General features: G+C 35.2%; 2 protein-coding genes and 1 pseudogene across 2 annotated transcripts; 1 reads left to right on the top strand and 2 right to left on the bottom strand.

The window, feature by feature from the left end:
• The first annotated feature begins 12214 nt into the window (after positions 1 to 12214).
• On the top strand, positions 12215 to 14739 carry LOC120161988 (protein translocase subunit SecA 1-like). Its single transcript, XM_039172186.1, has 5 exons — positions 12215 to 12515; positions 12668 to 12816; positions 13025 to 13186; positions 13737 to 13852; positions 14538 to 14739. The coding sequence occupies exons 1-5, from the start codon at positions 12275 to 12277 to the stop codon at positions 14557 to 14559; spliced, it is 690 nt and encodes a 229-aa protein (XP_039028117.1). The 5' UTR covers positions 12215 to 12274; the 3' UTR covers positions 14560 to 14739.
• A 15024-nt stretch (positions 14740 to 29763) lies between these two features.
• Positions 29764 to 31138, bottom strand: LOC120161489 (vinorine synthase-like). The gene has a single exon (XM_039171719.1). The coding sequence runs from the start codon at positions 31090 to 31092 to the stop codon at positions 29764 to 29766; it is 1329 nt and encodes a 442-aa protein (XP_039027650.1). The 5' UTR covers positions 31093 to 31138.
• Positions 31139 to 50309: 19171 nt separating this feature from the next.
• On the bottom strand, positions 50310 to 61341 carry LOC120162347 (annotated as a pseudogene).
• Positions 61342 to 63530: the final 2189 nt, after the last annotated feature.

The raw sequence follows: 63530 nt of genomic DNA, 5'->3' as shown, positions 1-63530 counted from the left end.
TGAATTTAATTTGTATTTTTGGAAGAAAGTGGGGATTAAATTGTAAATTTTAAAGTTGACAGACCGTTTTAAGAAGTACAGAAAATTCATTGACTAAACCCACGATTTAACCATTTTTATTTTGGAGAGAATTATAAGTCTCGTTCAGCAGAATATTTTCCCAGTTTTTCCTCTCCAGCAACCCTTCTTTCAACTCCGATCTACTCGCCATCCGACCTCCGATCAATGAGCCGAAACAACCATCGTGTTCATTGTCAACCGAGGAAAAAAACCCCTAAAACCTTTCGTCGTGAATCGTCTCCGTTCGTCGTTAATTTCAGTCGGAAGTATCGTCGGTAATAACTCAATTTTAATTGGTTTTTCGTCTATTCACGACGATCTGATAATCCGTTTACGACACCTCCCGCACCATCGTATTCCTTGCATCGTTCCGAGTCTACCGGTGTCATCATTGATCTCCGTCGACGGCGGCGCGTGAGAAGGTGAAGCGATCAAAGTTTTCGATTTGTTGAAATCGAGCTCTCCGCTGTTCAAAAATTTGAACCGAGCTTTGTAAGTATATCGAAATCGCTAAAAATAATTTTTAGAAATTTTTACGTGATTTATATGACACCGAAGTGGGTCCCACGTGCCGCCACTGCGCATGGGGATGGTCTAAATGATCGGTTTGACCGATTTTTTTACCAATCTGACCGGTTTGACCGGTTACAACCCGACCCGACCCGACCCGACCTGACCCTTTGACCGTTGACCGGCGTAGACCACTGTTGACCAAAACTTTGACCGGCTTTGACCGGGCATAAACGACCTCTGACTTTGACCGAGTATATCTATCCTGACATTTTTCGACGTTCCAAATCCGATTCCACAGTTCTTTTGTCGAAATTCATACCGGAGGCCTCGAAATTACCAGTCAAACCCTTTGACTTTGATTTTGACCGAAAATTCCAAATTTTGGAAAAGTCATATTTTATGCTTTCGACGTCCCGAATCCGAAGTCCGTTTCGCCAAATTCGAACTCGGTAAACTGTTTTTCACTGATTTATCATCCGATTCGATCCGTTTTTCATAATTAAGCTCAGTTTTTTATGATTTTGTCAGTTATTGAACTCTTCCAATAGTGATTCTGAATTCCGATATTCTATCGGTATATTGAAGATCTGTGTTCCTCTACCTGCTAAGATTATCCAGTACCTCTGAATAATTTCTGTAAACTCTGGTGTGTTCCCTAATCACCTGGATATTTTACTTGATTTTCGATTTGATTTCTATTATAATACTTGACCTGGATTTTGATCAGATACTTGACCTGGATTCTGATTGAATACTTGACCTGAATTTTGATCTGATACTTGACATGGATTATGTTATGATTTTTGATATATCCGTTTACGGACGGAACATGTTTTACTTGGGGGGTAATGTTGGAGGAAGTATACCTGGAAGTTCCTCGGCTGTGTGCTCAGGGCCTACTGGACTTGACGGCGGGTGTATGGTTCTAGGGAACCTATACATTTTGGACTTGACGGATGGGGGTATATATATATATATATATATATATATATATATATATATATATATATATATATATATATATATATATATATATATGTTTTAAAAAGATCTGAAAAGTTACATGATTTTTGGGAACACACTAGAAAACCTGTTTTGATCTCCTGAACCTAGACATCCGAAATATTTCCATCTGAAATGAATACTATTTGTTACTACATGCGATATCAATGGACCTCAGCTCAACATAAAGATCTGTAAATATCTGAATCAATAAGGAAAATATGTTTATCTGTATCTACACATTTTTCAGCATCATCTGGTAGTTCTGTATTACTTAGCTTTCCGAAGCTCACTCTATTACTCACCATTGCAGGTTAAAAGAATTGTACCATTGCAGTTATCAATATTAGTAAAGGAATTCTTCCGGCGTTGTTTCCAGAGAATGGTACATGTGATTAGGGGGTATGTAATTGAATTTTGTTTTATGTACGAGTCTAAAAATCTGTTTTATTTATACATACTGATAAATCATTTTATAAGTTTACATGTTATGGTAAAAAGTTTTAAATTTTTCGCTATTTTTACGGTGGGTCTTCCGGTGGCCCTAATGTGACTTCCCGGATCGGATCGGGTTACCCGTATCGGTCTGGGGGGTTACATTGAGTGGTATCAGAGCTATGGTTTGAGTCAAAATTTTCAAGTTAGACCGACCGGTCGAATGTCAAAATATGTCTGATCAATACATGCCCTTAGACTATAATCGTACCTATCTGAACCGGAACTCCAGGGCTGAGTCCCTATCTGTAACGAGTAAACCGAAGTTTATATCCGTTAAGGCTATACTTGTACAAAAAGGAATACTATTAACATCTATCTAAATGCTATGAAGTACCTCACGAGCCATATGAGAGTTATTCATCTGAGAAATTTTAACCCGACTTCGGAAATGAAATTGTGATATGTTATTGCTTTATGAGCCTATTCTCGTGACCAAGACTGAATTGATTACTCAAGGAAATTTTCGTTCGGATTCTTTTATTGGAATGAGAGAGAGTTCTGACAAGAAGGTATACTCAACTGGTTAAGGTTAGTGGAGGATCCGTATTTCTTTAAGAGCTACATGGAAGATATGAAAAAACAACTGATGGAAGTTTCATTTCTGCAATAATGTGACATGAATGAATTTCGAGGACGAAATTCTTTTAAGGAGGGGAGAATTGTAACACCCCATTTTAGGGGCTAAATTTAAGAAATTATAAAGTGGTGAATTTAATTTGTATTTTTGGAAGAAAGTGGGGATTAAATTGTAAAATTTTAAAGTTGACAGACCGTTTTAAGAAGTACAGAAAATTTAGTGGCTAAACCCATGATTTAACCATTTTTATTTTGGAGAGAATTATAAATCTCTCCCCCGTATGTTCAGCAGAATATTTTCCCAGTTTTCCCTCTCCAACAACCCTTCTTTCAACTCCGATCTACTCGCCGTCCGACCTCCGATCGATGAGCCGAAACCACCATCGTGTTCATTGCCAACCGAGGAACAAAACCCCTCAAACTTTTCATCGTGAATCATCTCTGTTCGTCGTTAATTTCAGTCAGAAGTATTGTCGATAATAACTTAATTTCAATTGGTTTTTCGTCGATTCACGACGATCCGATGATCCGTTTACGACACCTCCCGCACCATCGTGTTCCTTGCATCGTTCCGAGTCTGCCGGTGTCATCCTTGCTCTCCGTCGACGGCGACGCGTGAGGAGGTTAAGTGGTCAAAGTTTCCGATTTGTTGAAATCGAGCTCTCCGCAGTTCAAAAATTTGAATCGAGCTTTGTAAGTATCTCGAAATCGCTCAAAATAATTTTTAGAAATTTTTACGTGATTTATAGGACACCGGAGTGGGTCTCACATACCGCCACTACGCGTGGGGATGGTCCAAATGACCAGTTTGACCGATTTTTTTACCAATATGACTGGTTACAACCCGACCCGACCCGTCCCGTTGACCCGACCCGACCCGTTGACTGGCGTTGACCACTGTTGACCAAAACTTTGATCGGGCATTAAACGACCTTTGACTTTGACCGAGTATACCTATCTTGACATTTTTCGACGTTCCAAATCCGATTCCGCAGTCCGTTTTTCGAAATTCATACCCGAAGGCCTCGAAATTGCCAGTCAAACCCGTTAACTTTGATTTTGACCGAAAATTCCAAATTTTCGAAAAGTCATATTTTATGCTTTCGACGTCCTGAATCCGAAGTCCTTTTCGCCAAATTCGAACTCGGTAAGCTGTTTTTCACTGATTTATCATCCGATTCGATCCGTTTTTCAAAATTAAGCTATGTTTTTTTATGATTTTGTCAGTTATTGAACTCTTCCAATAGTGATTCTAAATTCCGATATTCTATTGGTATACTGAAGATCTGTGTTCCTCTACCTGCTAAGATTATCCAGTACCTCTGAATAATTTCTGTAAACTCTGGTGTGTTCCCTAATCACCTGGATATTTTACCTGATTTCCGATTTGATTTCTATTATAATACATGACCTGGATTCTGATCAGATACTTGACCTGGATTTTGATATGATACTTGACCTGGATTATGTTATGATTTTTTATATATCCGTTTATGGACGGAACATGTTTTACTTGGGGGGTAATGTTGGAGGAAGTATACTTGGAGACTCCTTGACTGTGTGCTCAGGGCCTTACTTACCGGCTCCTCGGCTGTGTGCTCAGGGCCTACTGGACTTGACGGTGGGTGTATGGTTCTGGGGAACCTACACATTTTGGACTTGACGGATGGGGGTATATATATATATATATATATATATATATATATATATATGTTTTAAAAAGATCTGAAAAGTTACATGATTTTTGGGAACATACTAGAAAACCTGTTCTGATCTCCTGAACCTAGACATCCGAAATATTTCCATCTGAAATGAATACTATTTGTTACTACATGCGATATCAATGGACCTCAACTCAACATAAAGATCTGTAAATATCTGAACCAATAAGGAAAATATGTTTATCTGTATATGCATGTTTTTCAGCATCATCTGGTAGTTCTGTATTACTGAGCTTTCCGAAGCTCACTCTATTACTCACCATTGTAGGTTAAAAGAATTGTACCAGTGTAGTTATCGATATCAGTAAAGGAATTCTTCCGGCGTTGTTTCCAGAGAATGGTACATGTGATTAGGGGGCATGTAATTGAATTTTGTTTTATGTACGAGTCTGTAAATCTGTTTTATTTATACATACTAATAAATCATTTTATAAGTTTACATGTTCTGATAAAAAGTTTTAAATTTTTCGCTATTTTTACGGTGGGTCTTCCGGTGGCCCTAATATGACTTCCCGGATCGGATCGGGTTACCCGTATCGGTCTGGGGGGTTACATAACATGTTTTATAATTTTGAGCAATCACATTTAATCGGTTACCTAAGTTGTTCATTTATGTTCTCTAACGTTCTTTTAGGTTATGAATTCTAAATCTATTAGGAGCATTTCTCTTTCTTCTCGTTGAGTTTTCCTTCCTCTCCTATCTAAGAAAAATTAAGATTAGATTTAGAATTTACCTAAAAAACATGTTTTATAATTTTAATGTATATAAACATATTTTCCATCCGAACTAATCATAGATTAAATCAAAGATATCACAACAAACAATCAAAAACAAAAACCTACTAAATTAATAAAATATGCTTACCTATATACTACTGATAGTATATGTAGTAAATTAATATTGGAGTTTCAATTATCAAAAAATATTGATAGCACCTGTATCAAATTGATAAAATCTTACATGAACATGCTTTAAACTCATTTCTAAATCCTCATAATTTACCTATTAATGATAAAAACATATATCCTCAATTCAAACACACAATAAGAAGCATTCAACATGGATTTTTCTTATTCAAATGTTGTAAGAAACCTTCAAACCCTAAATTAAAGATTAGGGTTCATGCACGATGTTCTTTAGTTTAAATTTTGATTTTGGTAAATTGACATGTTATTGTTTCGTGGTTGTGTATTTCATTATCAAAATGAAGTGAGAACTTCAAAGAAAAAGTGAAAATTTGAAGTTAATCGATTAGTTTATCAATCCGAGGAACATTGTAAGTTTAGATTAAGTGAATATAGTCAAAATTGAGTCCATATATATGTTTATATGCTTCATGATTTCGATTTGTGTAAAAAAATTTGTAAAAATGACTAATTTATGATTTTGACTCTAAAACAAGAAACTAGCTAGTATTTTATTAAAAGGGCATGTATTTGTGTGTTGTGATATGAAAACAAGAAATTAGCTAGTATTTTATTGAAAGGGAAGGTATTTGTGTGTTGTGATATGAAATGTTGATGGATGCTATGATATATTCGAACATGTTAGTATATGAACTTATTATGTAAAACGTGATATCATTGTAAAATTATATAAATTTATCGTATTTGATAGTAAAACCGAATTAAATCATCCATTTGATATTGTCAATGAATTGTGTGCTAATCCGAGGATGAGAATGATAAATTTTTAAACTCTGATAAACGATTATATTAATTAAAATTTATAAAAGACGAATTAAAAACCCTTTGAGTAATCTAATTATTTTTTGTTGATTAAATATTTCTGATTAGTGAAGTTTAAGCATTGGCTTAGCTAAGTGGGGTTATAAATACAGGGTTCAATGCTACCGTTTTCGTCATCTGAACCAACCAGCAAAGTCATACCTACTGTTTCAGCCTTTCAAATATTTTTGTAATATCCCAAAATCGGGATTAGTGACTAAATTGAAAGATTCTAAAATTTAGTACCAATCTCAGAAAATATTAAAAGGTTAGGGACTTAAATGAAAAGTGTTGATGTTGGATTTAATAAAAAAGTTTGAAAGTAATAAGGGTAAAATGGTCTTTTCTAAGGAAGGATTTTATTTCTCCTTTTATATAGGAGAGCAACACGTGGTATAGAGAGAAAGGAAAGAAAATTCTGGAGCTTGTTTTCTGGAGCTTGTTTTCTCTTCTTCCTTTTCTCTTCTCGTAAGTTCCATGGCAAAGGTAAGTTGGTTTCAAGTTGACTAATTTTTTTGTTTTAAAGTTGGTTTTGATTCTTAGAGTGATACAAAAGATTAAGGAAAACTTAAGATGGATTAAAACTCAAAGATTATCAAGTTATGAGAGATTGAAAATAAGAGGTTTCAAATTGAAATCTTGGAAAAGAGTTAGTAATTGAAGTTGGAAGTTAAATTTGACTTGTCATCTATGAGAATAAGAAGTTATAAGAATTAGAATTAAGTTTAGATAACATGGAAAATGTGGTAAAATTCTTGGTTTTAAGGACTTGGGAAATATATGGAAGAAAATAAGGTGTTGGAATGATAGAAGTTGGTTAAAGTGATCATAGTTAAGTTTGGTAGCATAACTAGGGCTTAATACTGGAAAATTTGGGTGAAGTGTTAATAATTTTCGGGTAAAAACAACCTATTCTGGGAAGGTCCATCGATGCACTATGAATGTGTATCGATGCACTAAGAATAATTTTGAATATGCATCGATGCACACTGGAATGCATCGATGCATGGTAATTTCGAAGCTATTTTGTGTACCGATGCACCTATAGTGCATCGGTACACCAGGTGCATCGGTACACCCCTAAAGGAAAAAGTGAATATTGATATGTTAAATTCATTCAAGTTATTAGCATCAAATTACAAGATGTAGATATCTGATAATTACCTTAAAATGTGTATTTATGTAGATATCGAGCACGAACAAGTTCCGGAATGATTATCAAGTTAAGATTCGATCGAAAGAAAGGAAATTATAATAGTGGATTGGAACTTAGTGAGGCAAAGGTGAGTGCATATTAGATAGCATATGATGTTTAATGGAAATAAGACTTGCGATAAGTCTATTTCCTATAGTGTTATGCATGAATTCATGAACCTGAGCATGTATTTGCTATGAGTGTCTGAGCTATATGTTATTGTATGTGTGTGACATGATTTGAATGAATAATATGAATATGTGATATACGCGTATAAGAGATTAAGTGAATGAACCTAGATGATAAACATGATAATATATATATATTTGTAATTCATGCAAAGTAATATGAGCTATGGGATATATGAATATGAAATCATATGAGAAGTGAACTATGTGATATGAGATATATGAAAGAGAAAATACATATGATAGGTGAATCATATGAAAATGTTCTACGTGTAAGTGAACCATGTGTCTATATGTATATGTGATATGTGATTTATATGACAGTGAGCTATGTGAAAGAACTATGAGACTACGTGTATATGTGAATGTGTGATAACATAACTATTAATGCCCATGTTATGTGACATGAGAGCTAGATGTATAGTTGGCATGCCAAGAGTCGAGGGTCTACACGGTTTTTCGGGACATATATGTATTCTTTGGAACATGTGTGAGGTCTTTTGAGACACATACTTGATCCTTGGCATATGTATATGGTTCTTAAGGAATTTTCTACGTGGTCCTAAGGGACAATCTTATATGGCACTTCGGTGCATTTCTACGCGGCACTACGATGCAATTCTATGTGGCACTTAGGTGCATTTATACGAACTGTGGTAACAACATAATGCACAACCTCACAGTATTCACATACCTTAAGTTCTTAGTAATGTACATGGGCTAATAAAGAGATAATAGAAATAAATTTGATATGATTGTTATGTAATTGTGTGCTTGAATATGAGTGTAATGGTTGTATGTATTGCATATGTTATTATCTATGTTAAAAATTATGATCGTTTGATATGTTGGAATATAAGAGAATATAATGAACTTATATGATATGTTTCAAGTAATTACATGAGAAATGTTATGAATTCCATAAGTATAGTTATGATTGTATAGTGAGAATATATTTTGTAGATGAACTAGTATAATAGAATTATATATACTTGGAAATGAGAATTTAGATAAATTAATGGAGATAAATAAATAGTACATCAAATAAGAAATATATATAGAAATAGGTTGTATAGACAATTTTCATATGTTTCAGGTTCAATTCTTAAGTGATATAAAACATAGTACAAAGATCTAGGAAATGAAATCATATGAGAACATTATAGAAATTAAAATTGTAACATGTTATGATAATATGTTTATGTGACAAATTGTGTGAAAAATGAACTAATAGAATATAAAGAATTAGTACACAATGATATGATATAGAATATCTAGCAAGAGTCTATGAGTTATATGATAAATAAAAGTAATTGGAAATAAGAAATAAGATAGGTGACTATAGTATAGATATTATATGACTAAGAATTATGAAAAAGGGAATGAGTTTAAGGATAACAAGTGAATGTGTTATAAACTGAGTAAGGTAAAATAAATGATTTTATGAACATGAAACAGTACACAATACTATATGATACGATGATATAATTGTATGTACATATTTGTTACATGAATGTGTATATGGGGTTTTATGATTTGATTGTATGGAGTATGCATTAATTGTTAAGAGTTATAGTTACCTTGTACGTTTTATATGCCTCACTAAGTCATCGACTTAGCGTGTGAGTGTTTCACACGTAGGTTTCTGGAAGCAAATAGAGAAGCGAAGCAGCGATAGTCAAGGCAAGACAGGTCAGCCTCTCCTTTCCTATGATCAGACCAGAAAAGAGTTTAGAATTATTTGTATTTGGTTATTGAAAATAGTTGGCATATAATTAATGTTTTGAATTATATACGTTCTGATCAGTTTTGAAGATACTTTTATTTTAATAATATGAATTATGAGCTTATATTGAATAAAAGTGGAATTTTTCATATTGGTATACAAATATAAACTTTGAAAAGTCAATGTGACACCTCGGACTAGGATTCGGGTCGGATATGAGTTGGGGGTATTACAATTTTGTTCCCGCGATGGAAGTTCGTATTATTTCAAAGGAAATGGTTAAGCCATCTTCAAAGGCAGTTTATAATCGGAAGCCATTCTCGTTGTCATTGTTAGATCAATTCGTTCCAGCACATTATATACCGCTGATCTGCTTTTACAGCAAACCCAATGACTCCAGTTTCAACACTACTGCCCAAATCTTAGTCGGATTAAAGGAATCACGATATGTTAGATGCGGGTCACGATTGTTGCCTCCGTTCGATCCGATCCCGGAAAAATACGTATATTTAATTGAAAGGATTTGGTTCGATGAAGGGTGGTATAAAACAAGGAGATTCGTGTTCGATGACCAAGCAATAGCCACTCTAAAGTTCAGAGTCAAAAGCAAACGTCTCGAGCGTCCAAGTCGAACCTTAGCTCTCGCTGCATTTCTATGGAAACACGCCATGTTGGCTTCAAGAGCGGCATGTTGGATTAAAGGAATCACTGTCGAAAACATTGAATCACTTTTACCCTTTGTCTGGTCGGACAATTGACAACCTCCGAATCGGTACCTATGACAAAGGAGTGCCATATGTAGAAGCCAGGGTCAAAGGTTGCTTAGCCGACTGCATTGTGCAAACGGAGCTAGTCGTTCAATCAGTTGCTTCCATGCGAATGTTACTGCAGTGTTCCAACCTCAACATCGTTCCAAATAACTATCCAAATCAACGTCTTTGATTGTGGCGGGATCGCGATTGCCTTCTGTTCTTCCCACAAGGTCATGGACGCGACAACAGCGTCCACTTTCATCAAAAGTTGAGCAGCTTTCAATCGAGGCTCTGATGGCAAGATGCCTAATCCCGATATGTTAGATGCGGGTCACGATTGTTGCCTCCGTTCGATCCGATCCCGGAAAAATACGTATATTTAATTGAAAGGATTTGGTTCGATGAAGGGTGGTATAAAACAAGGAGATTCGTGTTCGATGACCAAGCAATAGCCACTCTAAAGTTCAGAGTCAAAAGCAAACGTCTCGAGCGTCCAAGTCGAACCTTAGCTCTCGTTGCATTTCTATGGAAACACGCCATGTTGGCTTCAAGAGCGGCATGTGGACTTTCGAAACCATCGGTCCTAACTCAACCCGTGAATTTACGAACAAAAATGAATCCAGGATTACCCAGCCGTGCAATAGGGAACCCGTATTGCTTCGCGGCTTCAACATATAACTAAGTCGAGAGAGACATCGAGTTGCACGAGTTGGCCTATTTGGCTAAAGAAGCAATCGATGTTTCAACGACCAAATTTCCCGTTTGCAAAATGAGGATTTGTTGAAATTTCTAACTGATAGATACAATGAGGAAACGGATGTTATCTCACAAGACGATGTGGAGATTTTCGACTGCGTGAGTTGGACGAACACACTTGATAGTAAGGAAATTGATTTTGGATGGGGACCGGTAACTGGTTTGAGTCTGGGATGTCCCGGGACTCGGTACAATTCATTTGATAATTCTTTTATTTTAAATGGGATTGAGAAGAGTAAGGGCATTGAAGCAGTAATTACTTTAGAGTCTAAGATAATGGATATTTTGGTACGTGATTCTGAATTCCTCGCATTGGCTTCTCCTAAATAACTACAAGCATCCACACAATCATTTATTTTCTTTAAATTTGGGTTTTCCTGATCATTGTACTAGTTCTATTGTATTTGTGCGGTCGTTGTATGACAAATAAAAAGATTTCTGTTTATTTTGTATTTGGAAACCCAGACCTGTTGCAATTCAAGGGGATGTCTGAACTAAATTATAAAGATAATTTACCCACCAGTGGCTTTCTGCTTTGAACTGTAGCTGTTGCGGCATGCACAAACATTGAAATCAAACATTTCATTATGAAATATTTACATAGGTTTACAAATTATGAAATACAAAAAGAGAATTTACCCTCGACATCCTCTTGGATTCTTGATAATTTACCATTTGGCTTTGGAGTTTGGATTATATAATTGTCTATTCAAAACTTCAAGAGAGATTTTCTTCCATTGGTTTTCAGATATATGTGTTAAATGGGATTACAAATAAGGTCGTTCGCTTTTGATATTCTTCAGATTTTTCTTCTCTATGTTTGATGTTCGAGGACGTCGAAGTAATCTTTCTACGATGTCGTTGCCTCAACTATTCACACTCTTACTAATTTGAAATAACTCCATTTTTTGCATCAATAACCGCAATAAAAAGATATCATTTTGTTAACGTCCTCACTTCTTTTGGATTTTAGTGACTTAATGCTATAATTAAAGCTAAAACTAAAATTTAATTTTTATATTAAAATTAATTAAAAGTTTAATAATATAAATGATATGTAACCTAAAATTTAATGATATTATACACGAACTAAAATATCTTAGTGATTAAAGAATTATTATTATTTCTTAAGGTCTCGAATTCGATATCTTGCATATAAAAATATGAACATTTAATGTCAAATGATTAAATTTTTTTTTAAAAAAATTATCTTATAATTACCTTATATTAATAAAAAAAATTGTGATATACCATCTAGAGTTTAATATATATAGTCTAGTTTAGAAAATATTCCAACGAGATAATGATCTTATTTTTCATCTCCTCTTTTTGTGTAAATCCTAAACGGTCTTTTAAAGAGCGCACACCCCACCTACCCGGGTAAAGTTTGTTCTGTATCAAACTCACCGTTTTGAGCATCTCTTTCACTGTGGATCGAAACCCCTCAGATATCTCATAAACTAAACCCTAAGTTTTGCATAAAGGCATAAATCAGAGCAAATTTTCAGTCATACTTTTCAAGAAAGAACAAAACACCCTTCAATTAAATTTCCCTAGAAATGAAAATAATGCTATCTTCTAGATTCGCAACCAGCATTTCCAAGAGAAATCTCAGGTCCTCCTTCTTCTTCTCCGGCTACAGTTACCCCGACCGTCACTTAGTTATACTTCAGCACCGTTCGATCATCACCACGTCACCTGTCCACTTCTCATGGATGGACTCGATCAAAGGGGTCTTCACCGGCAAGAAGACCTCTCCAGATGATCCGAAAGTCAGCGCCGAAGACTTCACTCTCCTCCGTGAGTCGTCTCCTCTCCGTTCTATCGTCTGAGTTTAGTTTCCGTTTTATTACTGTTAGTCTTCTCTATCACAGCCCTGTCACTTTAGCTTTGGAATTTTATTAAAAGAAAATTCAAAATTAATTTGCTTTAAATCAATGTTGTTAAATCAGGATTTGCCGATGAATTGAAGAATGCTAGAAAACTAGGGCAATTTAAGAAATACATTGTTGGTAGAAGCAGCGACGCCACATTTGCGGATGTTTTCGAGAAACAAGAAGCCATCATTAGATACCTCGGAGTTTGTGATCCGACTGGCGAGGTTAGTTTCTATATTATTTCATGATTTTTCTTTATTCCCCTTCTTGTTCTATAAGGATAAATGTTTTTATTTAACTTTATTTCGGTGGAGAATTTGATGGTTGCTATTGTTGTTGCTTCTGTTTGTGTTCATGGTTGAAGAAGCCTATGGATGAATCTTTTGATTGTGAATTTTAGGGTTTAGATTTCTTATTTCTTTTAATTTGTAGAATCTTCAACCAAATCAGAAGAAAGAAGCTGCAAAGCAGTGTGATTGTACATTATTGGATGTTGAGAATGCGCTTGCAAAGTTCACTTGGGCGAAAGAAGCGCATAAGAAGGTGGTTCAGCTGAAGGAGGAAGGGAAACCGATGCCGAAGAGCTTTGCTGAGGTAGTATTTTCATCGATTTCTTTTGGTTAATTTTTTACTTGAATATGTTGAGTGATTAAATTGTTCGTGTAAGCTACTGTCTTGATTGCTTAGTGCTCAAAACACAGTCTTAACTTCAATATTTCTTGAAATATATGTCTTTATTTTTCCTGGTGCTTCTCACTGAATGTCAGATGAACTATTATCGGAAACAGAGAAGGAAGATATCTGTTGGGGAGAGTATGGGAGTGGATATTGCTCGTTGCTAATACACATATTTTCAGAATAAAAGACACTATCATGATAGATTGCTCTGTTTAGGAAATACTCAGAAGCATTTGTTTATTCTGTTCTTATGTTTTGCTCAGGTTCATGATCTGTTGAAGTGCAATTATAGTTTTTAGTTCAACATTAGTTACTTGAAAGACCAAGATGACCATCTTCATTCACTTTTAATAGCTGAAATTTTCATTTGAGTTCATTGGAATTTTTCTTCTGCAGTTATCAGCAACGAGTATTATTCATATCCCTTCATCTTTTCTAAGGGAAATGTTATTCATTTCTTTTCCAGGTGCAACAGTTGATGGGTTCTACACCATTGGATCTTGCCAGATCTAACATGGCAAAGAGTGGTCAAATAAGTAGAAATGCTCTTTGTCCATGTGGTTCCAAGAAGAGATATAAAAGGTACTTCTCCATAACATTCACCTATTCGTCTCTCTTTTGGACCACGAAGTGTCCAGGCTTTTGTTTTCATGGTTTGTCAGATGAACTGTTAAAATCTGATTTATATCATCTATGTAGAGGTTGCCACATAGGGCTAGTTCTAAACCAGCTATGCATACTTTATGGTTTGAACTGCCATTTTGCCCTTACCTAGAATTTCTTAAGTAAAATATATACCACTGCGAAGATTTTTCCTTGAAACTCTTTCGATTACCTTTCGTCTCTTCTAGTGAAGAGGTTCATGTTCATAAATTCTTTTGAAGCCAACATTAATGAGTGTTATTTACTTCCAGAGATGGAGTTTTAAATCTCGAACATTTGTCATTGCTTTCATTTTAGTGGACAAAAACAACAAATTTCGTAATTGACTGCTACTCAACTACACAGATCATAATTAATCGCTACAACTCGTAATTAATAGGTTTTTCATCTTTTCTTTTGAAGTTAGTATCCTTGAGCTGTGTTGAATAAAGTCATCCTACTCTATATTCTCGACTCTGACAACAATTATCTTTTGTGAATGCTTATAGCGTAGTCGCACAACATCAGTGTGTTAAAATTGACTGCATCCAGAATATTGAAATAACTCACACGCTGTTTTAATCATATTAACTTATTTTGTTTCTGATGATTTTGTCATGAGAAGGTGCTGTGGCAAGGATCAATAGAATCAAAGATGAAGATGAAAGCCATACTTCAAACTCGGCTTACCGGAATCTTCAAAACTGTTAAAAAGAATCTTTATGCAGTTGCAGATGACATTGTTGCCATGAGTTTCTTGGTTCGTATTCTTACTTGGATAACTTTGCCTATATATAGGGCGTTTTTGCTTAGGGATAGTGTTGCTTTTTTCTAAAAAAAAAAATTGAATCATGACATTTTTCGTAGTATATTTTGGTTAAAGGAATGAAAATGTTTAAGCATTTTATTAAAACAAATATACAAATGGAATCTTCATGTTTTTTTATTTTTTTAAATAAATTGATAGAATAATTGTGTTATCAAATGGTGGGATAGATCTAAAATTTATACATAAATTTTGATTGAATGTGTAATGTAATATATGAACTTTTAGTTAGAAATATTGATTTTGATTCAGTTATTATGCAAATTTTAAAAGAATAAATATATCAATTTATTCTATGTTTGACAAATATAACTATTTAGTATGTAGTATGTAAATATAAAATGGTAATTCTAATGATTAATCAAATGAACACTTAATGTAAAAAAAAAAAAATCACAACGGTACAAAGTACAAATATTATATTGCTTTGCTATGGTCAATAATTGTTATGCATTTATTTATTAGTATAAGATTTAATTTTACTTTCACCTTATTTTCTTTATTCGAACTATTCCTAATTTGTTTAATGACCGATTAATTAAAAATAACAGTTTATTATTCCTTTATTCTTTAAAATTTTAAAAAACTTTGAATATATATTTTTTAAACAATTTCTACCTAGGGAGGAAAAGAATAATTTTGTTTCTAATGAGTATTGAATCAACAACTTAAAGGAGAGAAGAGGAGAGGAGAAGTGTCAACAAAGAACTTATAACCACTTGTATAAGTTGTTGACAAAACTTTGAATATTAAATATTTATAATTTAAATTTTATATATAATGAAATTATATTTATACGAAAAATTGAAAAATTATATATATATAAGAAAAATATTTTTAAAATATAAAAAAAACTGAAATAATTACATGGAACTGTCTTCTCTAGGAAAAAGAATTATTATAATTGGGGGTAGGATCAAAAATATAATTCAGATGCCCGGCCACATAATATAATATCATTCATAAAATCATATATAGTAATAGAAATGGTAACAACGATGTTGTTGTCAAGTCCATTCGATATAATTTCATCATTTATGTAACACCCTTAAATTGATATGATAAATTCGATCCAATTCGAGATGTTTTATTATGGTCAATTTATATTTTTTTTACATCTCAAGGGTATTTTTGTAACTTCTTTTCCAAATATTTCCGACATCAAATTTTTTTACGAAAATAATCATAATTTAAGGATTCTAAAGTTAATTGCTTTACTAAATAATCACTAAACTTTTAATTATTTCTTACATGTCTTATAATTTTTTATATGAGACGATCGAGTCCCAACCAATTTACTATCCTTTTACCATATTCAATATTAGTTTTAGAATGATCAATGATAAGCACGTGACCAATCATTTTTATTCATATATTTATCAATTATCAATGAATTTTGTAAAGCAATAGAGTATTACATCACTCCAAGCTACATCGATTGACCATTTGAAACTCTCTTCAATCACTCTTGAACTCAAATTCAACGTCCCACAACATTTTAGATACGTGACAAAATGAATCACATCATAAACGAAACTTAAACACGAAAATCGAAAGGTCAAATGTTGAAAAACCATGTATCAAATTTTAATTTGGTAAGATAGACCTAAAAACGGACAAAGAACGTCGAAAAAACGTCAGGGTAAGGGGTTTCAAAAAAGTCAACGACCGGTCAATGACGACTCGGCTCGACTTGGCTCAGCCCGAATCAACTCGGCTTGGTCTGGCTTGGCTCGGTTCAAGGTGTCTCAGCTCGATTCAAGTGGTTTGGACCGGTCCAAATCGATCCAACCTAATTTCTAGAAAGCTTTAGACAGAGGACCAAGCTTACGAGCAGGGGCGACGCATGCGACGGCTATGGCGTCGGAATCTCACCAAATTTTCTAGAAATAATATTTAACGGTTCAAAAGTCTCTCACCATTGTTGTTTTGCGACGGAGAGCATTAGAGAAGCCATTTCATGAATGACCAAAAGCTTCCTCGCTCATTCCTTTCAACGGAGGCGATGACGGGCGACCCACTAGTGCCGGAAGGAGCGAAATGATTAGTTGTTTCCTTTGGCATAGGTGGTGTCGCAAATGAACTCATGAACAACGACAAATTGACAACGGAGAGAACTGAACGGTGATCGAGGAAGATAAATGATGGCCATGGCTATGATTGTAGGACGATGGGGAACTTGGAGGTGGTGACAATGCATGCCATGAACGACTAGAAAGCCGCAATCGGAGCTTCAACGGCAAAAAGAAAGGTTTTTAGAATTCTTTAAATCAGGGTTTCAAATAGCGGCCGAATAGCAGTATCGCGACTGTTATTTCAGGGTCGTAGCGGTGTCCGAAACCGCTATCGCGGAAAATAATGGTGTGTAGCGGGATCACACCAATAGCGGCAGATCGTGCCGCAATTTTACGGATCACGACCAATTACGGCAATAGCAGACCGTTATTCCGTTATTATTTCGTTATTTTTATTTTTTTTTAAAGGTTTTTTATTAAAAAAATCAGCTCATTCGGAAAAAAATTCACGACCACTATATCCGCAATGACCTCAATAGAATCTGTTATATCCGTAATGACCGAAAACGTGACCGTAAATGGTATTTAAAATCATGATCTAGACCCTGTCTCGAAACCTGGAGCAGCATTCCTGGTCCGGGAAAATTGCAGGCCTTATATAAATATTATTTTACTATTCATTTCAAAAGTGTGTTAGCATAAGTGGTGAAGGCCTTAGGCCTTGTTAGGTAATTAACATGTTGTGATTTCAAATCAATTTAGGCTCTAAAGTACAGTATCATCATATTATTAACTCATACTATTTAATCCATCTTATTATTATTATTATTACAAATTACAAAAGTTGATAACAATATCTTAATCATTTTATGCTATTCAAAATGATAACGTTATTAAGATTATATAACTTAATTTATGATCATCAATGTTAATTTAGTGGGATGAGATAGTATCACAACAGATTTTTAAGTAAAGTCAGAAGTTTGAATTTTGATGTTTACAAATGAAGTAAATTTGTTAGGAATCGGGAGAGTCGTCCAATAATAAACCTCTGGAAAACTCGATTCAGAATAATCGATCAATAAATCACATACCGATGATTAAATAAAAAATATTATAGTTTCAACAAAAGATCACATATGCACTGACGCAAATAAGTATTATTTCAAACATACCATGTCACACGAAAATCAAATTTATCTATTGCATATGAGGTATTTTAAAGTTGGTGCACACACTTGAATTTCCATATATCACCATCATAAGCATCTAATATAAAATATTAGCCCTTTCTTTAAGATATAGAACTCCATCAAATATCATAGCTCCCAAAATTAAATACACGAAACACCAAAAACTTAAAATTTACTTAATAATATCATAAGAATTAAATCCAAATCTAAAAAAAGTATAATTTAAACTATCGCTTGTCTCTTCTCCCTCAATTGGTTTTTTGAGAAAGAAGACATAGAAATTAAGTTTTTCCTTTAATTTTTCTATTTTACTAAAAATGTCTAAATTGACCTAATAATGAAAAGATATAATATTAGATCGATTGATTTGTTAGATGTATTTAATAAAATTTGGGATTTCAAATTTCAAACATGAATTATCTATGTCATCGTTGATTTTAAGGATTGAGCATGTCAAACTATTCATGTCACTATGAGTGAAAACAAATTTTCAATAAAAATTATAAAGAAAATGCTTAATATATATAGAATTTTAAATATTTTAGAGAAATGACTGCCTTCACTCATTACCTTCGGTTCATCCATCCCTGCATGTCACCGTCGAGTTTATATCGACAATGTCTCTCAAATTTTGTTCCTTTTAAATTATTATTATTATTATTAAACCTATGCCCAATATCAACAATTAGTAAACCCAAGTCCAAGAGGCTCTTGTTGATTATAAAAAGAAAAGAAAATAATGAATTGGTTCAAACTTGGACTAGGCCAACTTTCTCCTTAGGTTTCTAAGTGAAAGCTTCTTCAATCATCATGTTACCGTCACCATTGATATTGATATCGAAATCCAATAAAAGTGTTTTAAATCAGATAGTTTCAATCTAAGTTTTTTCATTACTCGATTGAAATATATTATAACACCCCCAACCCGTATCCGACCCGGATACGAGTCCGAAGTGTCACATTGACTTTTCAAACCTTGACTCTTAAGAAAATCCCGGGAAATTTAAAACTTTATTTAAAACAAAATACAGACTTTATCAGAGTGCTCGTACTTAATGACTTATTACATGCCAACACTTTTTACATAACCAAATACATACTTTGTCGTATATTTCTGATCTGATCTTTTGGTAAGGAAAACTGACCTGTCTTGCTCCGCATCACTCTTTACTCCTCTCGAAACCTACGCGTGAAACAATCACACGCTAAGTCGAAGACTTAGTGAGGCATAACAACCTATAATGCACGTTAAAACATATATCGATACATGCATGTTCCGTTCTATCATGTTATAGCAATTCCATGCATTTTTCCTATCGTATAACATCATATCAGATTAATTGCAGTAAATACATACATACACAGAATTCATCATTAACAGTTTATCATATAATCACATACTTTTTCAATCAAACACTATACACACACAACATCATATCATTTCTATAGCATTTATCATACCACTAACTTATATTTGTTCATATCTCTGGATTAGCCCATGTACGTATGTGAGAACTATCGATATGTGAGTCTATAGAGGTTGTGCACTAATGCTGTCACCACAGCTCGTATAATTGCACCGAAGTGCCGCGTAGAATTGCACCGTAGTGCCATATAATAATGTCCATAAGGACCACATAGAATTCCTTAAGAATCATATACATATGCTAGGGATCAAGTATGTGTCTTTCAAGACTTCACACATGTTCCACAGAATATATATATATCCCGAAGGACCGCGTAGAATTGCACCGTAGTGCCATATAATGATGTCCATAAGGACCACATAGAATTCCTTAAGAATCATATACATATGCTAGGGATCATATATTTGTCTCACCAGACTTCACACATGTTCCAAAGAATATATATATATCCCGAAGGACCGCGTAGACCCTCGACTCTTGGCATGCCAACTATACCCCTAGCTCTCATGACACATAACATGGGCGTTATCATTTATTTCATTTCAGATATTCACATAAACTTGTAATTCACTTTCACGTATCACGTATATCGTAGCTTCTTTTCATATTATCACATAGTCACGTAGTTCACTTACACGTAGATCATTTCCATATAATTCACATGTCACATATGTCATGGTTTCATATAATTTCTATCATTTCTCACCCAATCACCTTTATTCATGTAAACATACTTATAAGATCTTGTTCACATAAGATCATATACTTCATATAATATATCGAAACACCTAGAACACTTTCACGTAGCTTATAGTCATAGGTCTTATCTCATAACATATACTTGTTTTCACATATATATTTCATATCATTTCTTATACCATCACATAATTCATTTAACATACATAACATATTATGTAACATTATAATAGAAATACCTATAAGTCATATCACTTAGAGCACACATATATACTTATAGTCACATTGCTTATATCTTAATCTTATGCCTTCTCTTAGACATATATATATATATATATATTCACATGTTCAGGTAATCCACCATTTCATCACATAATTATGTATTCATATAACTCATTTCATTTCATATCCATCTATATAAATATATATTCTCAAGATTTATCCTAATATAAATCATATAGCACTTTTATAATTCATATTCATATTCATCTAGGGCAGACTTATAAACACATCTCACTTCTATTATTTCTTTATATATATATATAATCTAATCTGTTTACTTAATTCAATTTCATATAACTCCTATAATCTTCTCATATAACTTCATAAATTTCTATCATACAACCCTTGTGTTATAGTTTTATTTAAACATATGAATCTTTCCCATCTAGCTTATCTTATATGTTCATCTTATCATTTATGTTCAAATCTCCTAGTTAGTGTACTATTCTCACTTCATCCTATAGATCAATATTATCCAGCTTATTTCACTTATCATATAATAATAGTTATATTTTACTATGATCACATAGTTTATATCTCATATAATTCATAACTTTTCTTATGTAATTACTTATACTTTCTCACCTAACACATAAAAGAACAGATCAATCCATATAATCAAGCATACATACATGCATATTCAATTCATGCCTTTAATCATGCATTCATGTGTAACACTTCAGGAAATAGACTCATCGCAAGTCTTATTCCCATCGCACATCATATACTATTGAATATGCACTCACATGGGCCTCGTTGTTTGAATCAATCCTAATCCTTAGTTTGTTCCGGAACAAGCTTTCATTCTATATCTACATAATAATACATTAATACTTATCAGTATACTGATTGATATATTCGAAACTATCACTCCTTAGTCTCAAAGAAAATCCAATCTCATCTTTTAATGAAGGTATGCATCGATGCACTACACCATGCATCGATGCATAAATCCTATTCGATGTTTGTATTTAATGGGGATGCATCGATGCACTCCTTATGCATCGATGCATAAATCCTATTCGATGTTTTCTATTTAAATTCATGCATCGATGCACTGCATGTGCATCGATGCACCTTAAACAAATTTCTGGTATTTATCATCGATGCATCGGTGCACAATGAATGTGCATCGATGCACATTGCCCAGAACTGACATTTTAGCACGTAAATCATCAACTCTTCCCTTAATTCTCCTATTTTAAGCCCCTATTTTGACATTAAACTCAACTACTATAACTTGAACCAACTTATATCCATGTAAATCATCTTTAACCTCAAAATCCTATCTTCTTTATGAGATTCAAGAATCATACCAAATTTTCTATATGTTCTAAATCCAATTCTAACACTTAATACTTCTTAATTAAGCTGATGACAAGTCAAATCCAACTTTAGAACTTCAAAAACCTTTCTATAACAAAAGTTCATTTATAAACCCTTAATAGAAATTCCTTTCTAATTCTATCTCTTTGGTGTTTTAAGCTTATATAAGCTTTCCTTAAGCTTATATAACCCTCCAAGACTCAAATCCAACTTAAAACTTTCAAGAAATCATAAGCTAAATCAAACTTACCTTTGCTCTTGGCTTCCACGTGAAGAAGAAGAAGAAAGGAGAAGAGAATTCTGGAGAATTCTCTCCCTCTCCACGTGTATATAATTCCCTTTTTTTTCTTAAATGATCAAATGACCATTTTACCCTTTATTTCCTTTAATAATTACTGAATAACCTTCATCATATTTCCAAGAAGTCATTGAACTATTCCATTATCCTACTTTAGTCACCAAATTCTGAAACTTTACAATTTGGTCACTAACCCGGTAATGTGGATGTTACAAATCTCCCCTCCTTTTTAAAAAAATTCGTCCTCGAATTTTCACTGAACATATCAATAAGAACATATCTTCTAATGTTCTCATACTACCTCTTTCACTTAATCTCTCATTCCTTTATTTCTTCAGTTGCCTTTTTCCTTTATACATTCATGTACTGACACTTATCATATAAACAATAACTAGTAACTTTAATCCATTTATGGCTTCTCTCTCCTTCCTTTATGCATTTTCCTTTGACTATTTCTGAAATTTCATATAAGGTCACTAATCACATAGACGGTAACATCAATTTTCATCACTTAACATCATAAATTCATCTTTAAATACTTTATAATAACCAAATTCATTTTCCATCATCATTTAACCAAGAATACGACCTTAAATCTTCTTAAATATGATTCAACCTACACTTTAAAGAATCTTTTTCACATCACCTTGCACACTTGTCTTATTTCTATATCAAAATTGTCATCCGTACTTCCATACTTATCGTACCTGATCTTTAAAATCAATCCTTTTCATTTCTTTATCATTTCTTATACTTGTATTTTCCTTCCTGAAGGTTCCATGTAAATACTTATCTCTATTTCTACATCATAGCTATCTGCTCAGAATATACAACCATATTCAAATTCACATCCTAATCAATTAATTCCACTTTATCTTTCCTCCAATCTTATAACTCTAGCACCTTTACTCTGACAGCTAGTCAATAACATGTGTTCAATCTAGGGTACAAACCCTAATCAACCAAACACATACATCCTTTCAAATCGAAATTATCTTAAAATTCGCTTACTCAACTTATCAATTTCACCTCTATTCTCATACATCCTGAAATTTCTTTTGCTCAAACTCAACATTCTGACTTCATGTGTCTTATAATCTGATCATCGATATACACATTCTCAAACTCTTCTTATCAATCCTCAGCTTTACTTAAATATACAAATTCTTACTTCCTTTTCCTTTACTATACCACATTACTATGATCCCAAATATGCAACTATATCCAGATCCATTGCAGATCTGGTTATCATATCCTGACAATATCTTATAATCTTATAATTCCAGTACATTCCCATCGTATATTCTTGTTAGCCAACGCTAACTTTTCCGTCTTACTGCAAACCCTTATCATATAAACGCTCTGGCTTATACACAATGTTATCCCTTCATTTCGAACTCATAAGCTCTGACTTATACATCTTATACGCTTGTCACTGATGCACTTATCCTTGAGTTCTTCTATACGTACTAATCACGTCATTAGATCTTTTTAACATTCTTATGGTGACACCTGTTCACCATATTCTATCTTATCCACATAATAGCAAAACTACTCTATATCGTTTTTTTTTCGATTCCAAACGATGAAAACTTTCTATCATTATTCAGATATGATTTCAGCTTTCTGAAATCAACTTTTAATCTTACTAGGCATTTCCTGAGGTGTCCGCTCTTCATCCTACCTGGCCAGGGCAGGTGAATAGCTATCACAATCAGGAATATCACCTTTTACTTACTTCGAAATTATCACGATCGGATTTCTACTGTATTAATTATTCTTATTCTATTAGCAAGACAACATATTCCTTACACTATCAGATCAGAAATTTTTCAATCTATGTTGGCATGTACACCTTTTATGACACTTTGGACTTCGGTTTATGCCGAGAATCGGCTAAACCATAGCTCTGATACCATTAAATGTAACACCCCTAACCCGTATCCGACCCGGATACGAGTCCGAAGTGTCACATTGACTTTTTAAACCTTGACTCTTAAGAAAATCCCGGGAAATTTAAAACTTTATTTAAAACAAAATACAGACTTTATCAGAGTGCTCGTACTTAATGACTTATTACATGCCAACATTTTATACATAACCAAATACAAACTTTGTCATATATTTCTGATCTGATCTTTTGGTAAGGAAAACTGACCTGTCTTGCTCCGCATCACTCTTTACTCCTCTCGAAACCTATGTGTGAAACAATCACACGCTAAGTCGAAGACTTAGTGAGGCATAACAACCTATAATGCACTTTAAAACATATATCGATACATGCATGTTCTGTTCTATCATGTTATAGCAATTCCATGCATTTTTCCTATCGTATAACATCATATCAGATTAATTGCAGTAAATACATACATACATACACATAATTCATCATTAACAGTTTATCATATAATCACATACTTTTTCAATCAAACACTATACACACACAACATCATATCATTTCTATAGCATTTATCATACCACTAACTTATATTTGTTCATATCTCTGGATTAGCCCATGTACGTATGTGAGAACTATCGATATGTGAGTCTATAGAGGTTGTGCACTAATACTGTCACCACAGCTCGTATAATTGCACCGAAGTGCCGCGTAGAATTGCACCGTAGTGCCATATAATAATGTCCATAAGGACCACATAGAATTCCTTAAGAATCATATACATATGCTAGGGATCAAGTATGTGTCTTTCAAGACTTCACACATGTTCCACAGAATATATATATATCCCGAAGGACCGCGTAGAATTGCACCGTAGTGCCATATAATGATGTCCATAAGGACCACATAGAATTCCTTAAGAATCATATACATATGCTAGGGATCATATATTTGTCTCACCAGACTTCACACATGTTCCAAAGAATATATATATATCCCGAAGGACCGCGTAGACCCTCGACTCTTGGCATGCCAACTATACCCCTAGCTCTCATGACACATAACATGGGCGTTATCATTTATTTCATTTCAGATATTCACATAAATTTGAAATTCACTTTCACATATCACGTATCACGTAGCTTCTTTTCATATTATCACATAGTCACGTAGTTCACTTACACGTAGATCATTTCCATATAATTCACATGTCACATATATCATGGTTTCATATAATTTCTATCATTTCTCACCCAATCACCTTTATTCATGTAAACATACTTATCAGATCTTGTTCACATAAGATCATATACTTCATATAATATATCGAAACACCTATAACACTTTCACGTAGCTTATAGTCATAGGTCTTATCTCATAACATATACTTGTTTTCACATATATATTTCATATCATTTCTTATACCATCACATAATTCATTTAACATACATAACATATTATGTAACATTATAATAGAAATACCTATAAGTCATATCACTTAGAGCACATATATACTTATAGTCACATTGCTTATATCTTAATCTTATGCCTTCTCTTAGACATATATATATATATATATATATATATATATATATATATATTCACATGTTCAGGTAATCCACCATTTCATCACATAATTATGTATTCATATAACTCATTTCATTTCATATCCATCTATATAAATATATATTCTCAAGATTTATCCTAATATAAATCATATAGCACTTTTATAATTCATATTCATATTCATCTAGGGCAGACTTATAAACACATCTCACTTCTATTATTTCTTTATATATATATAATCTAATCTGTTTACTTAATTCAATTTCATATAACTCCTATAATCTTCTCATATAACTTCATAAATTTCTATCATACAACCCTTGTGTTATAGTTTTATTTAAACATATGAATCTTTCCCATCTAGCTTATCTTATATGTTCATCTTATCATTTATGTTCAAATCTCCTAGTTAGTGTACTATTCTCACTTCATCCTATAGATCAATATTATCCAGCTTATTTCACTTATCATATAATAATAGTTATATTTTACTATGATCACATAGTTTATATCTCATATAATTCATAACCTTTCTTATGTAATTACTTATACTTTCTCACCTAACACATAAAAGAACAGATCAATCCATATAATCAAGCATACATACATGCATATTCAATTCATGCCTTTAATCATGCATTCATGTGTAACACTTCAGGAAATAGACTCATCGCAAGTCTTATTCCCATCGCACATCATATACTATTGAATATGCACTCACATGGGCCTCGTTGTTTGAATCAATCCTAATCCTTAGTTTGTTCCGGAACAAGCTTTCATTCTATATCTACATAATAATACATTAATACTTATCAGTATACTGATTGATATATTCGAAACTATCACTCCTTAGTCTCAAAGAAAATCCAATCTCATCTTTTAATGAAGGTATGCATCGATGCACTACACCATGCATCGATGCATAAATCCTATTCGATGTTTTCTATTTAAATTCATGCATCAATGCACTGCATGTGCATCGATGCACCTTAAACAAATTTCTGGTATTTATCATCGATGCATCGGTGCACAATGAATGTGCATCGATGCACATTGCCCAGAACTGACATTTTAGCACGTAAATCATCAACTCTTCCCTTAATTCTCCTATTTTAAGCCCCTATTTTGACATTAAACTCAACTACTATAACTTGAACCAACTTATATCCATGTAAATCATCTTTAACCTCAAAATCCTATCTTCTTTATGAGATTCAAGAATCATACCAAATTTTCTATATGTTCTAAATCCAATTCTAACACTTAATACTTCTTAATTAAGCTGATGACAAGTCAAATCCAACTTTAGAACTTCAAAAACCTTTCTATAACAAAAGTTCATTTATAAACCCTTAATAGAAATTCCTTTCTAATTCTATCTCTTTGGTGTTTTAAGCTTATATAAGCTTTCCTTAAGCTTATATAACCCTCCAAGACTCAAATCCAACTTAAAACTTTCAAGAAATCATAAGCTAAATCAAACTTACCTTTGTTCTTGGCTTCCACGTGAAGAAGAAGAAGAAAGGAGAAGAGAATTCTCTCCCTCTCCACGTGTATATAATTCCTTTTTTTTTCTTAAATGATCAAATGACCATTTTACCCTTTATTTCCTTTAATAATTACTGAATAACCTTCATCATATTTCCAAGAAGTCATTGAACTATTCCATTATCCTACTTTAGTCACCAAATTCTGAAACTTTACAATTTGGTCACTAACCCGGTAATGCGGATGTTACATATATTTACTCTGATGTAAAAACCAATCTTTGACTGTTGGGGGTTACAAGTGGAATCTCCGAACAACAATAACTTGAGATGGCCATGATAAGTATTATTCTTCACCTTTTTCTATTTTCGGTTTCTAGTTTGCGCTCGACTTGGTGTTTGTTATTGTTAATGGTTATGAATGGATGGTGGTCAAAGATGGGTCAAAGGGAGGTTGGTAGGGAATATCGTTGTTTAAAAATTTTAATTTATATATAATTTTATTATTTTCATTAATAATTTATTTTCAATCTCTTTAAAATTTAAAAAATTTGCTCGTGCCTTAAAAGAAAGGAGCTCAAGATCTGATGGCGGAGACTGTTTTCCTCAACATTTTGCTTTTGCCTCACGCAATAGACAACGAGAAGAAGATAAAGAAACTAGCTTCGACGTTTAGATATTGTTGAGGAAGATTACCAGAGCACAATCACCTTGGAAGGGGATAAACTAGATATGGAGAGAAAAAAAATAGATTTATAAATTAAGACGAACCCAATATTTTATATTAAAGAATGAACTTATAAAATTTTAAAAATGATAAACATATAAAAAATTAGGGAAAATAAATTATTAACAAAAATAAAATAAAAAATATTTAAAAATTTTAAGGGATTATTATTCTCACCAGCTTCCTTCAATCTATCCTTTTTATAAAGTAACGGCAAATTCGAGATAAAAGATGCGGCACGCATAATGGTGTAGGTGGTGGGAGATAGTCATAGTTGCCATCATCCAACATGGAGTCACATAATGTTAAGATTGAAGGGACAAGAGTGGTTGATTATTGTGCACATAATGTTAAGATTGAAGGGACTAGAGTGGTTGATTATTGTGCATACCTTGATGCAATGTAAACCAATTATCTTTTGGCCATGATAAACATCCCTCTCCAGAAAATACTATACGTAAAATAATTTAATAGAGATGGGTACGAAAACAAGTCTCGAGTTGGATGCTCGAGACGTTTGCTTTTCACTCTGAACTTCAGAGTGGCTATTGCTTGGTCATCGAAGGAACCGATGCGGAGGTTGTCGATTGTCCGACCAGAAAGAGGGTAAAAGTGATTCAAGGCTTCCGACAGTGATTCCTTCAATCCGACCAATATTTGGGCAGTAGTGTTGAAACGGGAATCACTGGGTTTGCTGTAAAAGAAGATGAGTGGTATATAATGTGCTGGAACGAATTGATCTAACAATGATAACGAGAATGGCTTCCGATTATAAACTTGCATGGAAGATGGCTTAACCATTTCCTTTGAAGTAATACAAACTTCCATTTTGGCTTTGAGCAAAAGATTTGAAAGGCTGAAACTGTAGGTATAGCTTTGCTGGTTGATTCAGAATCAGATGATGAAAATTGTGATATTCAAATAAAGCAAACTACGGGAAAAAGTGGATGCAAAAGAACCACGATGTTCAATGAACCAGAACCAGAACCAGAACCAGCTACAAAAAGGCACCAAAATACAAACACAAAGCAAACAAACTCGAAAAGCCAACAATAGATCGAAACATAAACATAAACATAAACATAAACATAAACATAAACATAGAGCATTCCAGAATAGATCACGTCTTTGAAGATCAGACAAACAAACAGCCAGAAAATGCCAAGTTTTGTTCGTTGTCTTTTAGTATATTCGAAGAAAATCAAAATTTGAGGATGCTCCACCTCAATTTGCAAAGTTTTGGTTTTCGGATGAGCTGCATGCATGAAAGTTGGATGGTCTGTTGTTTCTGTAGGAAGTTTGTAATTGTTTTGTGGTGATAAAAGATAGATGGATGAGAGAAAGGCTTGATATGTTGTATGACGTCTATTTCGATCCTTGTTCGTGTAAAGTTTGAATTATATTATGGGATGAACTTAAAGAAATTCATTTGCAATTAAGAATCTTGTCGCTTTAGAGGGGCTTTGATTATGGTCCGAATGGTTGAGAAAAGATGAGGTTGTAGAGACTCAATGGGAGGTTGTTTCTTTTTTTTAGGCACTGCAGCAAATTATAGGAGGGAGTTGGTCGAGATTAATGTTTGCTTGGAAATGTTCGTGAGTTTACAGGTATAAAGGTTAAAACTTGAAATTATTTGAGGACTCTTGGTTGTAAGAAGGTTGTTCGAACGATCAAAACAAGGAAAGATTATGGTGATCAAAGGCGTGTCAAAGGTTAAGAGGTTGTAAGTCTACTGAATATTTTGAATGATGATATGATCAAAATGTTAGAAATTAAATGGTAAGTTGATAGATTGATGCGCTCTGAATTTTTGGTAGGGCGGATTTCAATGGGTCTGTGTAAGCAGTATATATAACATGCCCAGATTTGTTTTTTTTGGTAGGTGTTTCTCCTGTAACTTTGATCATCATTATGTATTATTTTCTTCCTTTTAAGGAAGGGTTTTTTTTAATGAAGCATAAGATGATCTTGTTTGACCTTTTTTCTTCAATAAAAATCACACATTACAGAGCGAGAAAAAAAAAGAACAGAAATTTCTTTAATATTCACCATGCAACAACCACACAAATACAATAAACTTAATAAAAATAAACTATTGCGGATGCTTATAGTTATTTTGCAGAAGCAAATGTGAGGAATTCAGAATCACGTTCCAAAATATCCACTGTCTTGGCATCTAAAGTAACCACTGCTTCAACGCCCTTACTCTTCTCAGTCTCATTTAAAATAAAAGAACTAACAAATGCATTGTACCGAGTCTCGGGACACCCCATGCTCAAACTAGTTAGATCTCCCCACCCAAAATCAACTTCGTTTTTATCAAGTGTGTTCAACCAACTGACGCAGTCGAAAAAATCCACATCATCTTTTGAGTGAACATCCTCCACATCATTGAACTGATCAGTTTGGAATTTCAGCATGCCCCCACTTTGCAAAAGGGGAATTTGATCGTTTAAAACCTCGATTGCTTCTCTCGCCAAATAGGCCAACTCATGCAACTCGATGTCTCTGTCGACTGAGTTATATTTTGAAACCGTCAAGCAATTCAGGTTCCCTATTGCATGGTTGGGTAATCCTGGCTTCATTCTTGTTCGTAAATTCACTGGTTGAATTAAGTAAGATGGTTTCGAACGTCCACTTGCTGCTCTAGAAGCCAACATGGCGTGTTTCCATAGAAATGCAGCGAGAGTTGCGGTTCGAGTTGGATGCTCGAGACGTTTGCTTTTCACTCTGAGCTTCAGAGTGGCTATTGCTTGGTCATCGAACACGAATCTCCTCGTCGTATACCACCCTTCCTCGAACCAAAGCCTTTCAATTAAAGATGCGTATTTTGGCGGAACCGGATCCAACGGAGGAAACAACCGTGACCCTGCGTCTAACATATTGGGATTTGATATCTTGCCATCGAAGCCTCGATTGAAAGCTGCCCAACTTTTGATGAAAGCCGACGCAGTTGCCGCATCAATGATCTTGTGGGAACCACAAAAGGCAATGGCGATCCCACCACAGTCGAAGATGTTGATTTGGATAGCTATTTGGGGCGATGCTGAAGGTAGGACACTGCAATAACATTGGCATGGAAGCAACTGATTGAACAATTCTAGCTCCGTTTGCGCAATGCAATCGGCTAAGCATCCTTTGACCCTAGCTTCTACATATGGCACTCCTTTGTCGAAGGAACCGATGCGGAGGTTGTCGATTGTCCGACCAGAAAGAGGGTAAAAGTGATTCAAGGCTTCCGACAGTGATTCCTTCAATCCGACCAATATTTGGGCAGTAGTGTTGAAACGGGAATCACTGGGTTTGCTGTAAAAGAAGATGAGTGGTATATAATGTGCTGGAACGAATTGATCTAACAATGATAACGAGAATGGCTTCCGATTATAAACTTGCATGGAAGATGGCTTAACCATTTCCTTTGAAGTAATACAAACTTCCATTTTGGCTTTGAGCAAAAGATTTGAAAGGCTGAAACTGTAGGTATAGCTTTGCTGGTTGATTCAGAATCAGATGATGAAAATTGTGATATTGAACCCTGTATTTATAAGCCCCCTTGCTAATCCCATGCTTAAAATTTACTAATAAAAATATTTAATCATTAGGTTGCGTAAAGGGTTTTTAATTTTTATTTTATAAAATTTTAATTAACATATAGTATTTCCTTTTAATTTTTTTAAATTCTAATAATATTAACATTTTTCTATTATTCATAAAAAATATATTTATGATATGAGTCTGTTATTTTATATACAAATCTCAAATACGGGTATTAAAAGAATCAAAATACCATACAATATTGCAAAAAGTGGAAGTAGAGACAAACTCATTGGTCTATCTATGTCTTTTCGTACTAAATAGGATTCAACTCTTCACTTTACAACCAAGAAAATAAAGCAGCAAAATGAACAAAGTGTATGAGACAATTTGTTCCCTTTTATAATTTATTTGATTACAAACGCATAAATAAAAAATAAAAAACAATTAGCAAACTTTCACCAAATAAATATATCGTATATAAAATCCTCTCCCTAGAGAGAAGCATGAAATAAGACCCAATCTAATCGCTGCAGAAACTAACCTAACACGGTTTGGGAATCATGCACAAGAAAACATTGAGAGATTTTCTAGAAACAAATTCAATGCAAATTGATAGTCTTATTTCGACAAGTTACAAGTGAAGAAAAATTCTACTTCATGATAACAGTTTCTATGACTAGATATCAAACCCCATAGAACAAAAATCTACAGAGCATCAGACATCAGTGTAAGCCTAGTGTTTTGGTCCCAGAAAGTACCCGGTTTTTGTTCAGCTAATTGTCCACCCCGAATAACAAACTCTTTAGCTGATTGCATTTCCACCCTACAGTTTTTTTCTGATGGCAAGAGCATGGATGTCAAAAAAACAAAAATACGCGATAGCATCTGCCTATGAAAACATTAATCACGACCCTCTTGATAAGGTCTGGAAAACACCCCCAGATTGGAAACGTATTGTCTTTCAAAACATAAAACAATCCCAACCGATCCAATTTCGGGTATTATTTTTCCGCTTTTATTTCGCATTCTCACCAGACATGGTTATAGGGAAATTATTCGTACTAGTTTTATTTTCCAACAACTGGTAATCAGAGCTTTTGGTTGTGAATTTTTTGTCAATTTTTTTCAAGGTTACTATTCATTACTATTCACGTGAATAGTGAATTCATGATTAGTAAAATTTTGTCGGCGATACGAATGTGTCGACAGAGGTGTTCTAATACACGGTGGTTCGCAAGAATTGTCAGAAACGATCCAAACGCAGCCAGATTCGAGTGGGAGCGATGGCTGCAGACGAAGGGAAGGTGAAATTTGAAAAGTTCAATGGTGCGGACTTTAGCTTTTGGAAGATGCAAATTGAGGTTTTTTTGTACCAGAAAAATCTATATCAACATCTCTCAGGAAAGCAACCAGAGGGCATGAAGAATGAAGACTGGGCTCTTCTCGACAGACAAGCCCTCTGAGTTATCCGACTGACGTTGTCCCGCAATGTTGCTTTCAACATAGCAAAGGAAAAGACCACGGCGGGTCTTATGGCGGCTCTCTCCAGTATGTATGAGAAGCCATCGGCCTCAAACAAAGTGCACTTGATGAGACGATTATTCAATTTGCGGATGATAGAAAGGGCATCAGTGGCTCAACACCTGAATGAACTCAACACAAGTACAACCCAGTTGAGTTCCTTGGAAATTGAATTTGATGATGAAGTTCGAGCTTTAATTCTCTTATCATATCTACCAGACAGTTGGAATGCTACTATTATAGCAGTTAGCAGCTTGTCGGGAAATAGTAAATTGAAATTCGACGATGCCCAGGATCTGGTACTAAGCGAAGAAATTCAACAGAGAGAATCGGGTGAAGCATCAACCTCCTCGGCCTTGCACACGGAGACCAGAGGGAGAACTTCAGAAAGAAATTCAAATCGTGGCAGATCCAAATCCAAAACGAGAAAACAAAGATTTTACCAGTTATAACTGCGGCAAGAATGATCACTTTAAAAGAGATTGTCGAGCACCGAAGAAAAATACCGTCGCACATGAATCTGCGAACGTGATAGAGGAGACAGGTGATGTAACACCCCAATTTAGGGGCTAAAATTAAGAAATTATAAAGTGGCAGATTTAATTGATATTTTGAAAGAAACATTGGGGATTAAATTGTAAAGTTTTAAAGTTGGCAGACCGTTTTATAAAGTGCAGGAAATTCAGTGGCTAAACCCATGATTTAACCATTTCTTATATATGATGAATTATAAGCTCCTCCCCGTGCGCAGGTTTCATATTTTCCAGATTTCCCTTCTCCAACAACCCAACTTCCAACTCCGATCTACTCGCCGTCCGACCTCCAAACGACGAGCCGAAACCACCATCGTGTTCGTTGTCAATCGAGGAACAAAACCCCTCAAACCTTTCGTCGTGAATCATCGCCGTTCGTCGTGAATTTCAGTCGGAAGTATCGTCGGTAATAACTCAGTTTTAGTTGGTTTTTCATAGATTCACGACGATCGGGTCATCTGTTTACGACACCTCCCGCACCATCGTGTTCGTTGCATCGTTCCGAGTTTGCCGGTGTCATCCTTGGTCTCCGTCGACGGCGGCGCGTGAGGAGGTGAAGCGGTCAAAGTTTTCAATTTGTTGAAATCGAGCTCTCCGCCGTTCAAAATTGTGAACCGAGCTTTGTAAGTATCTCGAAATCGCTCAAAATAATTTTTAGAAATTTTTCCGGGATTTTAGCACTGTTCACGCGCCGCCACTGCGCGTGGGGAAGAAAAAAATGACCGGTTTGACCGGTTTTGGTGCATAGTTGACCGGTTTGACCGGTCACAACCCGACCCGACCCGTTTACCAGACCCGACCCGTTTACCCGACCCGTTGACCCGACCCGACCCGTTGACCGTTGACCGTCGTTGACCACTGTTGACCAAAACTTTGACTGGCTTTGACCGGGCATTAAACGACCTTTGACTTCGACCGAGTATACCTATCCTGACATTTTTCGACGTTCCAAATCCGATTCCGCTGTTCGTTTTTCGAAATTAGAACCCGAAGGCCTCGAAATATCCGGTCAAACCCGTTGACTTTGATTTTGACTGAAAATTCCAAATTTCCGAAAAGTCACATTTTATGCTTTCGACGTCCTGAATCCGAATCCGAAGTCCGTTTCGCCAAATTCGAACCCGGTAAGCCGTCTTTCACTGATTTATCACCCGATTTGATCCGTTTATCGTAATTAAACTCCGTTTCTGATATAATTTATGTTGATATGTATCTGAGGAATTATTTGAAGTTGAATTGAAGATCAAAGGCATTCGAATGGATTTTTTATGGTCGATCGGTATTGCACGGAAATCGAGGTAATACTTTACTACCTCTTTATGCTTTATGGAACATGTTGATATTGGTAAATACATGAATAAGATAATGTTGGTCACTTTTGTGGAGTTGAATAATTTATTCACTCGATATGAATGTGGTAGAAATTCTGTAACTGAATACGGATCGAATGACTAAGATAAGAGATTGATAATTGTTAGAATTAAATTACAAGTTTGTGATTGGTGATAAAGAAATCAGCTCTGGATTTGTAACTTATATTTTATATCATCAAGGGTTAAATGTTAAAGATACTTGGATGAAAAAGTATGAGAATACTCCGATATGGTAAAATTACGAAATTACCCTTATGTTGGAAAATGATAAGAATTGCCCCTGGAAGTTGGTTAATAACTCTGAAAAGACATATTGATCCGATATAACTACTGATGTGCATAAGAAATGTTAGTTTTATTTGGAAATTATGGATAACCGGTTTTAATCCTATGAGAGTTTGTGAAGGAATCATTTCAAAATCAAAGAATGTTCGGGAAAGCAATTGATCATAGGATCTCTAAATTATAATTATTTTCGTTAAGTGCTAATATTGAAATTATTTGGTTAAGAAATTACGAAAATGCCATTGAGAGATAAAATAGTCTGAATTGACCCTGAATGAGAGAGTACTTTGAGGATTTGTACTTAACTCGATTAAGTACGAATTTAATTGTTAAGATCCTGTCTTTGTACAGAAAAATTTATAATATTCCGTTTGTAAAATCTGAGAAGACACTTGACCCGAAAATATTCGAATAAGGAGTAAATACTTGAAGAGTAATTTATTGGAGGTATTCTACTGACAGAATTGTTCGAAAGGACTGAAGTAAATGATAAGATTGAATTAAATAATAAGACCGGATGGAAGGAAATGATTGAAATATTCTAGAATTATAAAATGACCAAATTACCCCTGGAATGGAAATAACTCAAGAATGTCACCAAGCTCAGGAATGAATGGATATGCTCAAGCTTTGAAATGAATAGAAAAAAATGTTAAGCACCAAAATGACCAAAATGCCCTTATGACCTAGAATAAGTAAATGTCTTGGATTAATTAAGAAATCCAAATAAACATGGATGTTGTGCTACCAGTAAAAGTTGTGAAACGTAACTTAAGTGATTAACCAACGTTAGTACTATATCATTACCTGAATGATATAAGTATCACTTGAATGTTTGTTCATCTGCTCAAATTTGGATCGATGATAATTCTGGAAGTACTTGGCGCATCTCAACTCTAGAGCGCATACAGTACTAATAAGTGGGTAGTCGTTAGTCAAATCAACCACGAATACCAGAATGACTTTATTATATGAATAAATTGAAATAAAATGTAGTACAACGTGTATTTGAAATTCAGAAACGTCTGAATTATTCTGGAAAACTTTAAAGTAATCGGGATAGACTTGCTTACCAAACGAACTAAGTAACATCAATGAGTAAGGATTAAATAGGTGATTTGATGAGTTTGGAAACACTGTTGAACTTACATGATGAATTGTCATTATGGGTTATGAGCCATGGATCAAGTACGTCAGTATTTCCTGATATTGTTGAAACGTGGAAATGAAATAAAGACCGTTGGAAGATTTATTCAGTGATGATTATGGGGATGATCTATGGATCTGCACTATGGTATTAAAGAGTGAATACACTGGAAGGATAATGAATTGACTTGTTGACATGCATCAGTTTGAGAGTTGTGTAACTCGAGTTGTTTGATAATATGATCGATAGTCGTAGATTGTAAATGACTTGAATCTTCGATTCTATATTTCATCTAAAATCACTTCGGTCATGTTTGAAAAAAAAACAAGTAACGCAGATGGAAAAGATTCTGAATATCTCATTTGGTTCAATTGGGCTGAAATCCTATGAATTTAAAGTATATTCCTGAATACCCCTGATTGTTTGGGTAATGGAATCACTCGCAGTAAATCTGAATTTAGAATTATTATGTATAAAAGTTCCTGAACGTTTTCCTAAAGCACACGAAAATATAGTGGGATTCTAATGTATCAACATTAAATGTCTGGCTAGATCGGTTAGTAATCGATTCTCCTCAATAGGACCTTGTTCCAGGAATTCGATCAAATTTCATAAGTTTCATGTTATCCAAAATGATAACTACAATGGCCTCTGGAAATACTGGGATTCTCTAGTGTGTTCCCTACTTATTACTGAACTGTTTTATTGGTTTTAATATGTGGTACACCGAATTAATTGGTTATTGTTTTATGGATGCACCAATTTAATGTGACAATTTATGGAATATGGCTGCTATCTAATTTTTGTTTTGAAATGGTATATGATTACCATGTTTTTGGATTTATGGAATTTATGTCACGGTGCAATTGAATTTTGGAATTGAATTACGATGGAATAGCTCTGATCAAGCTAAATGGGCCTAATGTGACTCTTGAGGGCCCCAAGATGTTTCATTAGGTCGGCTTTCCTTTGCTGTGTGCTTAGGGTAAGCTATATGGACTTATTGACTTGGGCTTAAGGATACAAGCTTCATAGCCTATCCTTAAGTCGGCTTTCTTTTTGCTATGTGCATAAAATAAGCTATATGGAAAATAATTTTGGGAACTACTGATGGTGTACCAGAAAAGGGTTTAAACTATGATTTTCAAAAGTTAAACTCTTTTACGAAATTATGAGATTTACTGGACTATGATTTGTACCTATTATGATTTTATTATACTGTTGGAACACACTAGACATCCTATTCGATCTCCTGAAAATGTCATACTTTGAAAGGTTTCTTATGAACTGAGATTCATGGCTTTTACTCGATGAACTTCTAAGAGAACCCCAAATTATTCTGCAAGCTGGTATACATATGATTCAATAAGGAAATTATATGGCTTTCCATTTATCTACATGTCATGTAGCATCATCTGGTAGTTCTGTATTACTGAGTTTTCCAAAGCTCACTCTATTACTCACCTTTTCAGGTTAAAACAATTGTACCAGTGCATCTATCGACTTCAGTAAGGGAGTTCTTTCGGCGTGGTTGCAGAGTATGGTACTTGTGATTAGGGGGCATGTAATTGTATTTTGATTTATATACGAGTTTGGAAATCTGTTTTATTTTTAAATAGTGATAAATGATTTTATAAGTTTACATGTTCTGATAAAATGTTTTAAAATTTCCGCTATTTTTACGGTGGGTCGCTCCGGTGGCCCTAATGTGACTTCCCGAATCGGATCGGGCTACCCGCATCGGTTTAGGGTATTACATTTAGTGGTATCAGAGCTATGGTTTAAGTCAAAATTTTTCAAGATAGACCGGCCAGTCGAATGTCAAAATATGTCTGATCAGTACATGCCCCTAGACTGCAATCATACCTCTCTGAGCCGGAACTCCAGGGCTGAGTCCTTATCTGTAACGAATAAACCGAAGTTTCTATCCGTTAAGGCTATACTTGTACAAAAAGGAATACCAATAACATCTGTCTTAACGCAGTAAAGTACCTTAGCCATGTGAGAGTTATTCATCTGAGAAATTCTGACTCGACTCCAGAAATAAAATTGAGATATGTTGCTGCTCTACGAGCCTATTCACGTAACCAAGGCTGAATTGATTTCACAAGGATAAAGTTGTTTTGATTACTTACTTGGACTGAGGGAGAATTCTGAAGAGATTGATTACTCGAGAAAATTTTCGTTCAGATTCTTTTATTGAAATGAGGAAGAGTTCTGATAAGAATGTATACTCAACTGGTTAAGGATTAGTGGAGAATCCGTATTTCTATAAAAAGCTACTCGAAGATATGGAAGAGTTGATGAAAGTTTCATTTCTACAATTATGTGACATGAAAGAATTTCGAGGACGAAATTCTTTTAAGGAGGGGAGAATTGTAACACCCCAATTTAAGGGCTAAAATTAAGAAATTATAAAGTGGCGGATTTAATTGATATTTTGAAAGAAACATTGGGGATTAAATTGTAAAGTTTTAAAATTGGCAGACCGTTTTATAAAGTGCAGGAAATTCAGTGGCTAAACCCATGATTTAACCATTTCTTATATATGATGAATTATAAGCTCCTCCCCGTGCGCAGGTTTCATATTTTCCAGATTTCCCTTCTCCAACAACCCAACTTCCAACTCCGATCTACTCGCCGTCCGACCTCCAAACGACGAGCCGAAACCACCATCGTGTTCGTTGTCAATCGAGGAACAAAACCCCCTCAAACCTTTCGTCGTGAATCATCGCCATTCGTCGTGAATTTCAGTCGAAAGTGTCGTCGGTAATAACTCAGTTTTAGTTGGTTTTTTCATAGATTCACGACGATCGGGTCATCTGTTTACGACACCTCCCGCACCATCGTGTTCGTTGCATCGTTCCGAGTTTGCCGGTGTCATCCTTGGTCTCCGTCGACGGCGGCGCGTTTGGAGGTGAAGCGGTCAAAGTTTTCGATTTGTTGAAATCGAGCTCTCCGTCGTTCAAAATTGTGAACCGAGCTTTGTAAGTATCTCGAAATCGCTCAAAATAATTTTTAGAAATTTTTCCGGGATTTTAGCACTGTTCACGCGCCGCCACTGCGCGTGGGGAAGAAAAAAATGACCGGTTTGACCGGTTTTGGTGCATAGTTGACCGGTTTGACCGGTCACAACCCGACCCGACCCGTTGACCCGACCCGACCCGTTGACTCGACTCGTTGACCCGTTGACCGTTGACTGTCGTTGACCACTGTTGACCAAAACTTTGACTGGCTTTGACCGAGCTTTAAACGACCTTTGACTTCGACCGAGTATACCTATCCTGACATTTTTCGACGTTCCAAATCCGATTCCGCTGTTCGTTTTTCGAAATTAGAACCCGAAGGCCTCGAAATATCCGGTCAAACCCGTTGACTTTGATTTTGACTGAAAATTCCAAATTTCCGAAAAGTCACATTTTATGCTTTCGACGTCCTGAATCCGAATCCGAAGTCCGTTTCGCCAAATTCGAACCCGGTAAGCCGTATTTCACTGATTTATCACCCGATTTGATCCGTTTATCGTAATTAAGCTCCGTTTCTGATATAATTTATGTTGATATGTATCTGAGAAATTATTTGAAGTTGAATTGAAGATCAAAGGCATTCGAATGGAATTTTTATGGTCGATCGGTATTGCACGGAAATCGAGGTAATACTTTACTGCCTCTTTATGCTTTATGGAACATGTTGATATTGGTAAATGCATGAATAAGATAATGTTGGTCACTTTTGTGGAGTTGAATAATTTATTCACTCGATATGAATGTGGTAGAAATTCTGTAACTGAATACGGATCGAATGACTAAGATAAGAGATTGATAATTGTTAGAATTAAATTACAAGTTTGTGATTGGTGATAAAGAAATCAGCTCTGGATTTGTAACTTTTATTTTATATCATCAAGGGTTAAATGTTAAAGATACTTGGATGAAAAATTATGAGAATACTCCGATATGGTAAAATTACGAAATTACTCTTATGTTGGAAAATGATAAGAATTGCCCCTGGAAGTTGGTTAATAACTCTGAAAAGACATATTGATCCGATATAACTACTGATGTGCATAAGAAATGTTAGTTTTATTTGGAAATTATGGATAACCGGTTATAATCCTATGAGAGTTTGTGAAGGAATCATTTCAAAATCAAAGAATGTTCGGGAAAGCAATTGATCATATGATCTCTAAATTATAATTATTTTCGTTAAGTGCTAATATTGAAATTATTTGGATAAGAAATTACGAAAATGCCATTGATAGATAAAATAGTCTGAATTGACCCTGAATGAGAGAGTACTTTGAGGATTTGTACTTAACTCGATTAAGTACGAATTTAATTGTTAAGATCCTGTCTTTGTACAGAAAAATTTATAATATTCCGTTTGTAAAATCTGAGAAGACACTTGACCCGAAAATATTCGAATAAGGAGTAAATACTTGAAGAGTAATTTATTGGAGGTATTCTGCTGACAGAATTGTTCGAAAGGACTGAAGTAAATGATAAGATTGAATTAATAATAAGACCGGATGGAAGGAAATGATTGAAATATTCTAGAATTATAAAATGACCAAATTACCCCTGGAATGGAAATAACTCAAGAATGTCACCAAGCTCAGGAATGAATGGATATACTCAAGCTTTGAAATGAATAGAAAAAAATGTTAAGCACCAAAATGACCAAAATGCTCTTATGACCTAGAATAAGTAAATGTCTTGGATTAATTAAGAAATCCAAATAAACATGGATGTTGTGCTACCAGTAAAAGTTGTGAAACGCAACTTAAGTGATTAACCAACGTTAGTACTATATCATTACCTGAATGATATAAGTATCACTTGAATGTTTGTTCATCTGCTCAAATTTGGATCGATGATAATTCTGGAAGTACTTGGCGCATCTCAACTCTAGAGCGCATACAGTACTAATAAGTGGGTAGTCGTTAGTCAAATCAACCACGAATACCAGAATGACTTTATTATATGAATAAATTGAAATAAAATGTAGTACAACGTGTATTTGAAATTCAGAAACGTCTGAATTATTCTGGAAAACTTTAAAGTAATCGGGATAGACTTGCTTACCAAACGAACTAAGTAACATCAATGAGTAAGGATTAAATAGGTGATTTGATGAGTTTGGAAACACTGTTGAACTTACATGATGAATTGTCATTATGGGTTATGAGCCATGGATCAAGTACGTCAGTATTTCCTGATATTGTTGAAACGTGGAAATGAAATAAAGACCGTTGGAAGATTTATTCAGTGATGATTATGGGGATGATCTATGGATCTGCACTATGGTATTAAAGAGTGAATACACTGGAAGGATAATGAATTGACTTGTTGACATGCATCAGTTTGAGAGTTGTGTAACTCGAGTTGTTTGATAATATGATCGATAGTCGTAGATTGTAAATGACTTGAATCTTCGATTCTATATTTCATCTAAAATCACTTCGGTCATGTTTGAAAAAAAAACAAGTAACGCAGATGGAAAAGATTCTGAATATCTCATTTGGTTCAATTGGGCTGAAATCCTATGAATTTAAAGTATATTCCTGAATACCCCTGATTGTTTGGGTAATGGAATCACTCGCAGTAAATCTGAATTTAGAATTATTATGTATAAAGTTCCTGAACGTTTTCCTAAAGCACACGAAAATATAGTGGGATTCTAATGTATCAACATTAAATGTCTGGCTAGATCGGTTAGTAATCGATTCTCCTCAATAGGACCTTGTTCCAGGAATTCGATCAAATTTCATAAGTTTCATGTTATCCAAAATGATAACTACAATGGCCTCTGGAAATACTGGGATTCTCTAGTGTGTTCCCTACTTATTACTGAACTGTTTATTGGTTTTAATATGTGGTACACCGAATTAATTGGTTATTGTTTTATGGATGCACCAATTTAATGTGACAATTTATGGAATATGGCTGCTATCTAATTTTTGTTTGAAATGGTATATGATTACCATGTTTTGGATTTATGGAATTTATGTCACGGTGCAATTGAATTTTGGAATTGAATTACGATGGAATAGCTCTGATCAAGCTAAATGGGCCTAATGTGACTCTTGAGGGCCCCAAGATGTTTCATTAGGTCGGCTTTCCTTTGCTGTGTGCTTAGGGTAAGCTATATGGACTTATTGACTTGGGCTTAAAGATACAAGCTTCATAGCCTATCCTTAAGTCGGCTTTCTTTTTGCTATGTGCATAAAATAAGCTATATGGAAAATAATTTTGGGAACTACTGATGGTGTACCAGAAAAGGGTTTAAACTATGATTTTCAAAAGTTAAACTCTTTTACGAAATTATGAGATTTACTGGACTATGATTTGTACCTATTATGATTTTATTATACTGTTGGAACACACTAGACATCCTATTCGATCTCCTGAAAATGTCATACTTTGAAAGGTTTCTTATGAACTGAGATTCATGGCTTTTACTCGATGAACTTCTAAGAGAACCCCAAATTATTCTGCAAGCTGGTATACATATGATTCAATAAGGAAATTATATGGCTTTCCATTTATCTACATGTCATGTAGCATCATCTGGTAGTTCTGTATTACTGAGCTTTCCAAAGCTCACTCTATTACTCACCTTTTCAGGTTAAAACAATTGTACCAGTGCATCTATCGACTTCAGTAAGGGAGTTCTTTCGGCGTGGTTGCAGAGTATGGTACTTGTGATTAGGGGGCATGTAATTGTATTTTGATTTATATACGAGTTTGGAAATCTGTTTTATTTTTAAATAGTGATAAATGATTTTATAAGTTTACATGTTCTGATAAAATGTTTTAAAATTTCCGCTATTTTTACGGTGGGTCGCTCCGGTGGCCCTAATGTGACTTCCCGAATCGGATCGGGCTACCCGCATCGGTTTAGGGTGTTACATTTAGTGGTATCAGAGCTATGGTTTAAGTCAAAATTTTTCAAGATAGACCGGCCAGTCGAATGTCAAAATATGTCTGATCAGTACATGCCCCTAGACTGCAATCATACCTCTCTGAGCCGGAACTCCAGGGCTGAGTCCTTATCTGTAACGAATAAACCGAAGTTTCTATCCGTTAAGGCTATACTTGTACAAAAAGGAATACCAATAACATCTGTCTTAACGCAGTAAAGTACCTTAGCCATGTGAGAGTTATTCATCTGAGAAATTCTGACTCGACTCCAGAAATAAAATTGAGATATGTTGCTGCTCTACGAGCCTATTCACGTAACCAATGCTGAATTGATTTCACAAGGATAAAGTTGTTTTGATTACTTACTTGGACTGAGGGAGAATTCTGAAGAGATTGATTACTCGAGAAAATTTTCGTTCAGATTCTTTTATTGAAATGAGGAAGAGTTCTGATAAGAATGTATACTCAACTGGTTAAGGATTAGTGGAGAATCCGTATTTCTATAAAAAGCTACTCGAAGATATGGAAGAGTTGATGAAAGTTTCATTTCTACAATTATGTGACATGAAAGAATTTCGAGGACGAAATTCTTTTAAGGAGGGGAGAATTGTAACACCCCAATTTAAGGGCTAAAATTAAGAAATTATAAAGTGGCGGATTTAATTGATATTTTGAAAGAAACATTGGGGATTAAATTGTAAAGTTTTAAAATTGGCAGACCGTTTTATAAAGTGCAGGAAATTCAGTGGCTAAACCCATGATTTAACCATTTCTTATATATGATGAATTATAAGCTCCTCCCCGTGCGCAGGTTTCATATTTTCCAGATTTCCCTTCTCCAACAACCCAACTTCCAACTCCGATCTACTCGCCGTCCGACCTCCAAACGACGAGCCGAAACCACCATCGTGTTCGTTGTCAATCGAGGAACAAAACCCCTCAAACCTTTCGTCGTGAATCATCGCCATTCGTCGTGAATTTCAGTCGAAAGTGTCGTCGGTAATAACTCAGTTTTAGTTGGTTTTTCATAGATTCACGACGATCGGGTCATCTGTTTACGACACCTCCCGCACCATCGTGTTCGTTGCATCGTTCTGAGTTTGCCGGTGTCATCCTTGGTCTCCGTCGACGGCGGCGCGTTTGGAGGTGAAGCGGTCAAAGTTTTCGATTTGTTGAAATCGAGCTCTCCGTCGTTCAAAATTGTGAACCGAGCTTTGTAAGTATCTCGAAATCGCTCAAAATAATTTTTAGAAATTTTTTCGAGATTTTAGCACTGTTCACGCGCCGCCACTGCGCGTGGGGAAGAAAAAAATGACCGGTTTGACCGGTTTTGGTGCATAGTTGACCGGTTTGACCGGTCACAACCCGACCCGACCCGTTGACCCGACCCGACCCGTTGACTCGACTCGTTGACCCGTTGACCGTTGACCGTCGTTGACCACTGTTGACCAAAACTTTGACTGGCTTTGACCGGGCTTTAAACGACCTTTGACTTCGACCGAGTATACCTATCCTGACATTTTTCGACGTTCCAAATCCGATTCCGCTGTTCGTTTTTCGAAATTAGAACCCGAAGGCCTCGAAATATCCGGTCAAACCCGTTGACTTTGATTTTGACTGAAAATTCCAAATTTCCGAAAAGTCACATTTTATGCTTTCGACGTCCTGAATCCGAATCCGAAGTCCGTTTCGCCAAATTCGAACCCGGTAAGCCGTATTTCACTGATTTATCACCCGATTTGATCCGTTTATCGTAATTAAGCTCCGTTTCTGATATAATTTATGTTGATATGTATCTGAGAAATTATTTGAAGTTGAATTGAAGATCAAAGGCATTCGAATGGAATTTTTATGGTCGATCGGTATTGCACGGAAATCGAGGTAATACTTTACTGCCTCTTTATGCTTTATGGAACATGTTGATATTGGTAAATGCATGAATAAGATAATGTTGGTCACTTTTGTGGAGTTGAATAATTTATTCACTCGATATGAATGTGGTAGAAATTCTGTAACTGAATACGGATCGAATGACTAAGATAAGAGATTGATAATTGTTAGAATTAAATTACAAGTTTGTGATTGGTGATAAAGAAATCAGCTCTGGATTTGTAACTTTTATTTTATATCATCAAGGGTTAAATGTTAAAGATACTTGGATGAAAAATTATGAGAATACTCCGATATGGTAAAATTACGAAATTACTCTTATGTTGGAAAATGATAAGAATTGCCCCTGGAAGTTGGTTAATAACTCTGAAAAGACATATTGATCCGATATAACTACTGATGTGCATAAGAAATGTTAGTTTTATTTGGAAATTATGGATAACCGGTTTTAATCCTATGAGAGTTTGTGAAGGAATCATTTCAAAATCAAAGAATGTTCGGGAAAGCAATTGATCATATGATCTCTAAATTATAATTATTTTCGTTAAGTGCTAATATTGAAATTATTTGGATAAGAAATTACGAAAATGCCATTGATAGATAAAATAGTCTGAATTGACCCTGAATGAGAGAGTACTTTGAGGATTTGTACTTAACTCGATTAAGTACGAATTTAATTGTTAAGATCCTGTCTTTGTACAGAAAAATTTATAATATTCCGTTTGTAAAATCTGAGAAGACACTTGACCCGAAAATATTCGAATAAGGAGTAAATACTTGAAGAGTAATTTATTGGAGGTATTCTGCTGACAGAATTGTTCGAAAGGACTGAAGTAAATGATAAGATTGAATTAAATAATAAGACCGGATGGAAGGAAATGATTGAAATATTCTAGAATTATAAAATGACCAAATTACCCCTGGAATGGAAATAACTCAAGAATGTCACCAAGCTCAGGAATGAATGGATATACTCAAGCTTTGAAATGAATAGAAAAAAATGTTAAGCACCAAAATGACCAAAATGCTCTTATGACCTAGAATAAGTAAATGTCATGGATTAATTAAGAAATCCAAATAAACATGGATGTTGTGCTACCAGTAAAAGTTGTGAAACGCAACTTAAGTGATTAACCAACGTTAGTACTATATCATTACCTGAATGATATAAGTATCACTTGAATGTTTGTTCATCTGCTCAAATTTGGATCGATGATAATTCTGGAAGTACTTGGCGCATCTCAACTCTAGAGCGCATACAGTACTAATAAGTGGGTAGTCGTTAGTCAAATCAACAACGAATACCAGAATGACTTTATTATATGAATAAATTGAAATAAAATGTAGTACAACGTGTATTTGAAATTCAGAAACGTCTGAATTATTCTGGAAAACTTTAAAGTAATCGGGATAGACTTGCTTACCAAACGAACTAAGTAACATCAATGAGTAAGGATTAAATAGGTGATTTGATGAGTTTGGAAACACTGTTGAACTTACATGATGAATTGTCATTATGGGTTATGAGTCATGGATCAAGTACGTCAGTATTTCCTGATATTGTTGAAACGTGGAAATGAAATAAAGACCGTTGGAAGATTTATTCAGTGATGATTATGGGGATGATCTATGGATCTGCACTATGGTATTAAAGAGTGAATACACTGGAAGGATAATGAATTGACTTGTTGACATGCATCAGTTTGAGAGTTGTGTAACTCGAGTTGTTTGATAATATGATCGATAGTCGTAGATTGTAAATGACTTGAATCTTCGATTCTATATTTCATCTAAAATCACTTCGGTCATGTTTGAAAAAAAAACAAGTAACGCAGATGGAAAAGATTCTGAATATCTCATTTGGTTCAATTGGGCTGAAATCCTATGAATTTAAAGTATATTCCTGAATACCCCTGATTGTTTGGGTAATGGAATCACTCGCAGTAAATCTGAATTTAGAATTATTATGTATAAAGGTTCCTGAACGTTTTCCTAAAGCACACGAAAATATAGTGGGATTCTAATGTATCAACATTAAATGTCTGGCTAGATCGGTTAGTAATCGATTCTCCTCAATAGGACCTTGTTCCAGGAATTCGATCAAATTTCATAATTTTCATGTTATCCAAAATGATAACTACAATGGCCTCTGGAAATACTGGGATTCTCTAGTGTGTTCCCTACTTATTACTGAACTGTTTTATTGGTTTTAATATGTGGTACACCGAATTAATTGGTTATTGTTTTATGGATGTACCAATTTAATGTGACAATTTATGGAATATGGCTGCTATCTAATTTTTGTTTTGAAATGGTATATGATTACCATGTTTTTGGATTTATGGAATTTATGTCACGGTGCAATTGAATTTTGGAATTGAATTACGATGGAATAGCTCTGATCAAGCTAAATGGGCCTAATGTGACTCTTGAGGGCCCCAAGATGTTTCATTAGGTCGGCTTTCCTTTGCTGTGTGCTTAGGGTAAGCTTTATGGACTTATTGACTTGGGCTTAAGGATACAAGCTTCATAGCCTATCCTTAAGTCGGCTTTCTTTTTGCTATGTGCATAAAGTAAGCTATATGGAAAATAATTTTGGGAACTACTGATGGTGTACCAGAAAAGGGTTTAAACTATGATTTTCAAAAGTTAAACTCTTTTACGAAATTGTGAGATTTACTGGACTATGATTTGTACCTATTATGATTTTATTATACTGTTGGAACACACTAGACATCCTATTCGATCTCCTGAAAATGTCATACTTTGAAAGGTTTCTTATGAACTGAGATTCATGGCTTCTACTCGATGAACTTCTAAGGGAACCCCAAATTATTCTGCAAGCTGGTATACATATGATTCAATAAGGAAATTATATGGCTTTCCATTTATCTACATGTCATGTAGCATCATCTGGTAGTTCTGTATTACTGAGCTTTCCAAAGCTCACTCTATTACTCACCTTTTCAGGTTAAAACAATTGTACCAGTGCATCTATCGACTTCAGTAAGGGAGTTCTTCCGGCGTGGTTGCAGAGTATGGTACTTGTGATTAGGGGGCATGTAATTGTATTTTGATTTATATACGAGTTTGGAAATCTGTTTTATTTTTAAATAGTGATAAATGATTTTATAAGTTTACATGTTCTGATAAAAAGTTTTAAAATTTCCGCTATTTTTACGGTGGGTCGCTCCGGTGGCCCTAATGTGACTTCCCGAATCGGATCGGGCTACCCGCATCGGTTTAGGGTGTTACAGGTGATGCCATGATTCTAAACGTCAACAGTCCGATTGAATCTTGGATTCATGAGCATCTTTTCACTCTACCCCATGCCGAGAAATCATGGAGAACTATGTCAGTGGTGATTTTGGGAAGGTTCATCTAGCTGATGATGAAACCTTGAAGATCGTCGGAAAATGAGATATCCGATTAAAGTTGCCAAACCAGACCACCTAGACGCTGAAAGGAGTGAGACATATTCCTGGCTTCAAAAGAAATTTGATTTCTGTAGGACAACTTGATGGTGAAGGATTTAGCAAAACCTTTTCAGGTTGTGAATGGAAGATTACCAAAGGAGCACTCGTCATTGCTTGTGGTAAGAAAACTGATACTCTCTATGTAACCTAAAATTTAGAGAATATCATTGCTGCAGCATATGCTGATGAAAAATCAAACATATGACACCAAAAGCTTGGCCATATGAGCGAGAAATGAATGAAGACACTTTTGTCAAAAGGGAAGCTGCCGAATCTAAAGAATGTAGATGTCGGACTATGTGATGATTGCAGTTTTGGCAAACAAAAGAAAGTCAGTTTTGCAAAGAATGGCAAGACACCCAAGGCATAAAAGTTAGAGTTGGTTCATACTGATGTATAGGGACCATCTCTTGTAGGCTCACTATATTATGTCACCTTCATCGATGATTCTACAAGGAAGGTGTGTGTTTATTTTCTGAAGAAGAAATCAGAAGATTTTAATACCTTCAGAAAATGGAAGGCCATGGTGGAAAATGAGTCTGGTTTGAAAATCAAGCGGTTGAGGTCTGACAATGGAGGAGAGTACATAAATAGAAGATTCAGAGGTTTTTGCACAAACAATGGGATCAAGATGGAGATAATAGTTCCCATGACACCGCAGCAGAATGGCGTAGGAGAGCGCATGAACAGAACTCTGAATGAACGTGCCAGAAGTATGAGGATACATGCCGGCTTGCCCAAAATACTATGGGCTGAAGCTATCAACACTGCAGCTTACCTGATCAACCGCATGCCCTCAGTTCCTTTAGATGGTGGAATACCAGAGGAAGTTTGAAGCAATAAAGAAATAAACATTTCACACTTAAGAGTACTTGATTGTATTTCTTATGTACACATAAACTCTGTTAAAAGAAGTAAACTTGATACTAAGTCCAACAAATGTGCCTTTGTTGGTTATGTCGGTGATGAGTTCGGTTACCGGTTTTGAGACTATGAAAATCGGAAGATCTTCAGAAGCAGAGATGTCATTTTCAATGAGAATGTGATGTACAAAGACATGTCAACTGTAGAATCAAGTAGCTTCAATACCAAAGCTGAAACAAAGGAATTTGTTGAGTTTGAGGAGATTTCTGGAAATGATGTTCAAATCTTTCCTGAAGCAGTTCAAGAAGAGCCAGGCATACTGGAACTAAGACACTCCTCCAGAATTTCTAAACCAACCTAGCGTTATTCGCCTTCTTTGCACTATTTGTTGCTGACTGACAATGGTGAATCAGAGTGCTATGATGAAGCAATACAGGTGGAGGATTCAGTCAAGTGAGAGTCTTCCATGAAAGATGAGATGGACTCGCTTTTGTCAAATCATACATGGGAATTAGCTGAATTACCACCAGGTAAGAAAGCGCTCCACAACAAGTGGATTTACAGGATCAAAGAAGAGCACGATGGGAGCAAACGCTACAAAGCAAGATTAGTAGTCAAAGGAAACATGCGCCAAATAGATATATCGTATATCAAATCCTCACCCTAGAGATAAGCATAAAATAAGACTCAATCTAATCGCTGCAGTAACTAACCTAACACGGTTTGGGAATCATGCGCAAGAAAACATTGAGAGATTTTCTAGAAACAAATTCAATGCAAATTGATAGTCTTATTTCGACTAGTTACAAGTGAAGAAAAATTCTACTTCATGATAACAGTTTCTATGACTAGATATCATACCCCATAGAACAAAAATCTACAGAGCATCAGATATCAGTGTGAGCCTAGTATTTTGGTCCCAGAAAGTACCCGGTTTTTGTTCAGCTAATTGTCCACCCCGAATAACAAACTCTTCAGTTGATTGCATTTCCACCCTGCAGCTTTTTTCTGATGGCAAGAGCATGGATGTAAAAAAAACAAAAATACGCGATAGCATCTGCCTATGAAAACATTAATCACGACCCTCATGATAAGGTCTGGAAAACACCCCCAGATTGGAAACTGATTGTCTTTCGAAACATAAAACAATCCCAACAAACATTTTCTGATCATGATAGGCAACTTCGGATGAACAAAATAACTCCCAACACTTCACAAAAGCATGAGATTTCCAACCAATATTAGAGAGACCAACCTGCAGCCAAATAGATAAACAAGAAGATACAATTCAAACACTATTTTAGTTAATAGCTTCCTACAGATACCCAATGAGTTGACACGCTCAAAGAGGAACTATACTATGTTTAGTCATAGACTAAACAAATGTCCCATGTTAAACTGACAAAATTATAGGCGAAGAATTATATTACCGGCATACTTCCTCTAAACAACTAACCAATCTCCCCGTCTTCCCCCCCCCCCAAAAGAAACAATCCTAGAAATACAGCTATCATAATAAGCTGCCACTCACCTGCTCCCAGAAGTCAATAAAATCACCTTCCTGGGATCACCCTATAATTAAGTACCAAGTCCTCTGGTTTTTTCCATACATAAGCCCGGACAGTAGCTAAGCTCATTTCAGGAGACAATACCTGAAAATGTAGTAGTAAATCAAATAACGGGCCAGAATAATATGATAGAACTTGAATTTACTATGTTGAATCCAAAAACAACACAGTCAAGGCTTTTGCCAAGGCTTCAATCCAGAGCAAAACGATCCATCATAACATCCAACAAATAATTGGCTTGCCTGATTATTGCATAAAATCTCAATAGAAGGTCGAGGCTTTTGCCAAGGCTTCAATCCAGAGCGAAAAGATCCATCACCAACTGCTGAATGTTGCAATCGTCCTCCAAGTCCAGGTGAAAATGTTCCATCCGAATTTGCATTATCAGATGGTTTCTCAAGCTTTTCTATGACATAATTAACAACCTTCATAACCAAAACATAATGTGTACATTAAATACTAGAAAATCTACAAAATAATGATATAAAAAATACAATCTACAGAACCAGTTGGCATTAACAAATATTAGAAAACCAAAGAAGAAAAAAGGAATCTAACAAAACAGAGCCATCTCCTTCATATACATGCAACTAAGCATTCAACAAAGCTAATTCAGAAGATTATTTTATTATAATTCATTCCTATCTTCTTTTGGCTACAACCAAGTAAAGGTCCTATCTATATATATATATATATATATATGAGCCCTAAAGGCTAAAATAACATCGTCAGTAATCTAATATTGCCCTTTTGGCTTTAATGTCGTTCATACTCCAAAATATGAAAGAGATTACGGTGCATTAATCCGAGTGATCTATATTTGTATACTAACAACATTTGCTACTTCCTATTAACACGTGCCATGCACGGGAAATTGCTTTTAGCAAGTACTAAGAAAACCAAACATGCATACCTTGTGTATTCTCAAGATGCGAGGTGCACTTAACTTCCCTTGTGTGAGGATCTGAACACCTGAACATTCACACGGATGAAGATAGAAGCTGCACCTGCACAAATAAAAAGTAAAACTATCAAGAGAGTAAGGGAAAAAAGATGAAAGTGCATCCCGCTTAATACCCAATAAGTTAAAAATAATAATTATCCGTGGTTCTGAATATAGCGCAATGGTGAAAAGGGATTGGCTTTTTTTTTTCTTTTTGGTTCTCAACTATGGAGCACAATAAGAACACAAAATACAGGTATGACAAGACAAGGACACTGCAATACACTAATTTAAATGGGCAAAAAAAAAACACAACATGGCAAAAGTAAGGCAGTTGACATATATTAAATATAGTTTAATTAATTGAGTTTCATATATCAAATGAACTTTACTTTTATTGTCAGTATCAAAATTCTTTTCAATTAAACTATTTTAAGCAATAAACTTTATTATTAGTGGCAGTATTGATTTTAAATATTCTTTATATCATGAAAAATAGTTATTACTTTTGTTATACCCACACCAAATGGACTTAGATCCACAAGGCCCAAGTACAGCCCATATGAGCTCCAGCTCAATATCGGCACAAAGCCCACAACCAGACCGGCAAAGCTAAAAAGCTTGATAGCTAGCATAAACAGATGTCATGTGGCATCTTCTGGTAACTTCTTCCTTCAAAAGGAAGGTTCTACCTCTCCGGCTTAGCAAAGAACACACAAAGCATGAGCCAATAACGTTTCTGAAAAAGTGGGATGCTGCAATCAACCAATGATAAGCAGTAGCTAGATCTGAGCAGTCAAACAAGCAGGCCATGGGCAGCAGCCCAGGAATATATTATAAATACCAAAGCCACAGTCTCTCCTAGCTATGACTTCTCCTGTACTTCCATACTCCATTATCATTTTCTTCTTTTCCCATCCACTGCCAAATCACTAACTTAAGCATCAAAAAGCGTCTCGAAGCGCAAGCTTCAAGCCCTCTTAGCTCATCCCTGTTTTGCAGATCCTTCAATCACAAATCCGAGTTCACTTATTATTCAAGCCCATTAGAAGAGACATCAAGAAGTTCAGAATTTATGTCTAAATAGTTCTAAGTTATTAAAGAATTCAAAAGTAATTTTTTTCTGCTACATTAAAAAATTGAAAACTGGGTGTATTTATTGTTTTAGCAAAAGCCTACTAGTTAGAATATTAGATAAAAAAAACCCTAATGTTTCATCTTCTTTCTCTTACCTCGGGGTTCTTTTTTCTCTCTTTCTTTTGCCACTGCAGCTTCATTTTTTTTAATTTCAACAACCCTTAACCTTCTCAATATTTTTCCTTTTTTTTTCCAGCATCCATGTGTATCCGTTACGTATTCCAGTGTGTCGACTTTTTATAGTGTCAGAAACCAGTACTAAACCAATACGAGGGTTCCAACATGTCCATACTTCATAGGTTTTAAATCAAGAGAAATGCTAATGTCCAGAAGAAAAACATCAACATAAGTACGAAGGACACACACGCACACAAAAAAAAACCATTGCAAACTACTCGACCTAAATGACACTTCTCTAAGTTCATCCATGTGTAGCAAGCATATTGACAGCAGGGTTAACCAATAAGCAGTTCAGTACATGTGGAGTTTCCTTGTGAACCTTAAGATTCATTTAATTGAGCAAAGGAAAGTTTAATGAGGTCTCAGAAGTTACTTGGTGTTATCTCGTGGTGGAAGCTTGTTACTCAATAGACAGTCCAAAACCCAACAAGGGAAGTCCTTCTCATCCTCAGTTGCATCCAATTCAGTAATTTTCTTCCTCCAAGGACCACCTTGGGAACCCTCAGTGATAATAGAGGGAGGAGATACAGTAGAAAATTCAAAAGAAGGATAGACCGTGGAGTCATTTTCAGCATTACCATCTACCTCAGTTCTTGAGTTAGCAAGACTTCTTGAAGTAATATCTTTTCCTGATAAAACATTTCCATTAACTGACGCCTGGGAGCCAAGTCTTTGCCTTCTTTTGGTCATCCAATGAGCCAATAGGCCTTTAAGGGTTTCATGAGCTAGGTTAACCTGCAAAAGACATGTCAACACCAGATGTATATAATTATCACAGAGATATCAGTGTCTTAAGATTGCCACAATCAATGGAAAAATTTTAATACCTTATCATCCTCAGGCTTGCCAATTATGTTCAGATCTGCAGAGTACATTTCTGCAGAAAAGCATTGGGGAGTGTCCAGATGAACAGATAAGCTCCCAAGCCGGGTATCCACAGTGAACCATGCAGGAATGCTTACCTAGAATGGTTTAAAAAAAGTTATTATTACTATTTAAAAAAAATATTCACTATATTGAACTGATATGGTCAATAAATAGTTGACTCACCATCTCAAACAACTGCTCCTTTTTCTCATCAAATGAAGCCTCGGCATTGAAATTAAAGAAATGGATTTATACATACAACTAAAACATAACCATGGACAAACAAGTGTGTATATGTGCACCAAATCGGTAAGTGGAAAAGTAAAGTGCGAGTGCTTCTACTCAAGGGGAAATGAAGGAAAAAAAACAGTGAAAGTATCTAGTCACCTGTCCGTAGTCCTCAATAACAACACCCCTGGTTATCTCCCAGAGCTTTACTGAACCAGCAGTGTCCTGTTAAAGAAACATTAATACCATCTATGCAAAAAAAACCCTCCAAAACAAAATTGTATGAATCAAAACCCAGGAAGTACAATAACATTTACCTTAGTCAATACATGCCTTTTATTATTTAAAATTTCATGCTGAACTATTACTTGAGTTCCAGGAATGGTAAAGATTGGTTCTTTATAAACAGGAACCTGTGAATAAATGCAATGTCAACACATCAATAAGGGAAAAGAATAGAAGAAAAATTTTAAAACAAATTACAACCAAACTTCAAAGAGATATACATAACAAAGCACATCATGGTTAACAAAAGGACAAATTAATATGTGCTCGTTTCCCTTGGGATTGAGTGAGGAAGGAACAAATGGAACATAACATTAATAATTCAATGAGCTTGCACCATATTCACCAAAGTTCAAGTATGTAAAGAAATGAAGTGTTGCCACAGTGCAGAGTTTATGTATTTAACAATACTACACAAACATGCTATACTTACTGGGGTAGACCCTTCTAAAGAAATTCGTGCCCTAGAAAAGGACAAGTTTCCAGCCAAGAACGAACCACCTCTTTGAAACACCTTCTGAGGATTTCTTCCTTCGGCAGGCAATCTATGGACTGAAGAATCTGTTGTTGCAACCCATATGCTATCATCATACAACGCCAGCTGCAAAAGTGGGTGTTCCTTTGTGCAAAGCAAAAGACTCTCTTGTTGTCAAGTCTGTCAAATATAACTGAAGCATATTCAAAAGTAAGTGCAAGTTCAAAGTTAAAGCTAAATATTTGAAGTAACAGACATGTCCATTAAAACGGTTTCACATCAATATATACTTACAGAAAGATCTCTACCACCACTATAAACATGACTAAAGGTTGGGATGCTTGCAAGTGACCAAACAGAATCCGTATGCACAGCATATGAATGCACACAACGTTGCTGTCCAAGGTCCCATAGCCTACAAATTAAAATTACAACCGCTTGAAAGGCAATGTCTTAATTTATTATGTTTGAAAATGGTATGTGCTTGTACACCAGTGAAACCAGTGCACATATCAAGTACCTGATCATAGAATCAGACGAACCTGATAAACAATATCTGAAAGAATACAAAATGTCTGTCAAACACTTAACTAAATGAAACAAATACCGCACAGATGAGAATACCATCAAATAACATAATTCAATAGCATCAATCAAGTGAAGAGCCCATAAGATAACAATAAACTCCCCGATATGTGGAGAGAAAAGAATTGATCCAAATTTCACTTGAAGGCAACGTCGCAGTTAGTAGATTTGGACATGTGCATCTATCCAAATCCATAACAAGGTTTAGTCTCCATAATTCAACCACCCCCATTGTTATAAAAGTATTTATCATCGTATGACCATTTTTAATATACAAAAATTCTCGTTACTAAAATTTTCAAAATTTTACAATCAAACGCATATCAGCAGTTGCAAGAAAGAATAATCAGATGAAAAATATGTATCGTATAAGTTATGGCACATGCTAAAGCTCCATAGCCGTAAACTTCCAACTAAGATCAAATTAATTCTATTTTTAACTCAGAACTGACGGGCTGAATTCATTGCACCAACCTGCCAGTAGAATCCAGAAGCAGAGCCCTAATGTTATCTGTATGCCCTCTCAGCTTCATAGTCTTAGAACCAGTTCTAGGGTCCCAAACTCGCACAACCTATATGAAAATGAGGCAGGATGCTAAGATTGTTGATGAAGTATTTAAATGAAAAGAAAAAAATGATAACAAATGACCAAAATAGGTAAGTATATGACCTGCACATGCAATATGTTATAAGAGGAAAGAAACATATTATTATCAGAACATTTGAATTCAGTAAGAAGTAAAAATACCTTCAGTTCCACCAGAGACAAGAAGGGTTCCACTATCATTCATTGCTAATGCGTAGACTGACTCTTTATGGCCTTTGGCAGTGATGGGTACATATCCATGACACTGGGTTGTGCGTGCAGCAATGCTATTACTCAAGCTAATTGTTCGCAAACTTGATACCGACAATGAATTTGCAGAACCATTGATACTGTTGGAACAATCATCTTCCGTTACATCACTGAACTTTGAGAGTGGAGTAACCGCGGCTTCAATATCCCATACAAAAACCTCACCACCAAGACCCCCAGAGGCAACCACATTGGTCTAAAATATATGGCACTAAAAAAGAATCAGAAAGTGACCTCTATAATAATAAATACCATAACTTGAATCAGAACCTATGCTGCCAACTTAAACATGAAATTTAAATAGCAATATTGCATTAATGGGAACCTTTCATCCATGCAGCTAATAATATCCAAAGAAACTTTGACATGGAAATTGCATTTTTTTCGGCTGCAGCTAGACATGTAACATAGTCAGAGTGTTGACGGAGAGTGCTGGTACAAGTTCCATCAGACAAGCAATTCCATATCTTGTATATGCCAAAAAAAAAAAGCATGTCAATACTTAATGAAAATAGTCAAAACAGAACAGTCAAAGATAACGATTAATTAACAGCAAACCTTCAATGTGGTGTCCGACGAACAGGAAACAAGTGTATTACCACTGGCAATTACAACATCATTTTTTTTTATAGGAATGGAAGGCCTCATTAAAAAACCCCTTCTTGATTAAAGGAGCTTAGGGGTAAGCTCCTTAATCAGCGGAAGGAGGAAAAGAGTGCCTTAAAAACTTTATTGATAATACAATCTTACATAAGATTTAAACACTACACCACAATACATCCCATAAAACTTAACAACAATTTTCTAATAGACCGTCTCGCTGGACCAGAAGATCCAGTGACAGGGCCTTACAGTCAACCTATCCCTTTCTTAGCTAAGCTATCAACCTCCCCATTGCTCGCTCTTGGAATCCACCTCACTGAAAGAACCTTGCCCTTTGAAAGAGTCAAAATCTGATTAACCAAAGACGAGTAGAAAACAGGAGCCAAAGCCGGTGATTTAATCCATTCCACTACCGACTTGCAATCACTCTCAACAATCAATCTCCCAACAGAAACCCAAACTGAAGCCAGAAAGATTTCAATACCCCTTTTAATAGCCTTTAATTCAGCTAGAGGAGGAGAACCTTGGTCAACTTTCTCTGAAAAAGTCAAAAGTGTGCGACACTCCCAATCTCTCAATATACCTCCTATACCTCCACCCGAGCCTCCAAGCCTAACTGCTCCATCAACGTTCATCTTAAGAAAATCAACAGGGGGGGAATCCAACGCAGGTTATGACCAACTTTTGCTAAAGTTAGAGAAAACCCATATGCTAGAGATGGATTACCAATCAGCAAATCCTCCTGAATATTAACCGTAGGAAACTTGGCTAAAAACCATTTTGATAGCCTGAATCTAACTGTAAAGAACAGAGACATGCTGTCCAGGTTAGAACCTTCGAACACTATAGCATTCCTGGCTTTCCAGATTGACCAGAAGATAACACCCGGAATAAACTTCCATATCGTCGAGTTTCCCCTCAACTCACCCCAGGAACTAAACAAAGCAGGAGGGTCTTGAGGAAGAACAAGCGAAATATCCCAGAAGCTAGCTATTTTATTCCACAAATTCCAAGCAACAATACAGGAAATAAATAAGTGTTGAACTGTTTCCTCCTGAATCTTGCAAAAAGGACACTGTATATCTTCCCCTAAAGAAACTCCTCTCTTAACCAACTCAGCCTTAACTGCCAATTTCTGATGTGCAAGTTGCCATAGAAAAGCTTCCACTCTCGGTGGAGCAAAACCCTTCCAAACTCCTTGTAGCCACAAATCATTACTCCCGACCTCCGAGCCAAAGGTTTTCCTGCATGATTTAACCGAAAACAATCCATCTCCGCTAGCAGACCAAGAAAGGGAGTCCTCCACCAGCTCTGACAGTTTGACATCCTTAAGTTTTGTCATCAAAGCCAACCACTGGTCCAATTCCCAATCACTCAGATTCCTTCTAGTTTGGACATTCCACTCCCAACCACTCGGTCCATAGCTGCCAAACTCAACAATCTCCCCCCCTTTATTAATGGAAAGCACATAGATTCTAGGAAAGATTATTTTTAGAGGGACCTCATCAGCCCAAACATCATTCCAAAAAGAAATTGATTTCCCATTACCTACTTGCAGCTTCGAATTCGATCTAAGAAAGTTCCCTACCGAATCATTCTTAGAAAAATTATTAGCAATTCCTCTCAAGATCTATGAAGATTTCGGAGGAGTAACCTTTCCAATAGACATAGTGTTCCAACTGACCTTTTGCTTACTACACAACACAGATTTCCAGAGAGAGTTTTTGTCATTGGCAAATTTCCACACCCACTTGCCTAGTAAAGCCCGGTTAGTAAGATTCAAATCAAGGACACCTAGTCTACCACAGTCCATAGGCCTGCAGACCGTGTTCCAATTTACCCAGTGAATCCTCCGCTTATCCCCCTTCTCACCCCAAAGAAAGTTAGCCATTAAGGAATTAAGCTTCTTTCCGATATTGCACGGCATTTTGAAAAGAGATAGAAAGAAAATCGGCAAAGAGGTTAGCACCGACTTCAACAGAACTGTCCTCCCATCCAAAGACAGACATGACGCTTTCCACCCCGCAAGTTTGGAACTAAAATTCTTAAAGACCGGATCCCATGGAGCCTCTGTGTTTTTCCTAGCTCCCAAGGGAAGTCCCAAATATTCTGTTGGTAGAAAACCAACTGAACAACCCACTTGTTCTGCCCAATCCGATAACACTCCCTCTTCCAAATTGATACCAAACAGCTTACTCTTTGCTAAATTGAGGTGTAAACCTGTCATAATGCTAAAGATCCTCAGCACCCTTTTTACATTCTTGATCTGATTAATAAAGGCTTGACAAAAAATTATTAAATCATCGGCGAATTGTAGATGGGACAGCCTGGTATAATTTCCAGAATTCCCCATAATAATACCCTGGAATAAACCCCTCTCGATTGCTTTAGAAAGCATCAAGTGTAGCATCTCGCCTATAATGTTGAACAAAAGTGGAGAAAGACTGCAGCCTTGTCTAAGACCTTTTTCCATTGCAAACTCTTCAGAAGGTGACCCGTTAACAAGAATCGAAATAGAAGCTGTAGACAGACATTGAGTAATCCACGAGGACCATCTGTTTCCAAATCCCATTTCTTTCATTGCTCTAAACAAAATAGGCCATTCCACAGTGTTGTATGCTCTTCGGAAGTCAACTTTAAAAACTACCCCTTGTAATCCTTGTTTTCTCCAGAAATCAATACCTTCGTTCGTCCCACAACCTAAAGAAAAAGAAGATAAAAGAACTCTTGACATTTAAACTAATTGTTGACATAATTGAAGTGCGAAGTGAAATACTTGCTCTAGCTTTTTCTTTTGGAGAGCTTATTGATTAACAACTATTTATATTTGGTAATTCATCAAGATATGGCATTCTAGTAGACCAAAAATGGAAAATAGATTAAATTTTCACACCCTCCCAACCACATATTCGTAATCAAAAGATTCTAGGAGAAATATGAAGGTCATGCTCATAGCCAAATGCAGTCATCGGCAATAAAAAAAGGCACCCAATCAACATGTGACTCAAATGTAGCAGAGCAACTGGCAGCATCTTCATCCAGTGCCCATCTCTTAAGTATGCCATCACGGCTTCCAGTGAAGAGATAGTTGCACCCATCAGAGAAAGATGACTTTAGGACAGCCAAACAATTTATGCCGGCACAATGCTGTAAAACAACATGCCAAAATTAAGAAACATCAGTGCCTCCACCCATAGAAACTGATAAAAGGTTAACAATAAATCCAATATACTTACTTACCCTAAAGAATATAAAGCAAAGAATTAGCAGAATAATCTGATCTGATTGTGAACATGTTCTTGACTATGCCAAATATGACAGTGGTACAATATTACCTAGGAGAAGGAAGTTCAGGAGTTCCAACCCCAAACATATTTGAAATATGCAAAGTTTATCAACATCACAAATATATAATAAACCTTTAGGAAAACACATGGCATGGTATTTAAATCTAAACCAGATTTAAAAAGGCACAAATACTCAAATGGTTATTCTATGGTTCTTTAATAAATTTGGGTGTCCCCATATAACAATGCATATAAAAACAAACACAAGCTTCTAGAACTCATACTTTCGCTGCGATATGATAGCATTAGTTCAGAGAAGGACTATAAATCTGATAAGCGGAGACACCAATCATGAAAAACATCGCATTGCACTGAAAGTAAAGGTAATACATTAGAATCCTAATGATTGCCAAATACATAATCAAGGAAGAAAACTAGTTCACTTCAAAAATTAATAAGGATGGAATAAATAAGAACAACTTCACCTTTGTATCATCAGTGTCCCTCAAGACATATCTCAGCTTCTTTTTTTTACGTGGGCGGTTAGAGTTGGCACTGTTCCCCGCACTTCCCACTCGGTGCATTTCCGTGACCCCTATATGATCAGTCAAACGAAATTTGAAACTACACCACCGAAATTTTCAATGCCTTTGAACACTTGAACATTTCAACACTGTATATTAAGTTGGAATAACTCAAATTCTGCAACTAAAAATCAATTTTAAAAAATAATAAAACCAGGAATAGCGGTGGAGTATCGGGGTCCCGTCTGCTGCCACCGCTAAAGTCCTCAATGTGAACATATTTAACATGGATAGCAGCGGATCGCGGCCGCAAATAGCTTTTAAAAAATTATCCTTGTCAGCAAAGTAATCGCAGAGAGAATATGAAACGAGACAAGAGTAACAAGCACTGGGATCGAAACATTGAATGATATATAGCAGAGGCAGAGAGTAGATAACTCAAAATATCTCTCAATACTAAAATAGGAATCGATGCTCATGTAAAGTTTAGGGTTCAAAAATCACCTTATTTAATTCGGCGATCCGTCGGAAACTTCCAAGGCAAGAGTTGGGGTTGGGTTGGGTGAGGAGAGGGATAAAATAGGAGGAAGAGAGACGAGGCTTGGTTTGGTCCTTTGGTACAGTGATGGTGAAGAGAGCGATGAAGGTGGGTCGGGGTGGGATTTTTGGGTCAAATGATAAAATTTTCTTTTAGGGTAAACCACTTATTTGGTACTCTATATATTTCTTCATTCTATTTTAGTCACTCAATTATTATTTTTAGCAAAACTATAGGTACCTTGTATTTTTTTTTCTAATTTGTTCCTGTGAACTTAATGAAAATGATAATATGACAGTAAATAACAAAAAATTTCATCTTTAAAATGTATATATTATATTAAATTAATTTTAATTTAAAATAATTCAATGATTTTTAAGTAATTCAAACATATCATATAAACATTTAATATTTTAATGATATTTAAAAATTCTATTAATTTAATCAAAACATCATCAATATCGGGTGCTTATACAGTGTGATAATAGTCAATAAATCCTTAATATTTAAATAATATATATAAATGTTTAATATCTTTTAATTTATAAATATTCTTTTTTAAAATAATTTGTAACATCCCAAACTATGGGTTAGTGATTAAATTGTAAATTTTCAGAATTTGGTGATTAAAGTAGAAAAATTGAAAGGTTCAATTATTTATTTGAAAGTATTTCCTGAAAGTTTTTAGTAATTATCAAAGGAAATAAATGGCAAAATGGTCATTGAACAAAGGAAATAATAAAAGAATAATTAATGGATCTTATAATACCCATGTGGAGCATATGTTGGGAATTAAATATCCAGTCATTTCTCCCATCTTCATCTTCTTCTCTTCTCCAACGTGAGCTTCCAAGCAAAGGTAAGTTTTCTAATTAGTTGATTATTTGTTCAATTAAAGGTTGGGTTTTGATACTTAGATGATAATTAAGCTTAAGAAAAGCTTAATTTGTCTTAAAATCAGAATATAAAGAAGTTATGAAAGATTGAAGAAAATGGGTTTTTAAGTGAAATTTTGAATAAGAATGTTTAAATGAATTTGGAGGATGAATTTGACTTGTCATCTATGAGAATAAGAAGTTAGAAGTGTTAGAATCAAGTTTGGATAACATGGAAAATTTGGTATGATTTTTAGCTTTAAGAATTTGGACGAAATATGGAAGATTATAGGGTGTTGGAATGATAGGTATTGGTTAAAGTTGTTATAGATGAATTTAGTAGCATGATAAGGATTTTATACATGAAAATTTGGGTGAAGTATTGATGAATTTCGGGTTATTTTGGACAGGTGCATCGATACACTATGAGTATATACCGATGCACTAAAACAGATTTTGAAGGTGCATCGATACATTAAGGAGTGCATCGATGCATGGGAATTTCGAAGCTATTTTGTGTACCGATTCATCCATAGTGCATCAGTACACCCCTAAAGGAAAACTAATTTTTTGGGTTATTAAATTAGTTCGAGTTATTAGTATCGAATTATAAGGTTTAGGCTTCTTATAATTGTCTTGAAAATTATATTTATGTAGATATCAAGCCTAAAAAAGTTATGAAACAATCGAAGAGTTAGGATTGAATCAAAGCAAGCAAGGCTAAGGTGAGTGCAATTTAATTTGTACTTAGGTTATTGAACAAACATTGGCTTGCGATGAACCAGTGATTGAGTTATTATGGTAAGAAGTAACTTCTAAAATGCTATGTGATTATTATGTGTGCATTAGTACATAGAAATTGATGTATGTTATTATATGTGGTATTGATATAAATGACATGTTATTGTATGTGCTATGTGATATATGTTATATGATATGAGATTAAGTGATACGAGCTATGTGATATATGAATATGAATTCATATGGAAAGTGACATGAATTACATGAAAAGAAACTACGTGATTATATGCACATGTAATATGTGATCATAATAGCAATGATATGAGTACATGAATATATAAAGCAAAATAAAAATGCCATGTTATATGATACGAGAGCTATATGTATAGTTGGCATGCCAAGAGTCGAGAGTCTATGCGGTCCTTTGGGACAATTCTACGTGGTCCTTCGAGACATATATGTAATTCTGTGGAACATGTATGTGGTACTTCGGTACACTTATTTGTTCCATTGTATTAGGTATATGGTTCTTTAGGAGTGGTCCTTCGGGACATATGTGATATGTGATCCTTCAGGACATAGTGGTCCTCCGGGACATTTCTACGCGGTCCTTCGGGACAAATATTCAGCGCCCCTA

Source organism: Hibiscus syriacus, unplaced genomic scaffold, assembly GCF_006381635.1.
Source record: "Hibiscus syriacus cultivar Baekdansim isolate YM2019G1 unplaced genomic scaffold, ASM638163v2 tig00111402_pilon, whole genome shotgun sequence".
Taxonomy (NCBI): Eukaryota; Viridiplantae; Streptophyta; class Magnoliopsida; order Malvales; family Malvaceae; genus Hibiscus; species Hibiscus syriacus.
This window is presented reverse-complemented; position numbering and strand designations above follow the sequence as displayed.

Excerpts from the sequence above, each read along its gene's own strand:
- LOC120161489 (XM_039171719.1), bottom strand. The coding sequence starts at position 31,092 with ATGGAAGTTTGTATTACTTCAAAGGAAATGGTTAAGCCATCTTCCATG.
- LOC120161988 (XM_039172186.1), top strand. The coding sequence starts at position 12,275 with ATGAAAATAATGCTATCTTCTAGATTCGCAACCAGCATTTCCAAGAGA. Across the intron at positions 12,817-13,024 it reads TTTGTGATCCGACTGGCGAG|AATCTTCAACCAAATCAGAA; the intron begins GTTAGTTTCTAT and ends TTTAATTTGTAG. Across the intron at positions 13,187-13,736 it reads TGCCGAAGAGCTTTGCTGAG|GTGCAACAGTTGATGGGTTC; the intron begins GTAGTATTTTCA and ends TTTCTTTTCCAG.